Here is a 72,089-nt window from a genome sequence, read left to right as displayed (position 1 = left end):
CTGCAATGGAGACATTCACCTGGCAATGAGCTCATGCCTAGCAACTTCAGTTTTTATAATCACAAATAATAAGTGTGCAAAAAAGGATCCTATCTGAAGATAGCATGGAGACTTTCATTGCCCTTGCAAATGTTCAATTCTTTTTTCAAATCTAGGGATCTGGAAGTATCTTTGCAATCTTGGTAAAGTGGTAGTTTTTTTGTTTCTTTTTTTTATTTTTTTTTTAAGTTCACAGTTTTTCATCTTTGTCCTCTCACATACATTGTTAAGCAAAAAGGGACACAGGTGTAAAGTACCTCTGCTGGGCAATACCCCGTGCACATGTAGCTGTCCCAATACTTTTCAGCCTCTTCTCATTTCAAAATTATAGGCTCATAGAGCAGCTCATGCTGGAAGGGACCTCGTAAGATCATATTGCGAACCTGAAATCTCACTCCGTCATAAAATGTGCCATAAATCTGTCATCTGAAGACCATCCCTCTTGTAATTTCTTTCCAAGACAGAATAGCTTTGGCTGAAAAACAGCATGGAGCTGAAGGGAGATGGGAATCTTTCTGAATCATGGCAGAGATGATGTTTTCAGTATTATTTTGTATCCAGTTCATTAAAAAAACCAGTTTAACTAGGTTGCTTCTTAATCGACTGCTTCACATTTGCACATGAAGCAGAGGTTTAGGGTGACCTGTCCACAATGATATCCTAGTCTTTTTCCTTGGTTAACAGATAATTTAAAAACAGCGATGTGCATGAAAACTCAGATTATTCTCTCTGAAGCCCATTAGCCTGTATCCATCAGTAGTGTTTTCACTTGCCACTCTACTGCCTGGTCCCCTTTTTTTTTGGTCTGCCTGAATTTCATGCTTTTCTCCATCCAAGCATAAGGCTAGGGGCCAGTGAGGAATGGCAGAGGCACACAAATTTCCTAAGAGTAGGCTTCAAATAGCTGAAGGAAAGACCAGGACACACTGTAGAAGCATACCTGGCTTTGTTCCCCCTGTGGGTCTGACACACATGCCCATTCAGATAAAGCCACTTCCAGATACCTGCTAAATCAGTAGCTACACCAAGTGAAGGAGCTGGCCCAGCGCGTGTTCACAGCTGTTCTGAGCTTTTCATGTCCCTAGACTGCCATTTCTCTGCACTGCATTTTCCCTTTTGTTCATTTCCCTGCTTCCTTCTTTTACTGTGTGAGAACAGAGGTCTGGGTAATCCATTTGTCATTTTTTCATTCTAGGTCTCAATTATTCTTTCTAACCTGCTTTTCTTCTCTGTCAGCATTTCCTCTTGCTCCTAACTTTTTGTTTTCTTCCACCTCCTATCTGCCCAAGACTGATTTAAATAAATCTACAGGAAAGAAATGTGAATGGGACTTTTGCTTGCAAAATGAAAAGCAAGTGTTCTGCTGGCACTGCATTTCGATAGCTTATGAGCTGCAGAAAGCTACATTCACATGGTCACAAAGTGCTCATATCTGGAAACAAGGAGGAAAGGTGACTGGAGCTTTGTCTCCCTGACAGAAGCAGCAGCCGGAACCATACCCATGCTCAAATGATTCCTTGAAAATATTTCCATCAACTGGAGTATTTAATACTGAGCATCACATGACAAGTGAAAAGGGAAACACCATATTTCAGTCTTTAAAACTTTCTAATTAAGCATCCTTCTCTGCAACGTTCTTATGACTGATTTTTATGCTTTTGAACCACCAATGTTTCTCTCAAACCTCTTCCATTGTATGTTTTGTCTCTCTCTAAAGCTTTGCTTCCCATACTGTGAACACTTCTCTGGCTTCTTAGCTTTTCCCTTTGCCTAAAATCTCTTTCAGCTTGGGAGGACTGAAGGGTTGTGCTGTTGTGTGTTGCACAACAATTGGCATTCTCTGATGTGTCAACACTGTGCTGTTGTTGAACCAGGAGTGCGGGACAGAGGAAGGATATCTGCCTGAAACTGGACCAGCAAGACACTGACCACAGGCCTTCATGTTCTTTGGTGATTGCTTTTTACTCTTCATTTTCAACCATCAATCTGTGACTCTCCTTGCACTTCTCTGTGAAGTACAGTCTGAGGGCAAGAGGAAAGCTACGCAGACCAGTGAGGAAGCTGCTTTCCCTTTGAAGCTATCACTGTCCTGAATGGATGAACAAGGACCTGTAACAGGGAATTCAGTAGGCAGCTTGGGACACTGCAGTGGTAGTTAGCCCAATAGCATTTTTTTAACAAATAGATTAACATTGGTTAAAAAAATGCTATTGGGCTAACTATATGCATATATATATATATATATATATATATAGTTAGCCCAATGTAAACATGCTCTTCAAGTTAAGCACACACTGATGAGTTAAAATTAGCTGGAAATTAGAAACCAGCTATGGGATGTTTTGCTATTACATATATATCTATGCTGGGACCTGTTTCTTTTCATTTGCATATATTTATGTGTTTAAGAGATATTCATAAGCAAATCCTCTCTCTTCTACATGCTTATTTTCTTAATGAAAATGTGCTGTAACTTTTTGCTCTAGAAGCACTAGACTTTTATCTGTCACATACAAGAATTTTTGATCATTTTCTTATTTCCTTGTTTCTGTACTTCCTTCTGATTTTATTTTATTATTTAAGATGATGAAAAACCATCATCAAAAGATATCTAGGTGCCATCTGAATAGATTATTGTAACAGGAAGGAAATCTACAAGTCACCTTACTATATGTTCCCAGCAAATAATAATAACTGCTTGTATGCATAATAAAACCAGATATGTGAAAAACATTATATATAGAGCAATACAGCAATGAAAAATGTCCCTCTGGGACTTACACTGTTACTGTCTCAAAGAAATTTAGATCTTATTTTCAGCACTAATTTAGCAGCAGAAAACCCCAGAATCCTTGCAGTCCCACACTGCGTCTCAGAAATGCTTGTGTACACAGACTGTGTTTCTTTAATCAGTGTAAATTCACCCTGCAATTTTCCCTCCCCACTGCTACCCCCTTGAGCAACAACTTAATAAATAAATAAATAAATGAACAAATAAACAAATAAATAAATAAAATTGGCTTAGCTACTCCCTGAGTCAAGTGCAGCCAGACATCCTCTCCAGGTCTTTAGGTAGATGAGCAACCGTGCTGACTCCAGTGACTCACATACTTGTAATTATGTGCACACAGGGAATCTACATCCTTAATTTGTTTTTTGCCTCCTGTGGTGTTTAAATCATGAGTTGTGGGTTTGGGTTTTTTTAAACTTGCTTGTTGTTCTAGTCAGGTCTTGGCAAGTGTTCCTTTTCCCTGTTCTGGCTGGCTTTTCAGGTGCTCCAACAAAGTATAAGGTTCCCACCAGAGGTTTTAAAGAAGAAAGATTTCCAGGGTGAGTATACTATATCAATAAATGATACCCAACCTTTTAAAAATTACACTGTCAGAAAAACCCATTAGGCTTTAAAAGAGTTGAAGTAAACATTAGATTTTAATATCTACTGCTACTTAGATTTTTCTGAACTGAAAATCCCCAGTGAGCACTTAAAACTTCATTACTACACTGAAAGGTTGTGAAAGGCTATTTAAAGGTTTTCAATTTTGCTGAAGTCTAGAGGTTATTACAGCTTGAAAGAATACAAACCCTAATATTACATGGAATGAAAGGAATCAAATTTATGTTCTCATCTCCCCTGTAGTTTAATCCAGTTCTATTGGATTCAATGGAGAAAATCAGGGCAGGTTGAAACTTTTTAGGGGGCTGATGAAAAATAATATTTGGTCATTGTAGAAAACATTTCTGTCTATTACTCACACTCTAAAGGATATTCCTATCTCTCAGTCCCACAATCACAACTTACAGTGTTATCAGCCTCCTGCTCAGAAACCCATGGGCTGTGACCTTTGTCAGTCACACCAAAATTTCCACAATTACAAAAGAAAATTGAGGACATCTGCCTTCATCTCAAACTGAGGTTATCTATAACTTGATATGCAGTCTTGCGTTAATAAATTTTTTAAGCTCTTTTTCTCCTTCACTTAATTTGGGAGAAACTATTGGGCAACTCAAACATTATGGGCTATCTTCATATTAGACATCTGTAAGAGAATCTGACCAAGCAGTGCAACAAAAAGTAGAACAAAGAAGAACTTTTATACTTTTATACTGGGCATTCCATCAGATTCCTGGTTTGGTCAGTCCCACAGTGTGAAATAAAGAAGCACATGTCCTGGTGTGCAGCTGTGGCTGTGTGGAGACCTGCTCATCTCCAGCTTGCAGGGACTGGAGAGATCAGCTGTCTATTTCTTTACATTTTGGCATTCTAGATAACCCAGGGTCTCATAACTGTAAGAGAGAGGTCCCCAGTTAAAGGGATTTATGCCAATTTGTGTTCTTTTAGCATAAAACAGTAAAAAGAACTTAAGAGTTCTGCTTGGTACAGCCCATATCTAAATGCCTTTATGCTGGTGTTTCTACCTTGAACCCAAATATTTTCATTATTTTAAAACTTACTGAGTGCTAATTGCTTAAATGCTTGTACGTGACTATAGTTATATTGGCCTATATGCTAGAAGGTAAAAATCCCCCAACTAAACAGCACTCCGCATTTAAAGAATGCTCTTACTAGACACTTGGTCCCTATAATAGGGAATAAAATTACTAGACAGTCTTTAAATGGCTGAAGCACACCATCCTCTTTGACATAGCAGCCATGGCACAGTTGAGAAGGGGAGAAAAAATAAATCTTGGTGGTTTTTCTGCCTTCATTTGCCTTCTGCTTTGGGACACAGCAGGAAGATCAGCCCACAAGGTGTCTGTGATATGCCGGTTCTCTACCCCCTGGAAAGACTGTTGTTGTGAATATATGGCATCTATTCAGACTCTCTGCTGCTGCTCCTCCACCAAACTCTCAGTAACAGCAGTCCAGAAGCTGAGTACTCCCACCAACAGCACTAGCCTGAAGAGAGCTTAATTTACAGCTCTGTTCCTCAGTGAGATGTTCCATTCAGGTACTAGATATTATGACAGCCATAACCCAAGGCAATCTGTGCCTTTGGCTTCTTCTCCCAACCCTTTGCACCATCTATTAGCTCTTTGACTCCTTCAGAAGTCCCACAATTCCCACAATTCACACGAGTCAGCGCATGGACCACCAAGGAAGCATAAAGTGATTCAGGGACTCACAGAGCAAAGAAGCTGTAAGGGATCTCCTGAGGTATTCTGGTGTATCTTCCTGCTCAAAGGGAGTCCACTGAAGGAAGGCGGCCCAAGATCTCTTCAGCTTGAGTTTTGGATCTCTGATACGGAGACAGGACTGTCTCTGCAGGCCTTGGGATCTCCATCTGTAAGGTCAGAGAAAGACATACGTTTCCAGCAATAATTTCCTGTCTTGAAACCCAAAAGGTATAAGAAATGGCAGAAAGATATTATCTTATCAACTGTGCCCAATGAACTATAGTGGTTTTAAGATGCAAATTACTCTTCAAATTCAAATCTTAATATCATTCACTTGGGAGAATCACAGTTTATACTTCATGTGTGGACAGAAACTTATGTTGCCACTGGCTGCTACAAGAATCACTTATTCAACACTGCATTTCAAAATATTTATCAACATTTCAGAATTAATGCATCTTCTACATTATCATAATATGTCTTTAAATTTTTATTAAGTAAGTAAGATTTCTACCCTTTTGTTGGTAGGAGAATTAATCTTCATATTTTTGCCATGTAATGAGTGCCAGAGCATAGAACCTGCACTTTTCATTACGTTTGTTTGGAGACAAGATATAAAAAGGCATTAATTTCTTAAATATTGGCATGTGTGCCGTTTTCACCATTCCTGTAAAGGTCAGTGAATGTGCTGTCAGTGGAGTTGAAGAAAATAAGTGCTCCTTTGCCCAGGAAGGCAGGTGTTATTTGAATCATTCTTGTTAGGCAATATTCATCTTCCCTTGAATTTATTACTTGTGTCAGCATCAGCGACAATAAATCAAGCACAAGTTGCTTGTCCGCATGGACAATTCTCTTGTCTCATGTGGTGGGAAGCTAATGAGGAGGAGGAAATGACACTGTGTGGGTGATGCAGGTAGGCATGCTCCCGTGGGGAGGGTATGAGCACATTGTTTGTCCCAGCTCCCACCTACTCCAGGGATAGGGGGGCCAAATATGAGTTGCTTTAGTGCCATGGATTTCTCTAACCAGAAACTTCCCAGCTGTGGAGTCTGGGTGAAATTAGTACAAATAAAGCTTTTGAGAGATTCTAACTTATAAACAGCACCTTGGATTCACCGTGGAACACAAATTTTATTTTAGCATGTGTGAAAGGCACATCCCATAATACCACGGAAGGATCACATTACCTTTCAGTCCTCAAAGGTACCCAGGTCTTTAGGGAAGCCACAGATTTGCACAGTTAGATCTGAGTCTAACCCAGTGCCATGCTGCTGTCAGTGGCTGCTAACCAGCAGCAAGTGTTCTTTTAGCCTGGCACTGTTTCAGGTCTTTGTTCTTTTCTTAGAGCCCCAAGTGAACACATATCAAGTTATGAGGTCAATGATCTCTGAGAGGTTTTCTAGGGGGGAGATGTTTATTTGGTTTTGTTTATTTGGTTTTCGTTTCATTTTAGGTTACTTTTGCTTTCTTTTTATGCCTACAGCGGATTTACTTTCTTTTAAAAAAAAGTAAAAACAAGCAATGTCTCTGCTGACACCCTGTTATAATTTGCAAGTAAGAAACTTCATGTTTTATGCTTATATCTCCTGATTAAACTGAATTCACAGACACACAGTTTCGGGCTATTTTCCCTGTCACTTATGGTATTTCCAGAATACGGTCCCAAAATACACAGTTCTGAATTAACAGGGGCTGAATGTTTAATGAATGCAAAAATATGTCCCAGCTTTAACCATGGGCTGCAGCAGATACCTCTATAGCTTCCTCAGAGAAAAGTGGTACAACTTATAACACTTTAAATATTTCTTCAATGAATTTTAAACGCACACAAAGAGAAATGCAAATGCAGTCAGCATTACTGGGCTAACTTTATAACACAAAAATCCATCAACATTAACTACATAAATATCCTTTTTACTGGAGAAACAGCAGTTTCTTAAACCCATCCAAATGCTTTAGAGCAGGAAAGGTTTCTCTCATCAGTGCTAAAACAGTACTTTAAGTGCAGAGAGAGGTCCAAGACTGCATCTAGGATGAGGCTTGGGCTCCACACTTGGTCTGGAGTACACATTTTATTAACTCAGGATACAGATTCCCCATGTTATGCTGTCACACAGGTTCCAGGGTGGCACTTAGAGGGGCATGGCTTCAAGGGGTTAAACATATAATGATGACATACTGAAGTTTCTAATGCTAATGTTTACATGGAACTTAGTTATTAATGAGATCTTTCATTTGCGGTCACTAAAGTTTTTTTTCATCTTACTTTCACAGTCTGCAGTACTTTCAAAGTCACCGTCAGCTCATTATGAATAATCATAGAGTGTTCATGAAAGAAGAGTACACTGAAAATGACAAAATATCCAAGTTATTAATGTGCAAAAGTTCAAAGTAAAGTGAAAATTATTTATAAAAAACACTCTGAAATGTTGTAATGTCATTTGTACAATTTCAGAGTGGAAAAAAATAGAGAAAGAGGATGTAATCTTACTTTCAATCTTTTTCTAATTTTTGCTATGCCCAGGATTAATTTCAAGGAAAATGTATATCTTCTTTTTAGACAGCTGCTACTTTGAGACTTAAAAAAATATTTAGAGAAGATAATTTGTTTAAAAGACTAAGAATATAAACACTGCATAATTAGATGTTAATGATATTGTAAATCTGTTTCTTAAGACATATTTATCTGCTGATTTTAGAACTAATCATTAGATTTATATTAAAATAAGATCTACTCTCTCAATTTCTATTCTAAAGTTCAAAGGCGTCCTTTTTCTCTGTAAACATATTGATACAGAATCATTGCAATAGCCTGTTTAATAAGTTTCTGTCTTTCAGGTATTAAAATAATACAGACAGCATGTGAATGCGATAATATCTAATTTCACAAAATCCAGGGGCGTTCCTTTGCACGTGATGAACATTTGACCTGCAGAAGACTTGATAAATAAAAGGTACCTTGGAGGCAAAGGGTAGGTGTCAGCCTGCAGCTGCTGGAAGCAGGCAGGAGCCTTATTAAAGCACACAGGGTTGCACCAAATGAAACAAGGATCTGGTCAGGGCTTGTCACGGTTGGAGAAATGCAAGTTGCAGCCTTGAGAGAGAAAAAAAAAAGAAAATGTTTGAAGCCCACAGAAATAAAGAGTTTGCTGAATTTTACTGTCATGAAGGTTTTTGGTGGCACTTGTTGGCTTATCTTGCAGTCAGATTTAGTATTTGACAGTATCACTTGACATGCCCAGGCAAAGGGCTCAGGTTGCCAGGTTTTTTTACTTCCCAAACACAGTAAGTGTGCCCACCTTACCTTGATGCAGATCTCCACCTTTCCATCATGCTTCTTAGTGAGGCTAAAAGAAAAAAGAGAGATTAAGGGTTGTAATTTGGAAATAATTTCAGACACTATAGGGTTATGGAGACCTTTGAAATACGTTCTGAGTTTCATGTAACAAGCAATGAATAACTTAAATTAGTGTTGCTTGAGAACATTTCAAGACCAATTTTTCTGTAAATTAATTTCTTTTGCATTTTTAACTGGTTTTGGCTGGCAGTAGTTTTATTCAGAGTCTGTAATCTTCTATCAGTTTTTGTGTCAACCCATAATGTTCCTTTACACTTCGATGGTGTCCCCAGGTATGCTTCCAGCCTATTGAAAGAACAGAATCTAGGTACTGCTGGTCCTAAACTTCATGTTTTAGTGTCTGAAAAGCAAAGAGATAATTGAAATAGGTCAATGTCAACTTTAAGTATTCTATTTTTCTCATTATATGCATTGAGGATAACATATTCTCACAGAATCATTAAGTTCTATACTCTATTGATAGTTTTTTCTTGTCTCAGCAGAGATTGTTTCGAAAATATGGAAATTCCCTAAATAGGAACATATCTTTCATCTGAAAGTATGAAATAATTTAGAAAACAAAATCCTGATTGTGCAGACCAGTTGCATAAAAATATTGTTTCCATCTGTAATTTTTATTTGTTGTTTATGGCAATTTAAAATGGACTTTTGCCACAAATCCTAGGTGGAATCTATCAATCTTTCTGTCATAAAGTAAAACAATGCTTCGCTCCTTTTGTGTGACCCTGGTGGTATAATATTTTTCTAATTAATATCACCATAAATTCATATTTCTTCTACTTCCTCCTCCACATCCCACTCGTAATTTTCTCTCAGAATAAGAAGGCTACTGTTTCTGTCTACTACCAACATAAATCAATTCCTAGCAAATAGCCTAGTGTGATATCTATTAACTTGTCACCAGGGATAAAATTTATTTAAAAGTTAAGAAGTGTTTTTCAATATAAAATTCTACCCAGTGCTGTAGTGAATAGCATACACTTCCTTAATAAAGAACTTTTTCAGGCACCACTTCTAGAAATGTAATCTCCTGATCCTGGAATGCTGAATGAAATTCACAAACCACGAACATCTTTAGTGATTAGTGTCTCAAGAGTAAAAGTTACTTTTCTGGACAGGTTGCCTTTCATTATATCAAACAGATTTTCCATTGTTTTGCTCTCCCTTCCTTTTTTTTTTCTTGTTTTCTCAAACAAGCAAGTAGATCACATCATTTGGATAGGGGTCTCAGAAAAATAAAAAGCATGTGAATAGTGCAAAAAGTTTTCTGATAAAAAATCACGGCATGAAACTTGGCTAATTGCATTTTTCTTTTCTCTAGGCTTTACAGTAATTTGATTTTTGTTGTACAAATATGAATGCATTTGTTAATCAACCCTGGCATGTCCAAAACTGTGTAAGAAATCTTCTCATAGTTTCTAAGCTGATTTGAAAAACTCCTTTTTGGAGGAAATATCTCACTTCAGAGGTGTATAGAATAAAATAAGGTAAAATATGCATGATATCATTTGATTTTGAAGTCAGAACATTTGTATTTTTCTGTTTTTCTCAGTTTATTAATATCTAATAAGAAAGAAAAAAGGAAAAGAGATGCAGAAATCACAGGTAAAAGAAAACAAATGACAATAAACCAGTATTTCAGCATATTACATGCAAAAACAGAAGAAAAGAGTTCATCTCCAAAGATGTACATGAATCTTTTCAAAGATAACAAGCATAAAGAAAATAGTTGGCATTTCATGTTAGAGTTCACTTTAAAATCCCAACCATTTATAAAGGAGAAAATATCATTGTATTTTTCCAGTTCTGTGAACCATCCTGTGTTAACATGTCCTCAGAGATATGCTGGATAGGTCATTTAGGAGTTTTGCATAAAATGGAATGTTTCAGATTTCCCTTACCTAAGTATGATTCATTTAGCCACTAAAATTGCTATTGAAAACCATTTTGCATCGTTAGCCAGTATTACTAAATCGTTCAGCATGCTTGGAAAACACAACCCTGGGAAAACATATGTTCATGTGAAGCACTTTTGATAAGCTGTTATAAAGAGAGTTCCAGTACATAAACCCATAACTCCTGCCTGCAAAATGAAATATGCAACAAGTAGGCCAAATCTTGATTATATCTCAGATATTAAAGCCACAATTTTGGTTGATTTTGCCATGCAGTAATTATACCATCTGTGATGGAGCCCTCTAAACTCCTCTGCAGCCTTCTGTATAAAGTGAGAAAGAGCCATTTTTATGGCTTGCTTTCATTTAATATTTAGCTTTTGGTTTAGAGGGTCCCAGTTCATGATTTCTGGCCTGACGTAGGAATAAGGAATTCTCTGCTTTTCCTCTCAGCCCCCAGACCTCTGGCCAGTAACTACACTGAATCTCTGGGATGAACTCCCTAAGTCACTGTGACAGTCAGACCAAAGAATTTCCCAGTTAACAGAGTGTGGTGAATCCATATCGTCCTTCCTCATAACAGTCAAGCAAGGCAAGAACTACAATAAAACAATTTTACAAGCAACGTGTTGCCAGTTTCTTTGAAAACCAATATTGATTCTTTGCTGGAAAAAGACACAGGAGATCCAAAGCTACGTTCCTTTGACTATATGACCAAAGCTCTTTAAAAAGCAATAGGGGCTCCTTTCCAGAAATCCAGTTAATCAATTGGTATAAATAATGCCTTGCAGGTTTTTGCATATTAATCAAAAGACAGAGCAGTTTCGTGATGCCATGAGGATGGAAGTGCTTGGGCTTTTAGAGGCAGGTCTGCTCCAACCAGCTCCTGCCCCATCCATCTGTCTTTTCCAATGGCTTTCTCCTGGCTGTGAATCAATGTGTCCCTTCTGCTGCATTTGTGTCTATGGGGTCAGGTAGGCTGGAGGAACATGACTTAGCTGAAGAATATCCTCTGGAAGAAAATAATCAAGAATATTTACTTTCCGGCCTGCTTCATTTCCTTCCTGTAATAAAACAGCTGTGCCAGCATGGGACTTTGGGATGAGGAGAGAGGCACAAAACACAGGGCAAGAGCCAGCAGCAAGGGCAGCTGCTGCTTGTGCTGCTGTGCCCATCAGGGACTTGTTCAGCACACTGTGCTCACAGCACCCTGCCTGTCACCTCCTCGATTTTTATCCTCTTCTCTCTAAGTGAAGATCTGTCTCTTTCCTTTTGTTTCTCAACAAGCAACTCCTCAATGTGCAAAGCTCCAATTAGCACTAGCACCTCTATTGTTTTTTGCAGAGGGAGAAGCTCTAGCACGTGCTCAGGCAAGTCACCAGAAGCAGCCATCCTTCTGTCTGGTCAGCGGCAACAATGAGGTCACAGCTGCTGGCAAACATTTCTTCACTGCCTTGATCCACCAGCAGAACAAATCTCTCACAAAACCCAGTTAGTTATATATAGCAAACCCACCATTCATCTTTCTCTCTGAAGGATATCACAAGGACATTTGGAAATTAACCTGAATGATCATTAAACATCTTCCTGACGCAGGGCAAAGATCAATTTCACCAGCAGGTAGCACATGAAGGTTGTCAGTGAGGTGCCCTTGCAGAGGGAATAGAAGGGAGGTGTTGAAGCCTCCATGAATGAGTCACCCTTCCCAAAAGGTTTTCCCTGGCATTACATGGGCCCTCCATGGCAGAAAGGAGCTTGTCTGACTTGGCCCCTTCAGGGTGGGCAGGGAGGAGCTGCCAGCAACACTTGGCAAGGCCAGTTGCATGTACTCAGCAGTGCTGTAGCAGGCAGCCACTCATCACTTTAGACTTACTACCAGCACAGAGAGCCAATTTAAAATAGCCACAAGCAGTGAGAAAATGCTCAGAAACATCAATGTCTCCACCACCCAACTTTCAGACATGCTGTGGAGGTAAAGAAGAAGTGAGATACCTTAGGCCAAGAGCAAGTTGCTGCTAAAAATTTTGAGGCCTAAAAATGACCCTTTTGGTGGCTCATCGGTCCCCACAGCACCAAAGCAAGACAGAGACAACCGACAGCTGATGAAAAGTACAACACTCTTACACCTAACCCGTGAGTCATCAAAACATTTTTATGCCCTGACTTCTGGTGAGAATAACTTCTAGACAAAGCCGACAATGACAGGCATACCATGTTTGCTGGAGACTATCACCTCTCAACATGGACGCAAAAAAAGACGAGGCTTTTTAAAACTCATGGAAATACCAGCACTGTATGAAGCTCCACAAAACAAACTGAAACATTTTCTCCTTTCCGACAGCACAGCAGGCTGGCTCGCTCCAGCTGCTGAGGTGCTATTTTTGTATCACATCACTCAAACCCATTGTGTCTCACTGCAGAGAGGGGTGCTGGGCAGGGGATGAAAGGCTCGGATGCTGCGTCGAAGGAGACGTTTTTAAAGCATCATGGATTTAGTGTAGCTGCACAGAGCAAGGGAGGGTTGCTGGCTGAGGGGATGCTCTCTGCCATTAATTAAAGTCTGTTTACTTAGGGATCATATCCCAGTGCAAAAGAAGAGAATTATTTTTAGAGAGATTTCACCTTTATTGCCATTGAATGAAATTAACGTTAGCTGAATGGCTCACTTGGAAACATAAAAAGCAAAAGCATCTTAGAGAGCCAATTACAAGCATAAGGTCTGGAATGGCTCTCACCAGCAAGCAGTAGCTACTGTCTTTGTGAAACAACTCCACGATGCCCTCTCTCTCTCCCTTCCTGCTGTTGAATTTGCTGGCTTGTGATTGTGCAAAATGGCTCATTTTACCACAGACCGAAGCAAAGGCAATTAGCTCACTGTACGGGCTGACTAAAGCTGTCCGTGTTCATGGCAGAATGGCTACAACCCCAAACCTGCCCCTCAGAGTGAAATCATTATACATTGTTTATTCTGAGATGTTTGCCTGGTTTTAGAGTGTATGTTTTGATGAGCTGAAGAAGCACCTTTCCCTGATTAAACCAGGCAGTTCAGGGAGAGCTTTGATCTTTGCATGCCTTCTGTGCAGCAAAAGGATTTTGCAAACAGTAACCTTGAAGGAAGTTGGCTTTCAGCCATGAGCAGGAAAAAGTAAATATTACATGTCAGTTGAGAATTTAATAGAGAATTTGGGGTTAAGACTTCTAATAGAAAGCAAATTTGTGAGAACTGAATTTTTCTGTCGTGTTTCAATTTCTGATGTGCAAAATGAAAATGAAACAGATTGGCTTAGGTCGGATTGATCCATACAGGACAAATTTAGTTCCCTAAATACAATTAAAATGTCTCAGGACGGTTCAACATTAATCTTTCCTCAAGCTGCCACAGTGATTCAGGGGAGCTGCAGTTCATTCTCTTTTGAGACAGATACCTGACAGACCTCATACCTCATGGTTCACAACGTTTTCTAAATGAAATAAGGCAAAATAAAGCCATCACTTCATTGAATTTCATTTTGATATATTATGTTTGGTTAAACCTGAAAATGCAGGGAAAGTTGGGGTAAGAATTTAGGAATCCACCTGCACAGTAAGATAAAAATCTCTTTGTACCAAGGTCTGTAAAATACAGAAGTAGATTATATCTGGCCCTTCAAAGTGCAGAAGGAGATAATATCTGGTCCTCCAGGCAGGTGTTAAACCAGGTGGTTCTTTGGAAATGAATGGCTTCTCTGGGTAAATTTGGAGAACCATGACAGTGATGCATAAACAACTGCCCAGATCCCTCAAGGTGGACCAGGCAAGCAAGTTCAAGGTCCACTGCACATACTTTTACATTGCAAGACTTCTGTGCAGAAATCATTCTCCGTGATTGCCAAAGGTGCGATTTTATTGCTCTAAAAGCTCTCTGAATTGTGCCATTCAAGAATAAAGGCGGCAGCTCTCCCCTCCAAACAGCTTTGCACGGCTGGATACCTTACCATTGAATACTTCCCTCTCAGGGTTTTCTTCTTTCCAGCACAGTTTCCAAATTGTTCCCTTTTCTTTCAATAAACTCAGGATTTGAAGGGTTCAGCTGTAGATGTAACAACCAGTTTTCAGCATCGAAAATGTAAGGGTGGAACAGTATACACTTAGAAGCAGAGTTTCAACATTTCATTTTCACAGAAAGGCTATTTCTTTCTAGGACACTAATGAGTAGAAGCTTGAAAAGGAAAAAAAAAAAATTAGATACACTGGAGGTAAAGAAACTGCAGAGAGTTTCACCCTTTAGTGAAGGCGTTTTAATGCCAGCCTGCTGTTACTCTGGCTGCTGGCTGAGCTGATGTGAGTTTCTCTGACCACTCCCACTGGAGCTCTGTCCTGGGAGGACAATTTGCACAGGGCAGTCACCTGAAAACTTCCAATTGATCTTTCTATTGATCTTCTATCATGGGTATGTAGAAACATTTAGTAGTTTGGGGGTATGTGTTACAATTTTAGAAGAATCTCTGGTTAAATGGTAGTTCCCCTGTTCTGGTGCTAGCTTTGAATCTGTGCATGCACACTCACATATGCTCCAGCACATATTGCGCACAAGATAAGGTAAACAATTGCCTTCTTTTCTTCAACTATGCCACAAGCAAAGACAAGTCCATAATAATGCAAACAAATCCCTGAGCAGTGGGGTTCCTGGAGAACACTGGTTGCACCAGCTGAAAACTTGAAGGCAAGCACTTGCTTTCTCGTTTCTTGAGGCAGAATAGTCCTCGTATCTTCCCTAGGATATTTTTTTTCTTTGGGCTTCATGGGTCATTAGAAATGAGATAATTGTAAGAAGGTTTTAAAGATATTTTATAAAAATAGTGATTACTTTTAGTGTAATCAATACCACATGAGAGGCTATACACTGCACTAGATGGAGTTGTTAGGCATTATACATGAATAAAGAAATTTCCCTTGCCTAACATATCTACCTCCTAGCTTCTCACTGCAGGTAGCTTTTCTAAGTTCCACAATGCAGCAAATTTCTAAATTTTCATAATAGATTAGTAGAATAGCCTGGGTTAAAAGGGACCTGAAAGATCATCCAGTTTTCCAGCCACCAGGATGTGGGCAGGGACAACTTTTATTTTTGAAGTTTTCCCTGATCACAGCTTAATGTTCTGTGCAAGTTCAACTGCATGTATTGATTCAAAGTTTTATGTAAAAAGAACTTATTAATAAATAGGTTTTTCTGTCATTCTTCCTTATTCATTGCAATCACAAAAGAGTTCATTTTATCAGCAATAAAGTTTTAAAAATATAGCAAAAAATAATGACAAATCTCAAAGAGATCACTTTTAGAGCTATAAACTTCAAACTATGATTATCCATTGATGAATGCAAAGGCATTCTATATTTTAAGTCCTACTATTTGTGGCCCTGTCCTTGTACTGTGCTTTAAATAGTGCCTTTCCAGAGGAGCATATTGGAACATGTCACAGTGGGCCTGATTCTGATTTCTCTTGTGTAAATACTGTGATTGACAGCTGTATGCTGATATTGTCTAACTCAAAATTTATTTCACCATTTTCACTGCATTAGCCCTTACTTCAAGTCTGCTTTAATTTACCTTCTAATTATTTTTAATGGTATGTGAGCTGGGGAAATGGGAACTCTTGCTCTTCCTGTATCCAGGACACAACGTATCCAGATTTTGCAGAAATCCCTTGAAATCACACAGGATCTAGAGAAAGAGTTACATCTGATAGCAAATTTGAAATGTCTTACCCAGCAGAGATAGGGGGCTATGCTTGTCTCTTCTTCCAGGGAAAGCAAAAGAAAATCTGGCTGGTCCTTAACTTTCTGGGTTAAGAGGAAGTGTCAGAATTTTGTTCCAGCTTCTCTGACACTGCAACTAAGAGAAGAAAAATATTGGAATAAAGGGAATGGGAAAAAGTGAGAGAAGGTATATGAAACCTGCACTGTCTCTGTTCTAGATCAGCCAGTGCTTGGAAGTTTTCTTCCTTTCTTTTAATTATCCAATATTCCCTGATAAAAGATTACTATTACTTTTCTACATACATTTTGTAAACTGCTTAAATAAAAGAGCTGGAGATCAAATCTGTTAAGTAAGGTTACCACGTAAAACACTTACAATTCATCTTGCTAATTATAGATACAATGAGAAGCAAATGAACTGCAGTGTGAAACATTTTACTTCTTTTTCACACAAGAAATCAATGTCAGGTGCTGTGAAGGATCATAATGGGCTTGGGAAGAGGAACAGACTTCCACTATGGTCCTCCAAATCCAGAGAAAGACAAGTGTACAGTCAGCACATTTTATCACTAAGCAGCATCTTCAAATGCCAAACTTATTTACTGAACTTAACAGTTCTATGTTATCTCTTACAAGCAATGCAGAAGAGTAATATGCTTTGTATAGATTAATCCTCATAATTCTACACTGCTTATTCACAGAGATAACTCTCACTCACTTTGTCTTCTCATTATCTAAATAGGCATGCCTTTCCTTAAGTCATCAACAGAGGTCATCACACAAATGCCCTTGTGGAATATTCATTAATCAAACAACTAATTTGAAATGGATCTTCAAAGCATTATTCATTCCCCATCATTCTTCATACATCAATTTAAATGCTTTATGTGTATAATGATTAGGTTGATGTTTAATTAATTGTGAAAATGTGAATTAAAGCTAAATTACAAGACAAATTATTCCACAGCACACAAAAAAACCCCTTAATTCTCTGTTCGAAACTGTTAAGTTTCGAAATCTCATCAAGTTTCCATAAACACCTTTTTCAGCTTTAAACTGTGTGGTTATAGCAGATTGGTTGGCCACACTATTTAAAGAAGGTTATAATCTCAGTGTCAATTTACTTCTGCAAATGGCAGAATAAGCAAAGGTTAATGCAAGTACACATCACCTATTTGTAGTTAACAATAAATAGGATATTCACTATTTGAGAGGCAACTTAAGAAGGCTTGAGACAGAGGAAGATGCAATAGACATATTCTACTACTGATTCAGAATTTATTTAATTTCATGAAGCCACTAGATCTAGTAATCAGTTTCTCAGACATCTCCAAAAACAAACAACCAGCTACAGAGTATGAAGTAAGTGATACACTACGTGATATGTCTTGGCCATGGCAAGAGTCAGATGGTTTTATGACAGAGTAGCGTCCAAATTGCAGCATGTGAATTACACCTGTGCCATTTACAAACCAATGGCTCCACGTTTCAACTGGATAAACCATTATTTATGTTACTTCCTACAGGTTTTCACACATTGTTGCTCTTGCAGAATGGATATTGCTTCTAAATGCCAGGAGGGCATTTAATAAATGGATGGCTGATCTCAGTACATTGCAGCCCAAAGTACATTGGTAAGTCTTCTACTGAAATATATAAAATGACAATACTGAATGCATTGGAACAGTAACAAGCTGATTTACAAGAAGAATTTCCTCAATTTACAGGTGAAAAACAATTTTAAAAAATTATGTAACAAGAATTAGAACAAAAAAATTTCTAATTCAGTGTATATGAAGTGCTAGTAGAGACTATATATATGGTCAAAGAGATCCAAGAGAATGATGCATGAATAAAAAATAATTCTGGAAGGTAAGAATGCCATCTAATTATTATTACAAAAGTGAATATAACATCTAATCAGGTTTATTACCATCTGGTTATTTAATGGAGGTAGGACAAAAATGGCAACTCAGATTAAAAATCTTTCTTCTGCTCACAAAATGAATATGAAAAAAAGTGTTAAAATGGCATCATATTGAATTCACCCAAAATCAGAACAGGGAATGCACTTTACAGGACAGCGTCACAGCAATTGGTCCCAGTGTGGTGAGGCAGTAAGCACAGGCATTTGTTCTGAGCCTTACTTGTTCTGAGTTCACATGTACTCCAGCAAAAAGAATTAAACTCACATCCTTTGGGCCTATCCATATGCAGTGTCATGCCAAATCCACAATTAAGGTTGAATTAGATATATGCTTATATGTGTTGTATGATAAGGCTGCATTATTAAATGAGTGATGCCTGAAGGAGAAGCAGTAAGATATAAACCAAGCTGCTCAGAATGAGGCATTTTTTTCATTTTTCTCTTCATAAGCCTGCATGAGCCAGTATAAGGTGCCTTCCTTATTTGAATGGTTCAACAATGAGAAGTGGTGACCATCTATATCTCTCACCAACTCAGAATCAGATCCACATTCAGTAATAGACCAATTCTCTAAGATTTACTTTCTGCAAGCATTCAAGTAAAACCTCCAACTTTTAAAAAATACTGCTGTTTTATCAGCAAATCCTTGAGTGTACAGACCTGAGCCACCAAAGAAATATGAATATTAAAGATGTTGACTTTTAGTTAAGATGAAATTTCAGTTCAAATCAATGTCAAAATACAATGCAGAAAAAACCATAGTCAAGCAGCATTTCATTCCTTTTCTTGTTTGGGGAGAGTTCAGTTGAGGTTTTCAGATGAACCAAGAATCCTCAATCTGTTCAACTGTCTTGAATAATAAGTACTTTTCCTCCCCGCTTTTTTTTCCTTCCTCCTTCCCCCCCATCTGCGATAACAGCTTTATGGTCTACAAGCCACACATGTTAAGAAGAAGCAGAGTCCAAATCCTGTTTCAGCACATGACATCCCTTAGCAGGTGACAAAGCAACATTAATAAACCTGGTCTCATCCTAGTCAAAGCAGATATCATTCAGAAGACATAAAATGCAGCAAGAGGGATGGAATTATATGTCTACTTTTCAGTGATTTATTTATGAAATTCCAAGGGGACGTAGCCATACAGAGGTCTCAAAGCCATCGTCTGTGGTAAATAGTATGTCATAATATATTTAACAAATGATAATTCAACCCACAGAATACTATAAGGAGAAAGGTTGAGAAAATGTTTCTAGATCGGAAGTCACTGAACACTTGGTTTCAACAGTTTTATTATAGCTTAGGGGTACACTCACTGCTGACTGTACAAATAAATAATTCCCCCCCCTCTGTAGTAGAGGAGATTTTTGCTCACAGTAAGGTTGTTCAAATACTAGAAAATTTACAGGTCAAGATGTAGAAGTTTCCATGAAAATGTCCCTGTGGATTGTCAGGCACTAATGAAGGAACAGTTTCATATATGGTGGTAAGCTTGCAGAGGTTATTCAGAACCAATAACTATAACAATAAAATATGAGCAACAGAAAATTGATTCAGCATCAGAGAAAACCTCAGGTGGTATATCATCCCAGCTTTCAGAATTAATCACTGAAAAAATAAAGGGAAATACTGTACAGAATCCTGTACTCAATTCTATGGTGCAAAGTGTCTGTTTGTAACTGAGTGGCCCATAGAACAGAGGTGCTATGCTTCTTATTAAAAGGTTATCCCCCTCATCTGGTATTGCTGCTAGAATCAGCATTTAAAGAATCAGCCAGAATTTTCAAGTTCCCTATTCCACAGCATTTCCCCCCTTTATACTGCCACAAGCAATTGTTTTCTTCCACTGATGCTTATATATGTGGGGTACTATATGGGAAGTGGGTTATCCAACTTCATGGGTGCCTCTCATAGAACATCTCTCTTGTACTGCTGCCTGGTGCATTTCCCAGGAGTTTACCTACATCACTTTTTACTGTCCCATGCTACAATTTATAGGATATTTCCTTATATTATATATGTTTTCAGTGCTGTGTGCTTTTACTAACTGGGTTTCCATAGGGTTTCCATTTTTACAAAATTCTGAATAGTGTTAATAAACTGGGAAAAATTTACAACAATTTAGTTGAGTTCCGACATATCCTACTGCACTAGCTAAAGTTTTAGTCTGGAATCTGTCATGCTATGCCTGTTTTCAGTCCAAATGCTCAGAAAGAAATGATGTATGTCAAGAAACCCTAAGCTCTGTATTTCTGTCAGAGGAAACCTCTATCAATGTGCTTTTGCTTGTTGTGAAAACGCTGTGACAAAATCCATTATCAGGTTCTCTCTCTTAAATAGTTTGGCTCTGACTTTATTTTCCTTGTTGCTCCTTTCTCTCTTCTATTATTGCCACCAGCTCCTTCTGTAAAAAAACCCCAAACTAACCAACGAACAAACACAAAAGCCACACAGTCTCATTAAGCCTGGATACAAAGTTCATCATTTGCAATGATGAGGACTGTGCAGAAATGTCATTCTTTATGTGCAAGCAAGACACTTCAAAATCCCAGCCATATCTCTGCCTGGCTCCCAGGAGATCATCCTGTAACTTGTCATACTCACATTAATTAATTCAGGGCTTATTTGTTTTGTCCTAGACTTTTTCCCCCTCTTTTATAAGGGAAGGCTACCGGATGGTAACAATGAAAAGGGTAAAAGTCACATATACAGTATCTTCAGAAAGGTCAAGTCATTAAGAATTTGCTTATATCCTTCTTTGTGTCTGCACTTTTGGTAGTGATATGGAAGTCCCAAAGCTGAGCAGGAGAGTCAGCTCTCCTGCTCCAGAAGGACACGGCATCAGCCTCCATTTGTCTGCTCTGTGTAACCCAGCTCCACTCAAGGTTCTCACTGAAATTACCTCCAGTATTTAACATCACAGCCCTTCCACTCTGTGTAAACCATTCCAAATACCACAGGCCATTGGTACCCCCTTAAAAAAATTCCATCCCTGAAATCCTTGACTACTTTGACAGAGTGAAGAAAAATGTAGATTAAACAATATATTATCAAAAACTTCACAATGATTACAGTGAGGTAGAGGTTATACCTACCACCAATTCTCCAGCCATGTTGACTGTCTTCTTTAAGACTCTTCCTTATTCTTTTTATTGATTTAAGAGTATATTATTTGAGGACATCTATATTCCTGCTACACACAAATGATTGTCAAGTAAAGATAACCACCATCAAAGAAAAAGACTAATTTATTCTCATTTGCCCCTTGAACAATACCTGCTCAATCAGGAGAAAAATCAGGAAGAAGAGAGGATGAAATAAAACTCTTCTAGAAGAAAACACTTACACCAAAAGAAAAATAGCCTATTGAGCTAGCTTTTACTGTTCAGTTCCCTTAAAAATGGTCTTGCCCACAGACTTCTATTTTCTCCTGGATCTCCAGGAAGATAATTCCAGCTGATGACTTGTGGAGCTTCCAATTTCCACCTTTTACTCTTTATCAGGCAGTGAAAAGAAATGTCCTTAACAGCTTAAAGCTTTAGTTCCTTTACTAGCATTATTACTTGTCTTCAAATATGTTTTCTATTACCCATCCAATATAATTTCCCAGTGGTGATGCAATACAATACCAAAGACCATGGTTTACCACTACACTTCAACTTCCTTGTATTAAAAATATTTGCTACAAAAACAACTCAGTCTCAAAAAAAAAAAAAAAATGGTGCCATTGGAAAAGTAATTAGTCATTAGTCAACAAAGTAATTAATTAGTTAACAAAGTAATTAATTGCAAGGACCTTTCTTCTAAAAAACAGTGGAAAGTGTTTCATTTTCCTTGTAATTTCTTAAAGACAAATTTTAGAATAAAGAGCCATGTGAATCAGAATTCTGTATTTTACTTTTACTATAGTTTATCCTAAAGCCAGTGGATTAAACTTGATTCACTCTGTATTTTAATTTTTCTAAATAATGTGATGGTGTTATTTATTAGATTTCAATAGCATCATGATAGTGACCTTGGGGCACTTACAGTAACTTATCCAAGCTAGCACGAATGTTGCTTTGGTCCCCTCCTAAAGCCCAACCCCTGCTGGTTTTCCTTTCACAATACCCTTTACTGGTTTTACCTTTGATTTCTGTTACTCTGAAAACAGTGTCAGACATGAATGCTTTCCAGGCTAATCACGCAGCCTCCAAGATCTCTCATTTTGCTTTTGTGAAAAGAAATGTGAGTGTTTCTGGATCTTAAAGGCATCTTAGGACAGTCCTGAGCATGCTGACTTTCAGATCATTAAGCACAGTACCAAGGCTGCAGTGTCTCCAGGCTGTGAACTGCGAACCAGAGGTGATGCAGACACCAGCTACAGTGCAGCTGCTCTGTAGAAGGTTGCAGGAGCTTTGAAAAATAAGGGTTCCTGGGGTTCTGTGATAAGTTTTGGGGAATGGCAACAGTCTTTGATACAACAGCACCCCCCAGGATATTCATCTCAGTGGTATTTAAAACAGTTGCACTTCTAACATACTTGGGCTGGTCATCTTTGCAGCATGGCACCAAATAACAATGCCATCTTCTCTACTAATCACAGCTGACCTGTGCCTTAGCCTTAGCACTTGGGTCACCCTGAAAGCAGCAACCCCAGCAGACCTCACCCACCCCTTGTGCCAATGCAAGGGACAGGCCTTTCCACCGCACATAGTTAATGTGTTGCTCCAGCTGTGTGAGGCAGCCTGACAGTCATTTCCAGATAAAAGGATAAAGCCCTGACACATGCACAGTCTTAAATATTCCATTGTCACAACTGGATGTGAACACAGATGCACCCACAGAAAATGCTTTTATCAGCACAAGTTATTTGCTTTTATTTCTCACAGAGTAATAAACTTTACTGGTAGAAGGTACTGTAGTGTTGGTCTAATGGTATCTGTGCTCAGAGTAACACTCTGGGAGAAAAAAGCTTATATCCCTCTCAAACAGAGTTACAGCAATTAAAATACTGCAGCCAAGTGGAAGCCTAAAAAACCATAAGCAACATCCATGCACAAAAGCTGACGATGTTTTGTTTTTGTGGACCTCAGGCCAGCTGGGAGTACACACGGGAGGATGACTGGTGCCAACACCCTGGAACAGAGTCGCGTCTCTCCTGGCCCCCTCCCAACCTAATCACACATGCACATTTCAGCATTATCAGCACAGCTGCTTCTGTACCACACAGCAAACCAGCCTGGGGGTTAATTGGTTGCAAAATTAACCCAGAAGGTAAAGAGAATGATAAAGTTGGGAGGTCTTTTGTCTCAACTCACAGAGCTGTCACATGCAACCAGTGCTGCTGAATGGGAGGATGCTCCCTTTGAGGGCCTTATTCTGTTTGGTAGCAAAGGTTTTGCACCATGATGTCACTGCCTTGCCCCCATTACCATTTTAAGGCATTATGCAGATGCATTGCTAGTCTCTCCAGCCAGATATGGACCTTCTTCCATTTCCACACCAAGTGCACCACCCCCATCAAAACAGGGCGTATATTTCAACTTCTTTAGCACTGTAGAAACAGTTTTTCATCACCACATCTCATTTCACTGCTCTCTGTGTGCTTTGGAAATGGGACAGAACTTGTAAAACCCTTTTTACACGTATATGCCTTAGTTGACTAGGTAGAGCCTCAGGTACCTGGATGTATATCAGAAAGCTCTTAAAATAACAGCCAGCAAAACCCATGTATAATTTCAGATGATATCTGTCCTTCTTCTCTTGCAGTCTTACCACAGTTTCTCTTATCAAAATCAGTTCTGCTACAGGAACACAAGACACCAGTAATATCCTTGATTTCTCGTGCTCTCTTCTTATGTGCTGCATTGGTAAAAAAATGGGCTTTATTATCTTGTCGGGGTGCTTTCCATCATTTTCGGCACACTTCTCCCTTGGAGCAGGGTTTGGCTGAAAAGCTCTCTCTTTTCAGACTGCAGACATCATCTGCAGATTGCTAACTACGGGAACATGGATATCTAGCATCAGAATTGACCTGGGTGGGATTTAGAAACCATTCAAACAGTGACAAACTGCAGTGAAAAAACCATAAGGCTCCCAGAGCAAGTGATATGGAAATGCAGAAAAGCAGACTGCTCTCAGCTGCACTGGGAGTTCTTTCAGTGTCTCTGTAGAGAACAACCACTGAATCTGAATCTCAGTCTCGACCACCATATCCATCAAGCCAAAGTCGTATCCTCCTGCTCTGAGCAACAGCTCAAATACTTACTATCAATTCAGTCAGAATCCTTTTGGAATTCCTTTATACATCTTGCTGTTCTAGTTCTGATATAACTTACTTGATTGGGAATTAAATCAACAAAGCTCTGAAATTCATTGAAATATAAGACAATACTTCATAAATAGGGGCAAAACTCCACTTGAACAGCACTCCCTACCTGCTATGAGTAAGCCTCTAAATTCTACAGTCAAATTCTGGAGACAAAGTAAAAAAGTGATAGGATTATCTGTTCTGCCTCCCTTCAGCAGGCAGCAAACTCTTGTCTATATAAGCTGAGTGGTCATGGTTATGTGGCCAGCTCATACTTAGGACTAAGCCATAATTTTTATCTGTAAGTTAAAATATTAAAGTCTTAAATAAACCAAAGGACAGCAGGCCACCCAAGCGTATTATCTGACATTAATGGGAAGATAACATAAGCCTCTCTACCCCTTGGGTACCAGAAATTTTGTAGCTTAAAGTGCAGTTTTCTCATGCCTTCTCATTAACTTCAGTGAGAATTGTGGGGTCTTAGAAATTCCTAATTTAGAGACTTGAGTTAGAAGCTTTCTCAAGCTGTAGTGCTGAAAATACCACCTCATACATGAAAAGCACAGGCAAAATGTTAGAATCTCCCTTTCCTCCCAGCACAGCCTTGTGCTGAGGTCTTGGGCTTTATCTGGCTCCAGAGCAACTGCTGGAGGGGTGCTTGGAGCATCCTGCCAAGGCAGTGCCACACAGCCACAACAGTAGTGCTATCAGTAATGAGATAACTTTGGACCATATCACCCTTAAATGAAAAGGGATGCTGCCCCTACTGTTGGCAGCAGATGACCTGAACAGTCACAATTTTAATTGTGCTCCCTGTGCTGCTATTTAAAGACATAAGAGACAAATTTCCAATCTGTCTTTGTTGACCCCAAGACCCTTCCTGTTTCAGGTTCATTTTGGTGCTTCTGCCTTAGGTCAGATGAATACAGACGTCTCTACCTCTCTGTGACCTAACTGCTCACACAATTTAATTTGTGGATTTGTACTAGCAGAATAAGAGGTCAGCTCCTGAAAACCCAGCCTTAATGTGTCCTGTTGACAGCTTCTCAGATATTGCCTATCTGCTATCCATAAGACAGTGCCTGTATTCTGTCCTCATAACAGTAACAAACCTCCCTTCATTCTCCAACCTGTCATCTTTTTGCCCTGTGAATTTCCAATAACATCCTGAAAAAAGGAGCAGAGCCTGAATGAAAGAGCTGAGAAGATACTGCATTCTATGCTCCTGCATAATCCTCTAAACCATGGCATATATTAATACAAATCTATAATGAGAGAAAATCCTTGGAACAAAACAGCACAGGTTTTCCCTTGTCTGTTTGTTTGGGTTTCTCTTTGTCACTCCATGTATGTTAATATAAAAGACTGCAAGCAGAGGTACACGTCCAATGCATTACTCTCAGCTAATGCATGCCTATGAGGCATTCCAGCTGCTCCTTCAACCTGAGCTGTTTTGTAATGCCTGTGAACCTTGTTTGAGCTGCATGATATAGTATCTGGAAGAGCAATTTAATGCAATCTCTCATCTATTTCACTGATTGCAACCATTTAGTGCAATCTTAAAGAAAGATGATTAGAACTCTCTGCTTCTTAATGCTTAATTTATTTACATTCATGTCAGCTAGAGAGCCATTTCATTCATCTCCTAAATGATAGCATAAAGTCATTGAAAAATGATGTGCAATAAACATTATTATTATAGTGCTGTCCTCACTAGCAGATAACAACTGCTGTCATTCGTAACACTGATTGACCTATATGGCACTGGTCTTTAAATTCTAGCCATAATAAAACACATTACATGCATAACCATTCTCTATTGATGCCTGGCACAATAACAGGTTTTTAGTTAAAATAAAATTCAAGCACGACTGGCATTTCTGTGCAAGTAGGTTGAAACACAGCCACACTGTGAAAGAAAAAAAAAATGAGACACATAAATGTCATATTAGCTGAAAAGAAAGGGTGAATTTTTGGAACCAGGACTGCATCCTAATTGGCACTTCTGGTGATGTTGCCTGGTGCAGAGGCATTTATATTAGGCTGAACAAATGCCACATTTGCATTTCCGGTAAGTGATAACATTTTTCACATTTCTCATGCAACTCTCAGTTTAAAAAGCATACCTGAAAAGTTGTCTAAATTAGTCTGCCAGGAGAAATTACTATCTCACTCTCATTGGCAGAATTGTGAATTTTTTACAGTAATAGCCTTGATTCAAGGTAAAGAACCCTGCCAACAACATTTGGGGGTTTAAAATTAGAGCAATATCAAAAGTTGAAGTGCCTACAAACTATACCTTCTAACAAAGCAGCCTGTGCCATCAAACACTAAGTGTTTAACTAAGTTTCTGGTAAACAAAGATATCCATGAGTATAAATTTTATTTTTTTTTTAATTGTAATACAGCTATTTTGTGATTGCAATGCTATCAATTACTATTACTTTCATTTGATAAAAATCAATATTTTTCATATTATTACTTCTTTCAAATATACAGTACCATTAGGAAAGAAGGTATCCATTTTCCTTGGTGTTATCAAGGTACTAAATAATTGAAACACTCTTCATTTCAGCTGTGCAGTATGGCTTCTAAGTTTTCAGTTAAAGAAATTAAGTAAAAATAAGTTACTCCTGTATAATGAAATAAGTTACTCCTGTATAATGCATGAATATGTATAATAAATACATAAATAACTGGAAAATACATAAATAAATTAATTGTATTTTATAAATTATACTCCTTCCCAGACATAACACTGATTACACCTATCAGGTTTCTTTAACAAAGAACCTGGCATCAAAAAGCATCGCCCTTTCAGGAAAAGACTGTGTGAAATGGGAACTTTCCCCTTACACCAACTAAAAAACTTCTTACTTTTCAAATTTACAACATTGAGAGAGACAGACATAGAGATGGAGGGAGGGAAAGATGGAGGGAGGGATAGATGGACAGACAGACTGTTTTCTCCACATTACACTACCTTGCTGTCTGAATTCTCGCTAAATTCCAGTCTGTCATAAGCAAACTCTGGATGGCTGGTGAGGTTGCCAGGTGCCACTGTAATTACCTAGTAAGACTGGTATTACCTGGAAAAACTGAGCCTGACTATAGGCTGCAGTTCCACGGCTGGAAGGCCAAGGAGCAATCTATTTCATTTGATGGAGGCTGAAAATACTGCACACAAAATTAGTCAAGTACAATTTAAAAAAAAAAACAACAAAACAACCAAAACCATAACCTACTTGATGTTCTTTATCACAGAACAATCTAATACTAGAATAATATGGATACTTGAAAATTCACAAATGTTGGAACTCAGTACATCCCTCTGGGTGTCCAGAGTTGCCGGGGCTCCTGCCGGGGGGCTCAAGACCCCCCTACCCTGTGCATAGCCCAGAACACCTGGGGATTTGATTTTGACCCGTGAAGCAAATTACCAGCTTTGTATGAGGACCTGAAAGTCACAGAAGTTTAAATAGTATAATAATAAAATTATCACCGAGTGAAAATGTAGATTTTAAGATTTTTAGTATAGGAGTTATGGGGACAAGATAGAGGAACTTAGGTGTCTAGCCTTTCTTCTTCTTCTTCTTCTTGGTCTCCATCTTCTGCTGTGATGCTGGCATTTTGGGATTGGTTTAGAATAGAAGTGCACTGTCCAACATAGGTGATAGGTATTGGAAAGTGATTGTAAATATGATATACATTGTTTGTAGTATAAAAAAGACACCACTGCCTCAGGGGAGGTCAGAGTGCCGCTGGCTGCTCTGCTGAGCAGATCTTGGCTGGGCAGAAAGAAAATTTTATAGACAAAAGTTAATAAAAAACTTCAAGACCAAAAACTGAAGAGCTCTGACTCATTCTTCAGACACATGGGCTGAAACAGAGACCTTTTCACGCATTTTGGGGCAGCAACTAACGACCCCAAACCCGAGACACAAAGAACTAACTAAACAAGCATTAATGAGTAGTTCCCACCATGATTTTTCACTATTCTTACATTTATTTATTTTATCTTTACGCTTGATCATATTATTTCTGTATACTTATGCACATACACAGACTTTTGTGGCAGAAGGGGGTGAGGGAAGAGTTCTAAAACAGAGCTTGCAGATGGAGATGATGGTGACATGAGCCCAGCCATAGGGATCCCTCAGCACCAGTCCCAGATCTGCAGAGTCATGGCTTTCTGGCAGTGAGTGCCTAAATGTCCACTCCCATGCAAGAAGGGGAATGGTCTTATAAAGCTGTATTTCACTCTTCAGTAACCAGAATCCCATGCTCCTTGTATAATGCCATTTCTGTGGCACAACCCTTGAACAATCAGGACTGATAAATAGCTATGGCTTCTTATACAATCATAAATAAATAGCTTAAAACCACAAATTACCTACTCCAGACAACGAAGTTTCAATCCAGACTTAAAGCTGTACAAATGGTATTGACTCTTTCCGTATAAATTTTATGGTGTCTCTTACCAAATTTAATTAGTTCGTCTTAAAATTCTGGGTCTGCTGTCTTTTAGGAAGCCCTTCTTGGGACTACTGGGATAGGAGGTTCAGAGCCAAGGTGGTTCAGGACTTGGCGCACCCACTTCTCTTTGCAAAGCACTGAAGCAAAGCTCACCTGGTACCAACGGGGGGCTCCGGCACCTCTCATTATTCATGCCTGACTTACATTGCATCAGCTGAAAAAGAAAAAAACAAGAAATGTTTCTCTGAGGTCCTCTCAGCATACCTAACTTATATACAGTACCCTGAGTGTCTGAGGGCACCAGCTCTGGGGATATCTTTTGGTCTTAGTTCTCTGGGTTATCTTTGGGTTTTGAGTCTCTCAGGATTCTTTAAAACTCAGCAAAGCTTGCTCAGTATATCCAGGCCTTCAACGACCCTCTTTGTTGAGTAGACCCACCCTGTCACTGCACAAGGACAACTTGTTTTCTATTGAAAGTAGAGGTTCATCTGTTTCAAGTGAGTTTAGAAGCACTTTCATTGCCTTGGCATTAGATTTGGAATGGGTTCCCCACTTTCCTCCATGTTGCCAGCAGAAAGGAGAGAGAAGAGCATTTACTCCAGCTGTGCTGTCTCTCCAGCATGGTGTACGCATCATCACCAAGAGCAGCTTTCAACAGCAGAATAACAGTCTTAAACTGGAGAAAGACTGGAAGATATTTGATGTAAAAGAAAATCAATTCCCCTGGTTTCCAATGACCATTATCACCTTCATCCAGCTGGACTGAAACAGCCTAACAGCTCCAGGTGTGTTTGCTCCTACTTCATGATGCTTGTTCTGTGAAAAAATGGATTCAAAAGCACTGGGACCAGCACTATGCAGATCAGCAAGACTCCATTAATGCTTTGTGTTCGCTACTATCCTGAGTACTAACTACCCTGATTGCTACAATTCTGAATTGGGCTTTCTCATAAAAGCAGGTTTTGGTGCAAGGTTAATAAATTCAAATTATGTATCAGAGTTGAGGGAGGAGTGGAGGGAGCCATTAGTCAACCAAGTTGCTTTGAACTGGCAAAGTCCAAACCAGGGATGTGCAACTGTGCCAGCCAAGCCTGGAGTGTCCCTGCCTCCAGTCTCCTACAAGTGCACTCATTCATTCATTCATCCCTTTTGTTCCTATCCCACCCTTCCTGACTACTTAGGCTATGGGCACATGAATATGTTGACTTTTGCAAGCAATCTCTATTTTAACAAACTGTAAATGACAATAAAACTCTTAAAAGCAGTGCAGGCTTACCTGAAGAGCAGCAAAAACACAGTGGATGACTCGGGGCAAATCATGTCACACTTCCAATCACTTGCACAGTGTAATTTGCTGCAGGTTTATGACTTCAATGTCAGCTCCTTGCTCAGGGGTGCCTAGTCTTACAAAGTCTGGGCTAGTCACACAGCAAGATTTAATGCCAATAACTCTACCTCCCAAATCCTTGTTATGTGTGTGCTGTGGATAGCAAAGGATGGAGCAGGGGAAAGGCAGCAACCACTCTCTTAAGCTCCTTTTGAAGCTTCTGGTATTTCATGGCTATCCGAGTGCCAATTAGGACTCTGATTTAAAGTTTCAGCAGTCCCCAAGGACAATAGCAGCCACAGCAGAAAGCAAATACTTGAGCTTTCCTTTGCCTTACACTGATCAAGGGAACACTGATGCCAATACATTTTCTCATTTCTCTGTGACTATTATTCTCAACCAAAAAATAACCTCTAGAGAGAGTCAGGCAGAATGGTGAATTGGGCATGTTGTGTTTCATTCTCAGGAAACAAAATTATTCTATTGTGCTAACCAGAAAAAGGCTGCAAGAGCCAACCTACATGGATAATTCCTTTTATTCTGTATAATAATTCCTTTTACACTGTACACATAAGCTGAGCAGCCCCTCTTCTTACCAGACTGGCCCTTCTTTTCTCCATGCTTTATAAATTTTAGAGAAAAGTAGGCAAATTATGGGCCTGGAAGTGTACATGGTTCTGTTTTGTACAAAGTGTTGTGACCTTTTTCTGCTCTCCAATAACCAAAAAGTGTCTTGCTTTTAAAAGTTCAAACTTGTCATGTTGTTAATCCTGGAAGATGACAAGTGCACACCATATATTTGAAAGATAATGGTTGGAAAATAAGAATGATATTAAGATTCAAATTGATTAACCTTTGCAGGGGTATTGTATTGTACTGGCAGAAGATAGGCTGAATATAAACAATACTCTTTCAGATATCTAGTTGAAGCTGTCTGATTCACCACAGATCCATTTCTTCCCTCTGGCTCAGGGGTAAACTTGACCCCCTTATGGCAACTGCTGCCTCCTCTAGTTTCCTTTACTATGCTTTAAGGCATGACACAACTCCAAACCACTGCTATCCAAGCAATGGTGCAAAGGATGGTAGACTATAGGGCAGTAGAAATCTTTTGACAATCTGTCTAGGTGCTTTACAGTTTTCATTCCTGGCTGGCATTCCTTGGAGCATCCTGCAGGTATGGTCCCACCTCAGGTGGGGGTGCCGCGGCTCATCCCAGAAACATTCCCAGTGCCCCTTTGCTGTGGCATCAGCCAGCACTGGACACAATGACAGGTGATGCTGCTGGTGACTGCTTCCTTTGGAACACCTGAATTCAGCTTTTTGAGCACTCCTTTGGTCCTTTAGTGCAAAATCATCAAGTTCAGCTTCAAGGCAATTGTGTCAATCTCATTTCTCTATCAAGCAAGGACCTGCTTGAAGCTATTCCCCAGTCAGGCACAGAGTCCAGCTGGAAGTAGCCAAGCCTTTTTTCCTTTTTTATGCTTGTAGTAAAGCCAAACCTCTACTAGAGGGTAAAAATGGTCAAAATTTCTCATCAAGATATTTGAAAAGGTTCTGAGATTTCTGAAATTCATCATGAAAACTAATACTACCATATCTCCCATTCAGTTTGGGCACCAGAATTTGGATTGTAATGAGTTTTAATTTTTTTTTGCCTTTCAGAAAACTCTCTTATTTTAGAGAGAACTATATCTATTTTCTTTTAAAATCAGCAACTGGGAGTGCAAAGTGAAGAATAAAAAACCTCAGGTGCCTGAGAAAGACAATGAAGGCAGCTACACATGGCAGCTTCTCCTCATTTCCTACTCTGAGTCCATGTTTAAGAGTGGGCTCACTCTGCAGTAAGCAGCATTGTGAGACAAAGAAGCAAGTGGCAACAATGAACCAATGAACACATCTTGGAAAGAGAAATAGGAATTAGGGAATGGGAGCTGTCCTGGAGAAAAAGTGAAAAGTGCACCAATCTTATTGCTCTTTTTATGTCCTGAAAAGGGAACAATCCATAATAGATAGGTGGGCAATGATAGGGTACTTCATTTCATTGGAGAACAATCTAGTTCTCATGGGCTTCACAAAAAGGCAATCTCCACTTAAATCCAAAAATGTTTTGCATCTAGGCTTGTGCTGCTTACACTATCCTTAGAAAACAGAAAAATGATACCACTCTTTTCATTGCCTAGAAAGAAGTAGTTAAGGAAATAAAGTCCTGACTAATAGGCATGACTTAAAAAAAAAAAAAAAAAAGAGAGAGAGAGAAAAGAAGAAAAAGTGATAGGCAGAAGATACCCAGCTAAACTTAAAAGGCATTCAGCTTCTTCTCCAACCTACAGACCAATTGCCTTCTCAGGCCATAAATTTTGAGAATGGGAACAACTAGAATTGGAGAGTGCTTTTACAATTACTACTCACTATTTGTGGAGCAGTTACATTTTCAAAGGCATTACCATTACATGTCAAACTCTGATTATAAAGATGAAACATAAGACTACTATTTATAAGTGGTTTTAAATAATCTCTGCCCATCTTTTAATGTACAGAAAAGATATATTGGAATTTAGAAGTTGTGTTGTTAAAGTTGCCATTATTAGCCAGACAGAAATAATCAAAAAACATTGAAACCATGTATAAGGCACTAAAAGTGCATAGAGTTAAGATCCTGTTTCTATTTTAATCAATAATTTTGGTTTTTTGTCCCCATTTTCTAGAGATATAGCTGAACGTAACTCTGTAGGCAGAGACTCATCTGCAACAGGTCATCTTTATTTTCTGTGTGTTGTTCACTGCCAATCTTCACCCCATCCTCCACCCCATCCTCCTGGTTTCAGGCCTCTAATGGGCCCCAACAATTTAACAGAAAGGTTAGAGTACAAAGAGTATTTAATTTCCTCACTGTCTTAAACAGCAGGGTGAGAAAGAGTAAGCCTAAGCAACACTATCCTCAGTCCACAGCATTACCAGATCATAGAATCATAGAATCATAAATTCCTGAATCATAGAATCATAGAATCACAGAATCATAGAACATGCTGGGTTGGAAGGACCATTAATTCAAACTCCTGGTCTTGCACAGAACACCCCAAGAGTCACACCATGTGCCTGAGAGTACTGAGCAATCTCTTCTTGAGCTCTGTCAGGCTGGCTGCTGTGGCCACTTCCCTGGGGAGCCTCTTCCAGTGCTTTGAGTGAAAAGTTTTTTCTAAATGTCTAACCTAAACCTCCTCTGATTCAGCTTCATGGCATTTCCTCTAGAACTGTTAAAAGAGTCAAGGGATGGGTACTTGCCTCTCCTGTTTTTTATTTTTGGGGTACCAGATCACAAAAATCAGATACTGAACTGCAGCCAGCACTACATACCAACTGCTCAACATAGCATCTTGTTTTCCTTTGGTAGTTCTCAGGGTACTTTCCTATTTTAATTCTTCTCAAATTGCAATCATGGTAACTTTCTTCTATGGTATTACTATGCCAGTGTATTTGCAATTCTTTAATAATTTAGGCACCATCTGACTGACCATCTTCTGTGAAGGTCATGAATGCTGTTTTCATTTTATGAATATACAAAATATTTACCCCTGGGCTACTCTTTATTTTCTTGTACTTTTCTCTTTGTCCTGAATTCCCACCCTGTTTTTCACCCCTGCCCATTTCCAATCATCACATGCAATGTGCCCTTATAAATATAAGAATTACACCCATATATCCCAGGGCAGTGCCCTTTCATCTAAACTTAAAGGAGACTAAGGGCCTGTGTGCAAAAAGGAAACTGCAAAATGCTGCACCTAAACATTCTGTGACCTGGTGGTCTCTTTCCCTTAAAAGGGAGAATAAGAAAAAAATAGCATATTTACATCACTGTATTTCAATGCCTCCAAAGACCTTCCTGTCTTTCATCAGGCAGTGAAAATTAAATGGTTGCTGATCTAGAACAGTGGTGGAATTTACCACACACTTCGCATTAATCAACATCACCAAGCATTGAAACTTTGTTATTGCAGTTATTTCTCTTGCTTCTCTTGCTATTTCTCTTCCTCCTTCCTATTCTTTCTCATGCTTTCCACATCAAATTTCTTCTCCCTTCCTGTACCAAGACTGCAAAGTCCCATCCAAACCCCCAGCTGAAACATTACCTGTCCACATGGAGGCCACTGTTTCCATGTGTATTGCTGAAAAACGACCAGGCATTTGGTAACCAAAGTATCTTTCTGCAGCCTGTGCTGCTTAATAAATAGCTCCAAAGAGTAGAAAATTGAGATGCATAATGTACTCCTGACACCTTGTAAGATTCAGTGTGGGAACAGGTGGAATTCAGGTCTATTTCCTCCATATGACTGAAAATTTGTCACTGAACACCCATCCAAGAATGGCTGTGAACTGGAGGACAGCTCTGCACTAGAGACAAGGCTGGGCAGAAACTAATTGCTGGTCTCTCTCCCTGCTCCAGCTTACAAAGAGTTGTCAACACGTACAAATAGCTGGCTTCTAGTACAAAATCATCCACTGTTCTTACTGATAGCAAAAGTACTGTGAGTGAATTCCTGCCTTCTGTGCGCTATGTAAAAATGCAGCATATTGTAAGTATTTCCCTGCAGATGGCTTGTTACAGAAAAATGTGGAGCATGAAAGGGGAGTGTAAGGCTTCCCTTTCACACCTCTAAGGCCACAGAATTCACTGCAGCTTCTGGGCCAGCCAAAGGAGCAAGTACAGCACATTCCCTGCCACAAAGGACAAGCCTAGTGCTCTCCAGAACGACAGTATCTGTGTGATTCCCAAGGCATGAGGATCTATCTTCCTTCCTTTGTCAGTACCAGGATGGAAGGAGACAGTTCTTGTTTTCAGTGGGTGGGAAACAAAACCTCATCTCTTCAGCCTGTATTAATACTACATATAAAAATGTCCCTTCAGTGGGCAGGACTTCTGGGGTTGTGTATCAGCAAGGTTGTGAAAATATTTTTAACTTCTCTGACAAACTTCTTTCTAGAATGAGAGCTACATCGAAGTTATTTTATAACTGTAGTGATTTCCTGGATATTTTTTATTTATATAGTGATATATATGAAATTACTGATATTTCTATGTAGCAACAGACACAGCTCACATATTTCTAACAAATGAGACTGTGTTACTAGGTGTATGCTGTGAATTGCCTGGAGATACTACCACAGGATTGTGCGTTTCATCATGCAAGTTGAAAACTAAATTGTTTTGTTCCCTTGTTGACTTCAATACACAAGAAACTCTGTAAACTCCCAATTACAGCTGTCACACTTTTGCACATTCCCTAGTCAATTCAAAGAAATAAAATGGAATTTTTGAAATCATGATAATCTGAAGCAACTGGAAGATATGTGGGTGGAACGGGTGTAAAGGTGAAGGAAGAAAAATGCACCAGGATATATATAACAAAAACACATCTTCCTTGAAGTTTACTGCTTACACGCCTTTTGATGGAGAGGGATGCAGCAGCTGAGATGAATGATACAGTGTAAATCTGAAATCAGTTCTGCTTGGTGTGCTGTGTAATGCCAAGGTTTCAAATCTCCATTAACACCTCCTGTACATCAGTTTTGACACTAGCTGTTCAAAAGCCACAGAATCACTAGTGCCCCAAATGTCAAAACACAGACAGTCAAAATCACAAATGACAATTGCAAGGCTGTCTTAGGAAATTAAAATAAAAGTCTGAGGAGCTCAGCAAAGTAGCCAGATTATTCAGCCAACAAACCTTTTCCCAGTCAAAAGAGTCTCCAGTCTCTGTGTCTGTGGAAGAGAAAGTATTCCACCACCTTTTGCAACAGCTACCCAAAGGCAATATAACATGAGCTCAGTGTGGAGAATTTAAGGGTCAGCATTTGCAGTTATCATATTTTTTTACATTCCATTAAAAGGGCAAATTCTTTTTTCAGACAGCTGAATATATGAAGAAAACTTTTAAAGCAACTATGGACGTATCAGCTCCAAGCGTTCTAAAAACACACAGAAATGCATGACCTTCAGGAGTCATAAATTCACCTTAAACATCTGAGATGAAGATGTATTCTCAGAAAAGTAGATGGCAGATTTGATTTCAACGGAGTATGGATTCCACTCTGTCAGATTTCCTAAAAAGCTTCAGGTTGATTTTATTTGCAGGTCAGGTTTCTAAGCCTGCAAGGTGCATTCAAGTTACATTTTCATTTTTTTTTCCCTTGTGGAAGAGCTAAGAGAAAAATTACTTAGCCTTTTGAAGAGCTGAAATTCTCATTTAAAAAAAAAATAAAACAAAGAAACACAGATCTGGAACTTTAACATATCCTCCATTTGAAACACAAAATGAGGCAATACTTGTGTAGTTCAGGGCAGTAGTTAAAATCTACCTAGTTAATAAACTTCAGCAGGAGAGAATGCATTAGTGTTGCCAACTCTGCTGAAACTTGGGTTGGGTTTTGCTTGGGCTTTTGTTTGTTTTTCAATAATGAGTTCTAAAGCAACCTGGTAAAATAAAAAGCTGAAGTTTAATTTTAAAACATCATTTTGGGATGTGGTAAATGAGCCTTGCTCCTGACCTGGTATGCATCAAAGTCTGGAGTTTTAAAAGGTCGGCAACACAATCTACTATTCATCTTACCAAGACAGGATTTCACATGGGGATAAACTCGCATCTACCCAGAGAGGTAATTTTTTGCCAGCAACCACTATGAATAAAAGTTGTCCAGTGTTAAAAATAATAAATCCACATATATTTCATATTAAAATTGTCAGAAGCATTAACCATTGGCATAGAATTTTCGAATTTAGAGAACATGAGCTCTAATACATTTTTGTTATGAATGTAAATTCTATCCAGAAACACACAAGTTAAAGACATTACAACCAACCAAAATGGAGGTTTTGTAGGCTATTAAGAACCAAAAAAACAGCTTGTCTCCAGAAAGCTTTGGGAATTAAAAAAAAAAAAAGAAAAAAAGAAAAGAAAAACAATTTAATTGGTCTACCCAAAACATTACTTGACTCAACAATTTAAAATGACCCACAGGACTAAAAGGTAAGGGTAAACAAGGGTAAACAAGGCCCCTAAAATGTGCTCACGTTGGCTGTGAGATGCACTAGTAACTTGTAACCATGCTGAATTGCCTCTCTTATCTGTTTCTCAATTTCTGCTTTCCTATCTCTCAATAAATCTGATTAAATTGTGCTTGCTTAGTCAAGGGCAAAGGAAAGAGGAGATGGAACTGGCTAGGATTGAAAAACAAGGAAATGAAAAAGGCAAGAAATTTAGTTAGGTTTTTTTTTAAACCTTCTGAATGCTATGACACTTAAAACTGAATGCAACTAAAAACAAAAAGGATTTTGGAAAACCTCAGAACAAATTCTATGAAACAAAGGAAAAAAATCCACTTCAGATAAAATATTTTTCTAAGCCTTGGGGCCAGATTACATCGTAATAGCATAAGCAGAGGCAGGGGCTGATTTTCAAATTACCTGTTAACTCCACTCTAACCAGCTGTATAACTAGCTTTAAAACTTGGAAGCTTTTTTTCACTTTGAAGAGTTACAGAGTTAGACACCAGCCCTTCACACTGTTGTATAAGCCTGTATGTCATGACTGCTGAAAATAACTCTTCTGAATGCACTTTAGACACAGGCATGGAAACAAAATACAAAAAGCAAGGGTTCTTTGTTTGTTTGTTTTAATCCCTTGAAATCACAAAATCACAGCCTGAGAAGAGAGGTCAAACTCAGTTTTCAAAGTCTACATTCACTCAGGGTGCAGTATTACTGTCCATTGTTTTCATGGTTACCCTGCAATGGAATTTATGAAGGATTTTCTAAGTTTTACATTAAAAAAAAAGACAACGAAAACCCAAAACTAAAGCAAAACCCAAAACATTAATAAAGAAAAATCCATGCCACTTGATCAGGCTCACCACCACAGTTTTTAGACGACTGGTCCATATGATCTTTTGTCTGTCTCCACTCCTCCCCGTCTGTTCAAATGGAACAGTGCCCACTTGCAAATTGAACAGTCCTTGTTGCAGAGATGGCAGATGCAGAATGAATACTTGAAAACAGGGGAAAAAGTAGCTTGCAGAATAATGCTGCGTGCCAGTGAGACACAGCTGCATTGCAGAAAGCACATTAAAAGGAAAAGCAAGCTACACAAAACCCTCCAAGAAACAACTGTGGCTAACTTTTAAAAGGATGTAGCTGAATTACAGCTGCAAAGCAGACAATTGCCTCCTCAGTCATGCGTGTGAGTGCACTGACAGGCCAGCAGGTACTGGCAGCACAAAGTTATTAAGAGTTCAAATGTGCTAGGTGCATTAATCAAGGAATAAAAACTTTTTAGCCTGTCAGATAAGAAGGAACATTATTTTCAGTGTGCATCTTAGTGCCTGTGGAAGTCCTGGCCAAGACTGCCTTATCCCTGCCTCTGCTCATCTGCTACTTAGGTGGTAGGCTGCAAACACAACCAGATCTGAGAAGCAACATTTCCTACAATTTTTACTGCACCAAAACCACAGGAAATATAATTTGCCTGCACATTTGCTCCCTCAAATATTGAGATCAATATTTTATTCAAGTCTATTCCATTTACTTGTCAATAACTGCAAAATAGTATATTCTACTCTATTATAGGAAAATGAAGAAAAATAACAGGGATGTGAAGAGAAAATTAGGGCACTGAAAAGTGCACCCAGCAAAGCACCAGACATAATGATGCTCCCTACTAACCCCCTCCAAGAATGTGCACCTGTAAAAAAGTACATTTTCAGATTTCTTCCAGATGCTGTGAAAATGGACTCAGGGCAATACAAAAAGCAGACATTCAGATATATAGCCAGGGTCAAGTCTTGACAGAAGTTCAGGGAAAGATGTCTAGAAGAAGAGAGCAACTTTTGCTGATGGCTGAGGAGGTGGCAATGACCTATGGGGTTGCTGCTCTCCCAGGATGGGAGGTGAGCCCAGAGGCAGCATTTGACTGTTTTATGACCACACTGTAACTTCATGTAAGTAGCTTAGATAGATACTACTTAAATTTTAGGCTAGGTGATAAAAATTTTAGGCTCAATCTATTGACTGCACAGTCCCAACCAATTTCTGTGGCCTACTGGAAAACCCAACAGCCGTCACTGCTTCCCTTCCACTACAGCTTCAACTCTATGCCCTTTTGCCTTAAACTGCCCTAAAAACAGCTGGATAGAGAACACAGTTTTAAACAGGCAAGAGTTACTAAATGATAAATTTTTAACAGTATGAGACATTTAGCATTAATAACTTCACTTCATAATTTACTTTGCATTACAATAGTAGCCAGATATCCTTATGCTGTGATAAGCAACAGGCTTCTCTGCCCTGGAGATTATAAAATCAAAACAGACAAAAGACAAAAAAAAGAATAATATATGGAGAGATTAAGTGGATGTCCAAGGTCACAGAAACCATATGCCAAAGAGGATGGAGCTGAACCTAAAGAAGAGAAGCCACAGTGCATCTGCGATTATTTTAGTATTCCAGAAGCAGACAGCCCTAAGGCAGCACAGTGAAAGGAAGGTGTATTATGGATTTAACTTCCATCTCAGGATAAGCCAAATCAACCATCAGATCAGGGTCTGATCCACCTGCAATCTAGAAGGTGGGCCGTCATCCATCACAGCTCCACCGTGGAGGGTGAGAGCAGCATGTGACATCTTTGGTGGCATCACTTAATTTGATCTTTTAAACTGACTCTGTCATGAGTGCTGCTGAGACAATAGAAAAGTAGATGAGTGTCACAGCCATGTTAGCCTGGAGGGATGTTAATATTTATTAACCTAAAAACGTTTGGGGAGCATTAAGAAATAAAAACGGCTGTGTGTCCTGCAAAGTGGTTTTTTTTTTCCTGCCAAAGCCTTGTCTCTCTTGATTGTTTGCCACCATGATTGTCACTTAAATAATTGTTTCTCTTTTTCTCACTGAATGTCTAAGCATCTTAAATATCCAGTGAAATGAGGCCACCTCTTTTCATGATGACAAAGACAGGAACAGGTGGTGCTGTTTATCTGCTTTTTTATTGTTGGAGTATTAGCAGGTTATCAGTATCTCTAAAACCTATAGCAATTTGATTTTGAAATTGGTTTCATTGATGCCCTTTTCACCTCATTTCTCAGGAGATTTGGAGTCCCATTCTCCTTTGATTCTCTTCCTCTGACCCTAGGGAGATTGAAGAGATACTTGGGTTCAAATGTAATGTTCACTAAAAATTCAAGAAAATCTCCAACACCTTCTCTGTCATGGCTTTGTTTTTATCAGTCCCCTGGCTTGTTTATCATCTACTCAACAAGCTACATACCTAAACGAGATAGTGATCTTTACTATATTTACAGAACCATCCAAGAGCTGATTATTAAATTATGTGCTGCAATCATCTGCTACTGAAATTCAATCACAAATGTAAATAGAAGTTGCAGACAACAAATTCAACCTCATTCTTTCTCACATACTGTGAGAAATTGTACATTGTTTTTCTCTTTTATTGACCAAATCTTTAATACATACATACATCCAACTTTGAGCAGTGTCCTTTAGAACAGAATAATACTAATGATTTTCTGTGTTGCCTTTCACATTTGATCCGGCAGAACAGAAGATCACATCAGATCATCCAGACTTGAAAAAAATGCCTTAGAACACAAAGATACTAAAGTCCATACTGTGTACTCTTTCTGCAAGGGACAAAGGCTGCGCTCAACCCTGCAGTACTCCAAGTAGCTCACCTGCACAAGAAAGCTTAAAATTGATCCATTGTTGGTAAATCAGTCAAAAATCTTGGCTGATAAATCTGGGTTACTTACAGTACCAACAAAAATAGAAGCATGCCCTTCATTTAAAGCACAGCTTCTGATCATGTCCCTGGGTTTGGATAGGACTTTCAACAGTTTTGTTTGCTTGTGGAAGAGGTAATGGCTTGCAGAAAATGAGTCACTGTTCTGCATCCGCAGGAAACCATTAATTCTGCTGAGCTCCACGTCCTTATATTGAAGCTGTTTGCCTATTTCTTTTTCCCCCAGAAACCCATATGCAAAGGAACCTCTATATTACTGCAGAGAAACACCTGTAGAATGCATCTATTTTATTTGATCTTCATCACTTCACCACTTATTCACATCATCTCTCACTGTACTTCCACTGTTGAAGCAAATATTTGACTCAAAAGTGGTAGGAAATTGTTCTTCACCCAGAGGGTGGCTGGGCACTGGAACAGGCTTCCCAGGGCAGTGGTCACAGCACCAGCCTGGCAGAGCTCAAGAAGTGCTTGGACAATCTCTGAGACACAGGGTGTGACTCTTGGGGTGTCCTGTGCAGGGCCAGGAGCTGGACACAATGAGCTTTTGAGATTTTATTTTGTATTGCATAATTATGAATCATCCTAGAAAAAGAAAAGCAACAAAACTAAAAAAAACATTCTTCTTCAGCCCAGACACGCATTAATGACAGAAAAAATATTGACAGTAAGTTCATTGCACTGACATATTCTTTTTTCTTTTCTTGGTAATAGGTTACATTTAAATCTAAATCACTCACATGACTAAATTAAGGAATAATAGATTAGGGAAGAAAATCTGATATTTTGTAAATGAAAATCCCTGCCACTGTTATCACCAGGTCAGTCAGGAGCTGAGGCTTTTCAACTCAAATTGCCTGATCTGAGGTGAATTTCCCTTTTTAATGATACTTTTACCAAAATTCTGCATGTATATGGAAAGGTAATTTACTTCTTGAGAGATCAGTGATGTTATCATCTCTATCTAATTAGAGAAAATTGTCCTTAAAACAATATTGATTTTGTACTGAAGCTTTCCGTTGTATTACCAGTAGGTAGTGTTTCCCTTATTTAACCTTGGTGACAGATAATGTCAAATTCAACAAAAAACACTGTTGAAGAGCATAGTCAAAGCAATTCTGACTCTTAAAAGAGAAAATTAATTAAACTGTGCTAATTGCTCTATCAAATAAATACAACACATTCTCTTATAAAGGGCAAAGTTGCTTAATATTTCATTTTCATTCATAATGTTTCAGGCCATTGGAAAACATTTCTCCTGCATAGACGAGATACATTTAGTCTTTACTGTACCTTCAGATTATGGTTTGGCTCCCATGCTCTTTTTCACTGTAAAAAGTCATGATTGTTCTCAAAGGTAGGTGAAAACTAGTATTTACTCATCTGGTGTTATGTCCAGGTAAGGAACTATTTTCTTTTTTCCTGAAGTGTACTTTTGCCAAAAAAAATGAGTTCTTCTGAAAGAGAGAGGTTAAATCAGATCACCTTCCAAAAAAGAAACAGTCAGCCAGGGAACATAAGTCAACATGAAATTTGGAAAATTGAAGTTTGTAACATTTATAAACAGAAGCTCAAGTGCCTCTCCTGAAGTAGTTTGAGGCAATGAGAGAATTTATTTCAGTGCAACAGCAGAAGGGCTGTGAGGCTATTCCCCCTTCCATCTTCAAAAGTGCAGCAGGCACTGGTCAGTGGGAAAGTGGAGGCTGGCACTGGGCTGAGAGCAGTTATTAACTCCAGATTTTAGCCAAAGCATTGCAGGTGGTCAGCACAGATACTTGTCCACAATTGTAAATAAGCCTGGATTTGAAGTGATAGAGGGGAAAAAAGGTCCACTGCCCCACTAGCAGATTCAGTAGCCAATGGCCCGGGCTGTGAATGCACTTTAAAAGATGATGACATTTTTACCAAATTGTATGTCATCTTTCACTAGCCCCACAACAAGCATGAGGAAGCCACAAAAAACCCCCCCCCAAGTTTCCAAAAGATGTTTGGAAAAAGAGATAGCAGTAAAGAGGGAATAATATTTGGCTTGACCCAAACTGCATAATTTAGCATTAGTCCAGAAACTAAGACAGAAGCAGTTTTCAGAAATATTGTTTGCAAGATGTCCAATCTTGAGGCTGTTTTGTACATTCAAAACATGTTTACACTTTCAACTACACTCATAATAGTAGACTGTAATAGCTGTACTTTTGCTGGTAATGGGAAAATTCCAGTTATTTTGGTAATGTTGCTTTCAGTTCATCATGGTTACAATCCATATTTTCTTGCCAAAGACTGTATGAATGATGGGGAAAGTTGACAATTTTGACAATTTTGCATTTACTATCATTGTGGTTGCTCTTTTCTTGGCAATATAAGAACTTGCTGTAATAAAAGTAGCTAATGTGTATTGGATGTGTTTGTTCAGTAGAGTTTAGTGGACTCCTGGCTCCCCGGAGAGGATCTGGAAAGCTGCACCTGGGCTGAGCAAGTATATATTACCTCTCCTTGCTGATACTCTATGTTTTTCATGTAGTAAAAAGTATGTTAGGAGGAGAATGGGTTTATATTTTTTCATCCCTAGTCACTGCTAGAAGTTACAGAAAAAGCATCTCACCTGACCAGGCCGCACAAATAGGTGTCCGACCACAGACACATTGCTGGAATCAATGCTCAGGACTAAGACAGAGAATGGCACTGCCAGCTCAGTGATGCTGCACCTGGGGACAGGGACAAGATTATAATTTTCAAAGACCCTCCAGTTAACCAGTGGCTGATTATAGTTTGTACTCATCCTCAGTGGTCTCATTTCCTCCTCCATACACATGTTAGGACTTGGCTGAGACAAGACAATTTTCAACACCATTTATCCTCTGAAGTTTGCTTTCTCATCCATTAAAAAAAAAATCAAAAATCCAGAGGCACATTCCTCTTAATGAGATTCTTGTCTGGAAACAGCATCAGATTTTGGCCCTGCTATTGAATTAGGATGGTTCATCATTGATTTATAGTTAAAGTAAAAAAAATCTGTAAAGTCTAAACACACTGATTCATGTTATTAACATCATATTATGCAGCAAATGGAAAGAAGTAGAAGATCCTCTGAAGGCAGACCTGTTGCCTAGACCTCCATTTGTGAGCTTACCATCAACAGCACTTCTGCCCTGAATGCCTGGTTGAGCCACCACTCTTGCAATATTAAGTAACAGCTAAAATTCGAAAAGCAAGCCCTTAAATACTAAATCTATCATAGGCAGTAACTTCTCCCATGTCCAGTATATTTTGCAGAGTTTACATAACTTGCTGTCAGCCATTGATTATGAGCAACAGGCCTAATTAATTCCTATGAGTTTTTGCTAAATGGTAACCGAGTCATCACAAAAACCTCCAGAAAAACACAATAAATGGTGTGGATCCTCAGTGAGCTCTATTGCTGCTTATCATTTCTAAAGACAGCCAGGCAGGCTTAAGCAGGCAATCCTTTCTTGAGGAAAGGATTGTAGGAGGAAAACACCATCTGCAGCGTGTTCTGTTCTGTGCCCAGAGAGCCCACTGGGACCACTGACCACTGCAGCCTCCAAGCCAAATGATCTCACTCCTGCCCTTAGCACTGTTCAGGCTGGCTGAGCAGGGATCTCTGCAGCACAGATCAGGCCGTGACAGGGCCCATGGCCGCTCCTGCCTCTTACTTATTACTCTGGTGAAGATAAAGACATTTAGCTCTGGGCTGGGTCCCCATCCCCACAGGAAGATCTGCCAACTCCCCACGTGAGGAGCCACCCAGGTGTCCTACAAATAGAATGCATGTATGTGGGAAATAAACTGGCCACTGAACTTGAATTGGGATATCCATGAAAGGTGATATGAAGAAACATAAATATCAAAATACTATGAAATGCATCAGCTTAAAAACAATTAAAATATATATTTTTAGGACCTTCAAAAGATTTCAGTGCAAACAAGTGAAGAGTCACCAGTGTCTCACTAAACAACAATGTGTGGAGGATGTGACACAGATTTCTAGATGCTATTTTATCATAGCATTTAAAGTTTGAATATACTGTTCCACTTAACTAGAATAACAGTCTTGTAGAGCCAATAATCTTCCCTGCTGATGGACAGCAGATAAGACATAACAGGATTGCAATTATTCTTTCAAGAGTTCCCCTATCTACTCAGTCCTCCCTCCAATTTCTCCACTGGAAATAATTGCAAATGCTCTAGTGCCAATACAGGTGCCATAAAATTGTCAAAAGAAAAAAAAATTGTGTTGAAATTAATTTTTAAAAAGATATTTTAAAGTTCTGTGAAGTCGTTCCTTTAGTACTTCACTTCTTTATTTCTTGCCAAAACTTCTAAAATATTTTGCAACAAAATATGAGAAGAATCCCTCAGATTCTAATATTTAAGATTATTTTCATACATTTCTAAGAAGTTTATTGACTGATTAAGTATGAAAAAATAAAAAATTTTATTTCAGTTTTAGCATCAATCTTTTCCATTTCAGCGGCTGCTGCTGTTCTTCCTACTTTAAATATACTCCTGGGTGAACTTCTGGACCAGCGGTTACTGGATACTGTTTTCAAAATGACTGAAGTACACTAAATCTCATTGACTTTCAGTTTTTCCCAACATGGCATGCCCTCTGAGCAGTAAGTGACAGATGTGTCTATTGTCCACAGTAGGACTTAAAAGGCATCAGTGCTTTTTTGACAGGATTCATTTTCCCACCTAAAATGTTCTGTCAGACAGAAGTTGGCTGAATTGCTAGAAAAATTCCTTCTTCTTGGATCATAACCATTAAAAGAGAGCTTTTAGAAAGGCATCTGGAGGGCTTCTGATTTGCTCTCCCACATTCGATAAAGCTGATGCATCTTGCTTGATGGTGGATTCAGGAAGAATCCAAAGCCTTGAACTCATCCTGTGAAAAAGAGGATTAACCTACTGTCATTGGTACTGCATTTTGGAAATGCAAGTCGACTCTGCTTTTGGGGTTATTCACATGGAACTATTAAAATTTATTCTGAAATAATGGCTGATTCTAGAAAAATTCCCATACCTATTGCTCACATAGCAGAGGATTTGACCTTTTTTACCAATCAAGAGCAAAAGGAACATGAGAAGTGATTTTTAAGATTTTCTTCAGCTGAAAAACAGCTGGTATCGTTGTACAGGCGCAGCAAAAGCAAGCAGGCAGGTGTGGTGGCTCCCCAAAATGTCCCAGGCTGCAGCTGGGCTGCTCCCCTTTCTGATGCTGACAGCAGAGCAAAGCGTACTTCATCAAAATTCCTGATGCTCCCTGGTACAAGCAGTATATTGGCTATCATTGCCAGCTTTACGTTCATACTGAGATCTCCTATAAGGGTGGAAATCTGTTCAGGAAGAATCTGGCCAGCTTAGTGCTCCTTAGCACATAGTAATCAATCCTAAAGAGTGAAGTTAATGAGTTTATGTTGAAAACATAAATTTGTGCAACCATGTAATTTTACATTGCAAGTAGCCTGCCTCTGTTGCAACCCTCTAATCTTGTGCACTAGCCTCTGTATGTAAAAGAGCCAGATCTCCAAGGAAAACAGTCCACCCTGTGCAAAGATTTTAACAGTTGAGGCACAAAAGAAAATAATGGTACCCGGCAACTGCTTTCTCTGTAAATGCCTTCTTTGAAGTTGGATCTGCTAGTAAAGCTCCCTTTTAAGTTTGATGAGCAAATGCTGATTGCACCATGGAGACAGTTTCTACAAGTAACCACAAAGTAGTGAGAAAGTAGACAAAAGTCTGTAATATTCAGGGAACGCCTCCCTCTGCTAATCAGAGAAAGCTGAAAGATCAAATGCTTGCTTAGTGGGCAGCTGTTACTGGGTTTGCTTTTTAGTTCAGTTCAATAAATTGACTTGCTCACTTGTTACTAAAGCAGATTATTGTTAATGGGCTTCTTGGTCAACAGCACCTCTTGATAACATTTTAATTAAAATGAATATGTGTCTCATTTAGTTTTTGGGGTCTAATATGTGACACTTCAGAACACTGACATTGTCAGATGTCATTTTCTTCAATTAATTGGTGTGTAATTATTCTCAAATGGCTGGAAGTCATACAACTTTTTACTCTTGCCACATTTACCACTTGGATACTCAGTCCACCAGTAGTACCCATTAAAAAAGTAGTGCCTTCTTTCTGAAAGGAGACACCAAACTGAATTTGCAGATCAGATTTCTGTTGCTTACAGTCATTCTTAACTCAGCATCAACACCTTTCCAGCTGGCTCTTTCAGGTAATCCTGTGTGGCCCTGGCTAAAGAAGGTGAAGGGATAATACCAGGAACCAAAAAACCCATCCTTGCTCCTGGCTTACCCCTGGAGGAGACTCATAGCACAGACAGAGGTACTTCTGGCCAAGGTTATGCTGGCAGCTTGAAAATACGATTGCCACTCTGTGCAGGATCAACATGAACTTGTGAGAAAGAAAGTAAATTAAAATATAGTGCAAAGCAAATGCAGCCAGACTCACTAATTTTTTCTATCCTACAAGGTCTAAAAGGAGCACTGCCTAGCTGGAGCTCCTGTCAGGGCCATCTCTGTGAGGCACTTGTACACAAACCTAAATATACTTAACTCACCTGCTGCACCTAGGTATAGGAGTGATATCCTTCTTCTTCTTCTGCATTTAGGAAATGAAAGCACAGGAACTGGTTCAAACACGCACAAAAAGGCTCTCAGAGCAAAAGCAGCAAAAGGACATGGGACTCCCATGTTTCTGGCTACCACGTAAACCAAGTCTCCCCAGCATTAATGGCAGCTAATCAGAATTACAGGTTTAGATCTTGCACCATGTATCCGTCTGGCAAATATAGATCTAATTCAAATCAATGATAGATTTCCCCTTCTGTTTTCATCTTCAGAAAGGGCACGATTTTTCCCCTTTTGTACCAGTTCCACTATGCTAAGAAATAATGATTAAAAAACATGGACATCATCCTGCTTCTTTAGCTCTGGCATCCTATCATTATAAATGTTTTCCTACACTGTTACCATTACACGAGTTCTATAATGAACTATTTGTTCATCAGGGAGCTAACTTGTAAGCTGTAAAGATCAGAGCTTTATTTCAAAGGGAGGGAAAACATTATAGCATTTCATCTTATGCACATTTGTCGTGGTTTAACTCCAGACACGAAGCACCACACAGTCGCTCGCTTCCTCCCCACCCCCTCCATAGGATGGGGAAAAGAATCCATTTAATGAGAGTTTAATAGGTAAAGGAAAAGCTGTGCATGCAGGCAAAGCAGAACAAGGAATTCCTTCACCACGTCTCATGGACAGGCATGCATTCTCAGCCATCTTCAGGACAGCGGGGCTCTATCATGCACAAGGATTACTTGAGAACAGGCAACAAATACCGTCATTCCAAGCATCCCCCCTCTTCTCTCTTCTTTCCCCGGCTGCATATGCTGATATATAGCTGGGGAAAGAAGGTACAGGATATCTCCTTGGTCAGTGGGGTCAGCTGTCCTAGCTGGGTCCTTTCCAGCCTCTTGCCCACCCCCAGCCCCCTCACTGGCAGACTGGTGTGAGAAGCAGGAAAGGCCTTGACACTGTGTGAGCACTACTCAGAAGTAATCACAGAATGGTTTTGGCTGGAAAAGTCTTTTAAGGTAATCTAGTCCAACCAGATGATGCAATGCAACACTGGAGGCCATGCAGCAAAATCTTTTGGCCATACACCACAGCTGTGACCAGCCACAACCTGTAACTATCTCGCAAAGCTTCACATTCAACTAAGCCTTGTCACCATACAGACAAACCTTTAAAGTCAGCTGCACTTACCTGTCCAGGTCTCCAACTGCTTTGGAGTAGACATGAATGTAGCTAGGTAAGTCCACTATCCAAGAGTAAAAACATCTACTAACACTGTTTTCAGCACAAATACAAAACATCCTCCCATACTACTACTATTACTAAGAGGAAAATTAACTCTATTCCAGCCAAAATCAGGGCAACTTTTAGGCAAATTTACAACATAGAGTAGAATCATAGAATAGAAACATAAAATCACTAAGGTTAGAAAATAGCTCTGAGATCATTGAGTCCAATTGTTGATCCAGCAGTTCTGTGTTCAACCCTAAAAGATTTCTCTAAGTGCCACATCCACATATTTTTTAACACTTCCAGGGATAGTGTCCTTCCCTGGAGGGCCTGTTCCAATGCCTCATCAGCCCCTTCAGTGAAGAAATATATCCTAATATCCAATCTAAACCTCCCCTGGCACAATCTGGGGCCATTTCCTCTTGTCCTATCATTTTTTATTTGGGAGAAGAGACTAACCCTCACCTGGCTGCAGCCTTTCTACAGGTAGTTGTAGAGAGCAACTGAGCATTATTCGTTCCCGGTCAAATAACCCCAGCTCCCTCAGCCTCCCCTCATCAGAGTTGGTTTCCAGACCTTCACCAGCTTCCTTGCCCTTTTCTAGACTTGCTCCAGAACCTCAACATCCTTCCTGTAGTGAGGGGCCCAGAAGTGGACGCAGGAACAGAGGTAGGGCTGTACCAGTACCAAGTACAGGAGGACAATCCCTGCCCTGGTCCTGCAGGCCTCACTATTGCTGATCCAGGCCAGGATTCCATTGGCCTTCTCAGCCACCTGGACACAGCTGGCTTGTATTCAGCTGCTGTTGACCAGCACTTCATGAAAGACATTACGGGACCTTACTCACAGCTATGGGTGCACCAAAGAGGTACAGCAGGATTTAGATATTTTGGGTATTTCCAGAAAGAGCTGTGGACTCCATTTTTCAACACATTTTATCCAATGATCAGAGAAGTTAGCCTGCTTCCAGTACCCATAAACTGTCTTCTGCTGCAACCCTCTTTTCGTGCAGGTGATTTTTTTTTCTGTGATGGACACCTGTCCATTTGGAAATATCCAAGCCACAAAACAGCTGTTAGACAGTAGCAAGTTTTAGTTATTCAAAACTAAGGCTGGATTCAACGCAAAAGTGACTGAGAAGTGAGAGATTTGGTATCATGTTAAGTGAGAGATTTGGTATCATGTTATCTGTTTTCTGAGCCATCTGGTTCAAATTTGTGCAACAGTGAAGGGTTAAGTTTTAAAACCAGATTATTTATTACCACAAAAAATCTAGGAGCATTTATGAAGTATAAGACCAGAATGAACCTCCAAAAGGATAATCCTATCAACTTCAGCATATTACATGTTTAAAATGTATCTACCATTCACAGTGAAGCAAATATATCTATATATCATTAAATCTAATGGAACAGAAAAATGATCCTCTTACAGAAATATCTCACCAAAATATTTGATCTATGTGAAAGTAACATATGTTAATCAAGACAAAGGCAGCAACACAAGAGAAAGAATTTAGTACGAACAACTGTACAAATCACCATCAGAGTACTTCACTTTTCACACACTAGGTAGAAAACACTTCTCATGTACTGTACAATCTGCATGCAGGGCCATGAACCGTGGCAGGGTATGACAGTCTTCAAAGCCTGAAGAGAAAAATTTAATAGCTTGGTCTATCAAACCCACTGCTCTGAGTGTCCCAGGAATTTCAGTTCAGACAGACCAATTCCTGATAGGATATGCTTTTCAGTCTTCCTTCCTCCACTCCTCCTTGTGCCCATTTTCCAGATTGGAGCATGAAGCTCAGGCACCTACCAAGACCTGCTGAAGATCATATGAAAAATCTCTGAAGATCATATGAAAAGCACAAGACTAAGCTCACAGACTTTCCTCCAGCTTCAGGTTTGCATCCTTGCTGGATGACTGCATGACTTTTTATTCTCCTCCTCCAATGTACATGTTATTTTTATGACACATACTTCCTAAGGTGTTTGGAAACATGGATGTCAGTCAGCCTGGGTGGAAAGTCCTTGCAGCCATTTGGAAGCTTTATTAAAGTTAGTACACATCTAGGAAAAGGAGGGCTATGATCCCTACTACTGAAATAGTACTTCAATATTATTTAAGATTTTATTTGAACTTTTAGTAAAATATTAATTCCTATCCTGGTCCTAATATAAAATTCTTTATTATGTTAAATAGTACTTCAATATTATTAGTACTAGTAGTACTAGTAGTATATAGTATAGTACTTCAATATTATAGTACTTCAATATTATTTAAGATTTTATTTGAACTTTTAGTAAAATATTAATTCCTATCCTGGTCCTAATATAAAATTCTTTATTATGTAGTGGTACCGATTTTCAGAATCTGGCTGTAGCAATTTTCAGAATCTTGCAGTTTTAAAGTAGGCCAAATGTCAGGTTTAAATATCCTGAAAATGTATTTCTAGAAGATAATAATCAGTCAAATGCAAAACTGAGTTTGAAAGGTAACGTGTCTATATGGATCGTTGCAATTTTGAAGACTGAATCATGTCTAATTAACTAGACTGAGATAGTAGCTTTTTTTCCCATCTCAAATTTAATTTAATTGTTAAAAACCAAAATCTATATATTAACCAGCTCTCTACCTGAAATATGGGGGAGTGCTGCTTGCAGAAATTTCTAAAATCAGACCTGAGGTATCAGGCTGTGCAGTTCCTTGCAGCTAGGAAATATGTCAAATGCTGCTCTCTGTGTATCACATCCCTGACATTGGCTTTTAAGGAAGGATTCAGACTGAAAACCCCTTTGAAGAGGAGCAGAAACTTTGAAGGCATCATCAGAGCAAAATCATGTTACACTCTTCACATCAGCCTGTGCACTTGGCAGATGCCACACACCAATAATTTAAATTTTCATTTTCATTTTTCATTTTCAGGCATTGTGATAATTCCAGGGCATTACCTCCATCATATTTGTAACCTATTCATTATACCATTTTACTGCATAATGAAGACAAATGCCAACACTTTAGCAACAGATTTGGGTTATGACAAGATGTACAATAACACAGAATAATGTGACCAGGCCTTCAAGTTCTAATTGAATATTTTTCTGATCCTGCTTTCATTAATCTTTCCTCCTGTTTCATTTTTCTAGCTATTTTACTGCTGCCTGCCCCTTTTCCCCTTTCCCCCACAAACCACTCTCCGAAAGCTTTTTTGGGAAATAGATTCTGCCTCCATAGTGGGTTCAGGCTTTCTCCCTATCAAAGTACACGGCTCACTTGCTGATGAACCACCGAGCCTATGACAGAGGCAGCAGTGTGTATCCCAGGCACGGTGCTTAATTGGTATGCTGGCCCATGCAAAGCCATCTGATTGCATTCAGTAACTGGCAGGGACAGAAAGCATTTCCAAGGGAAATAATATCTAGCTGTGAATGTGGGATATGTGTGTAAGAACTGAACAGTAAACACCAGCCTTAATTTTAATATCTCACATTATGCAAAACTAAAAAAAGATGAGTGCTCCGATATTCAGGCAGACCCCTGCGGGATAGGAATGTTATCACAAGAATATTATAGAAACCAATGCAAAATATCCAGCTGCTGTGAGAGTTTAAGGGGCATCAAATGATTTTGAATCACCATTTTCCTTCCACAAATGAAAGTATTTACCTATTAACAGCAGAAAAACTATATTATTTTGCTGGTCAGTACGACCGCAAGCAACATTGCCTTTCAGTTTAAGCTCTGATATGTTAGCACTTAATGTCCCAAACAGCCCTTAAAAGCTCCAAGGTAAAAATGTAAAACCATAATCCAGTCCTAAATGGTCATTTAAAAAATGATCATCCCAAAGCTCAAGAGTGCCTTTATCTGTTTATGAGGCATTCCAGTTAAAACAGTTACACTAGGAATGCAGGGAGGATGATACCTATTTAATTTTATGGTGTTTTTCTCTCTCTCCAATGATAAAAGGTGGCTGGGACTGCAGCAAAAGCCAAATCCTGTTTGCTTTGTTCACACAACTAGTCACACTGACTGCAGCAGGGCTGTGGAAGAGATTTGCCCTCACTTCTTACTGTCTAAATTATCTTTCTTTGTAAGCCACTTCTTGTTTGTGTCCTACTCTCTATGCTTCCAAAAGGAATGGGGGACAGATAGGACCTAAGACGTGAAAGCAGAAAAAAGAAACATCCATTCAGATCAGTGGGTTCAGATTAAAAACAAAATCTTGACAAAACAAACTGTCTTGCTGACACAATTTTTTGGGAGTTGGTCAAGGAAGATTTGCACAGAACTGCTCAGACAATACCTGTATTGGTCATCCCTTAGGACTTACATCACCTTTCCCAGAAATGAGAGAGCAGGAAAAAAATTGTGATATTCAGAGAAAGTTTGTGTGCAATTTATAGTTCATGAAGATGTACAAATGTTCTCAAGTTGATTCTATTTCTTTTTTTTTTTTTCCTAAAGTAATTTGTGACATAAAGAGAATTTAGTGCTGATCTTGCTGGGCAGTCATTTAGGCCAGGCTGATGAGTAAACAACCTGGCAGCACCACAGAGCTCTGTGTTTGAATCCTGCCCTCTGAGCAGCCCAGTGAGCTCATGCTGATCTCTTTTCACACCTCAAAGCTAGATCTCAGCAGCCTGGGTCAGCTCCTGGGTCAGACACATCCAGAAGCACCTCAGCAGCATGGTGCTGAGAGACTGTGGCTGCCCTGGAGTTGCTAGAACTGCTTGCTGCTGTCCAGAAGGACTCTTGCCGCTTTGGTTTTGTATTCCCACTTCCTCAGCCTGATTCCAGCTCTGCTTGCCACTTTCTCCAGGGTTGCTCCTGAAAATAAAAAAAAAAGTCTGTTCTCTGATGATGTCCCCTCTGGGTGAGGAAGAAGAACTGGAATTTTGTGTCCAACTTTCCAGGCCCCCCCTTGAACTCTCTGCTCTTGAGGAATAGGGAGAGGGTTGTTCCCTAAACTTTTTTGCTCTTCAGGTGGCAGAAGAAACCTCAGCAACTTGGGCAGACTAGCTGCTTGTAGAGGTTCAGCCCTGTCAGAGGAGGAGATCTTAGCATCACTGTTCTCTGGGGTATGCCTCAGGAAGGAGGAAGAAATTTCTCTGCAGGAGCCCAGACATTCATCCTGAGAGACTGAAAAGCACGGCATGGTACTGGGTCCTTTCTGCAAGCCTGGAAGAAGCACTGAGAGGCCTTGGGAAACTAGCATACCTACTGAACAGAAAAACTAGCTCTGCTTATGATCAGCAATTTTAATAATGCAAACACACCCCAATGAAAAACTCCTGGGAGAACACCACTGTTATTTCCAGAGCATAAATGCACTATTTTAAACACCATCCATTACTTTTTGTTCCAGAAAAAGATGTGCATCATATATTTATTTGAGACCAAGACCAAATCATCCTCAGTCCTTGCAGATGCCTTCCTTCTTGTAAAATAATAGCAGGGAAGGTAAGAACTTTAAAAAATATTTTAGAACTGAAGATAATAGCAATAAATCTCCACAATGGCATAAACCTTCAATTCCCCCTATTTAGGATTCAGGTTTTTCCAATTAATGGACATTAGGGACAAAGATTTGATAAACTGTTCTGTGTGGGTTGTGCCCTATTCTGGGTGTGTGTCAACTGGGTGTGTGTCAACTATTCTGGGTGTGCAGCAACTGGAGATGTCAAGTCTAGCTGTCAAGGCAAAAAAGAAGAGAGATAAGTGGTCACCCTGCCTCACAGCTGTAATTACTGCAAACTAAGCACAAACATCATGTTTAGAGCCCTCACATTTGAATAGGTTACAATGCACCTCCCAATGAAAGTTTTCGTAATTAAAGAAAAAAAAAAAGGGACAGAATTTCTTTGCCTACTTATATAACACTTTTCTAAAAGACAGAATTTGAGAGAGATTGGATTCACCTCAGCAAGACGTGCTGCACAGTGAATTAATTGTCTGATGCTTCCTTGGTATATTTTGCCAATATGATCACCAGTAGTAAATTGGGTGAACTTTTGGATTTCAATGCATGAGACTCCTCATGCGTCAGGATGAGACAATTCTGTGGCTTGGACGATTACTTCTGAAGGCAAAAGGCCAAAGTTTTCTCCTTGAACTTTACATATGATCAGCTCAATGCCTTTACATAGTTTTAGGTACCTCCCAGATTTGCCTAGCCACATCAAGGGAATAGCGTGGTAAAAAGCCATTTTCTTTCTACTTGCAGAACACATTAGCATTTGAGAGGGAAAAATCTGTAAAAGACTCTATAAAAATATTCAGAGAATGCATTAATCCCAGATATTTTGTCCATAGTTCCTTGCAGAGCTATCAGAGTGCCTAGGTTATTGACCTATAATCCATTAATAGGATTTTTAAGAGTTCTGTTATGGTTACTCTTCAGGAGATGAGTGAACAGATGGATAGGATGGTCACCCCCTCACTGTAACCTTTGCCTAACAAAGCTGATTAATTCAGTCGTTCTAGTTGATAAGGCATCAACTGTGGCTTTGTCTGCAGATAATTAACTAAGATCCAAGCCAGAGAAGTCAGAGGAGGTGAACAGCAATGTGAACTCTCTAGGCTAAATCCAAGAGATTGAGGTCTAGAAGCAGGGGTGAGGTAAATGATGCTGTAAAGTATATGTCAGTAAGCACCACTGTGCCAGCCCAAGCTTTTGTGAGCAGAGGCAAGATAGAGCCCAGCAGATGAGCAGGTGGTGAGTGACATCAGGCATCAGGAGCACATGCTGGAGCTTTCACAGGGTACCACAACTGCAGCCCATCACCTCATTCACTGCTTATTACACTTACCTGCTCAAAACATTTAAGCCACCTGAAGACAGTTCACGTGTGTTAGGCAGCACTGGAGGTGGCATAGAGCAACCCCCCTGCCCTGCACAGGGGCATTTCCAGAGCAGACAGAGGGAACAGTGCTGCAGATGCCCTGCAAACCCATGGCAACATAGTTCTCTCCCTTCCTGTTTACTTTTGTTTGGCTCTTTGGAGCATTTCCACAGGCCTGTGTTGGACCAGAGGCTAGCAGGTCTCTGCCTTGCCTCATTAGACATGAGCAGTAGGGGTTGCAGCCATCTACCACACTTAAGACATTCAAAAGCACCCAGACACATAATTGACTGCAGCTCCTTTCAACCCCAAAGCAAGCTAGCTACAGTCAAAAATGACGAATAAAGAAAGAATTCAGGCCTGGTAAATAACCTGAAGTAGAGCAGCTGCAATGGGAAGGGAAGCAGCCAAGTGAATTAAGCCTCCCATATTCCTTGCTTAGCCTTTCTTTTCTCTCTCTGACCTGCAGCTGAATACAGCCTTTTACCACTGCTCCTCATGGCTTGCAGCTGCAGCACTCAGAGGCTGTCAGGAGCCCTCTAACACTCCTCTGGGCACTAGTAGGGAATTTGGAATACCAAGGCAGGTACACCATGGTGCTGCCCCTTTCACTTGCTCCTCTAAAGGCACATCTGCCTTCCTTGGCATCCTCCCAGCTCACCCTGAGACCACTCCAGCACAGACTGCTGACTTCATGTTTGCAAAGCAGGTGTCCTAATAAAGTACCTTAGGAGTCAGCCTCAGCCATCAATTTGCAGCAAGGGGATTGACACAGATATAGGTTACCTGGTCCACTGCCTCACTTTGCAGTGGGGAGCAGAAGGAACACACAATCCATACCTTGTTGGCGGAGTGGTGGACAAATTATTTTTGTCAGAACCGACACTTTCAAATGTTGCATCTTATGAGCAGTTGTGCAGAGGTTTTAATTCTATTTCTGAATGGAAAAAAATTAAATTCACTGTGCCAGAGCCCCCTTTTTTCCCCCCAAGAACACAAACTGAAATACACTAAAATAGGAGGTTGTGCAAAGCTTTGGTAGATTTTCACATTTGGACACCAAATTCTGATTTACTAACTGCTGATCCAGCTGTGGAATAGTACCATAGCTCCCCAAACTTCTGCTTTGGGATTGCAGAATTTTGCATTGTGCTACTCCCAGAGATATCTGAGTGCTGCTAAGACAATCTAGCTCTAACCCTATCTCATGCTCATGCCTCATCAGAGGGCACAAATAGGCAGCCCTCTTCTTACAGGCTAATTACCAAATTGAAGGCTCCTCTGGGGTGGTGTCATGTTGAGGCTGACTCACTGGAAACAATGAATTTTGGTTCTATTTTGGTCCCAAGATCTATTTAATGTATTTTATTCTCTTCCTATTTAAGGTAAACTACATATACAGCCCATAGGAGAGAACAGAAACCAAAATCAGATTTGCTGTGAGCCATAGTCAAACTGACACATTGCTCCCATAAGAAGCTATGATTTACCCTCTTTATTAGCTTTCTTTTTAGATAAGTTTCTTAGAAGCTGTAAGACTTTACTTTAGTGCCATGCAGGCAGAGAAGAAACTGAGCTCGGGTTTATCCTGTCCTAGATGAGCTCTTTGAAAACCTAAACAATGTATTAAAAGGTGACAGTGACACTGGTACATGCACAATGCTGTACAGTAAGGTACAGATAGGAATGGAATCCCGTCTTAGCCAAATTTTAAAATTCTACACATCTACATACAAACTTACACTTAGGATTGTATATATACAAAATTTCAATAGAATTGGAAGGAACATGCACAGTTAAGCATTTTAACCAGTGCATAAGCATTTATGAATGTTTCATGCATTTTTGTCTAGCAGGGGTGTTTTTGCTCTCTTTACTCAAATGAGCAGTGCCACCAGAGAGGCTATTCATGTGAGCACAACAGCATGATTTAGCTCTGTCTGATTTTTAAAACTCATAGTAATCAGGATACAAGCTTCAAAATCAGGGTGACTTGGATATTTATTAGCACAATTATGTCTGCAACCCCTCCTAGACTGAACACAATTTTGGTAGTAATTTTCAAATCATTAGCACACTCTTTTAGTAACATCTTATCTCAGCTATTAGACAGGCTTTACTTAAATTGAAGTCATTAGCAAACACTCTATTACTGTATTGTTTTGCAGTATGCATTTAGTATATTGGATTATTTTGTAAAGTAAATATCCTCTGAATATGAAACAAATCAACATATATCTATCTATAAAACATAATTATAAGGCTACTTAATTCTGCAATGTATAAAAAGTATTTTCAACTTTTATATGAAGTAGCTTCTAAATAATAGAATTCATGGTACATGATTAATTATAGCAATCATCTATCTGTGCTAAAATATGACAGTTTAATCTTCTAAATCGCATCGGGAATGAAACAATTCTGAATCCAAGATATCCCTTTATAGGTTCTAAGTACAGCTCATAAATTACTGTGGCTTTTAAATCTCATCTATATTTCTGCAGCAGAGAGGCAAGACAATACTATTTTCAAGTCTGCAGTCTTCTTTAAGTGAAATTCTTGTTCATTAAAATATTTTAGAGGTGTCTTCCTAACAACAGTGCCATATAGCTAACTTTGTCTGAAAGAACAACTTCAAATTCAGTGTTTGATAGGGTAGGTAATTTTTACCTTCGGGGGTTATTGAGAAAGATTCCTTGGGGTAGCAGCTTTGCTGCATGGCACAGGTAAAATCTCTGTGAAACCTCTGTGAGGTAAACCTCAGGTTTTTAGTTCCTTCCTTTTTCTGGTAGCATTGGAAGCTTATATAAGAATCAAGAGTCTCTTGCCTCATAAACGGCCTGAACTGTGACTTTGTCTGTGGTTCACAGCTCCTTACGGCTGCCCTGATCCAGACTGGGGGGGCCCACACGGTGACTGAGGTAGTTCTGCAGCTAAGTTTGGGGGCCCTTATACCTGTGCTCAGGACACTGTGCCAGGACCTGCTCTCTAAATTACCTGCAGGCCACTTTGGTCATCAGTGGGAATCAGGGAAGCTTGCAGAGAAGAGTATTGTTCAGTGAGCACAAGACAATTGAGACTTTCATTTGGAAAGAATAGTTAGCTCAAACCTACCCCACTGGCATGTAGATCTAGCTTTAACAAAACAGTGCTGAATAATGTCCAGATTAATTTAATCCAATGGCACAAGGCAGAGGAGCATCTTAATGTAGCTGAGGTGCATGGAGCCAACCATGGCTCAATGGCAATAGACACCTGGGGTTTCTTGGTAACTCATAGGCAAAAGAAGAGGCAAGAAGCTGTGTCATTGTGTGTGCAACTCTTGGGCTTTTCTGTTCTACAAGGCTGGTGGGAAGGGAGAAAATTCAACACAGGTGGTATACCTGGGTGTCTATGCTGCCATCTTCATTTGTAAATCTTTGCCAACACTAACTGCTCCTGAGAAAAAGACTGGTTTAAAGGCAAGGCTGGAAAAGGTCAGGCTATGGCAAATCTACTTTCCTTTTATTAGCCTTTTCCTTGGACTTGTCTGCAATAATCACCAAAACAGCCACACCATGGTGGTGGGAGCAGGGGGAAAGGTCTCAGTAAAAAAAACAAGAAGTGAAGTTCCAATATAAACAGCAAAAAGAGTAAAAATTATGGACAAGTTCTAGCAACATTTACAGAAGGTGTTTAACCAAGTGACCCACTGGCTTTTTTTCTCCACCCTTACTATAAATATACAAGACCATAGTGAAAAAAAATCTTCACTGCACAAGTATTTGGTTATAAAAGTGATCCAAAAATATGTTGTTGCATCAGAAGTTCTTATCAGGATGATGCAAAGGAAGTGCTCAGTAAAACCTTGGTTTATATCTCCTGGAGCCCTAAGAGCACTACTGTGCGTCATGCAATAAGACAAGCAATGACTCTGCAGCTGCCTTTCAGAAGAACATCATTCTACTATCACACTGATCCTTTTCCAAAATATTTTAATGCACATGTCAAGCTCAGCAAGACATTTGGCTGAAAGTTGTGACTGGATGTAAATTTTCACAATATAAATAAAATTAAGTTTCCTTTCAGCTTTCTAAGCTGAAATAGTGCTTAGATGCCATACATGTATTTCCAGTTCTCTTCTCCAAGGTCAGAAGAATTAATAGCTTAGTGGGTAAATTGGCCAACAAGCAAATCCTCTCCTGAGTTTTCAGTAAAAGAATTCCTCTTCTGTTTATCAGACTGCCTGAAGGTAATTTGCCAAACATGAGAGAAAAAGGGGATTTTTATTTTGTTCAAAAATGCTTTATAAAGAAATATGATTTTTTCTTCCTGAGAGGCTTTCAATGAGAATTACATATTCAAAAACAACGCTCACTTTAGAGTTTTCATTTGGCTGTGTACTTTTTACTTCTTTCAGCAATCTCCTCCAAGTTGTCCCTGATTTGAAAGCAAGTGCAGAGGAAGAGGAGACTGTAAAATGTAGGAGAGACAAAGTGACGCCTTGAGATGAAAAACAGCTGCAAAAAGCTTTTATTTTCTGGGGTTTTTTTTTTTTTCAATCCAACTGCATTGTTATTGCCCAAGAACTTCATGAGAAAATAGCATAGCTCAGTAATGCAATACACTATAACATTGAGCACCCAAACACATAATCCAGCATTGCTGCACATATGGATGTCCTCTGAGAAGGTGTTGGTTATTATGCATTCCAAGCTACTTTTTAAGATTTTTTTTCTTTGTAGCCCTATATATCAGCTCTTCAATTAGTTTCACTTTTCATGTTGTTATCTTCTTCGACGTAAGTTCATGACAATCTTTATTTATTCCTCATTTCAGTGCTCTATATCCATTTGTCCCTGTTGAGGGCACCTTCACAAACTCTCAACAGCAGCAGGGGAAAGCAACTAGTGAACCCCAGGGAAACATAATCTAGAAGCAGGTCATCCTCTGGACAACCTCTGCTTCCTGCTCCCATGTTGGCAGCTCCCAGCATGTTCCCACAAGCAAAACCTTGTACTGAAATACATTAAAAATTCCATTTTACTTCTTCACTCTGTTTTAGCAATAGGGTCGATTGAGGAATTGATTCAGGAATTCAAACTCTGTGAATTAATACCAATACATTTCTGCCCATTTTTAGCAGCTTTAGGCAATGGATTTGGGAAATCTCTGCAACCAAGATCTGGAAACCTGTCACAACTTCCATCCCTTTGGGTATTTCCAGATTTTTCATTGCTGTTCCCACCTGTCATCACTTTGAGTGATCAATATTGTTCTGCAGGTTATAATGTCTAAACATTTATGCATGGCTAGATAGGCTCCCTTTATATATTGCCCTAAAGATAAACTACCAGCTATCAGAGTTTTTCCTGGCTTAATCAGATATACATATCTTTAGTGTATTAGATAGAATAACAGCATGATAAATATCCACAATTTATATGGATATTTATATATGGATAAACAATATGATGGATTTAATCATTAATGAGCCATCATGAAAAAACTTACTAAGGTTTTTTAATAACATCAGTACATTCTCAGTTTAGCACATTTCGAATACCAGTGAATGGTGATCCATAGATTTACTAAATAAATGACATACTCTATATTCCTCATGCTGCTACTTCATGGGACTTCATTTTTCTTGCTGCACTTTTTCAAATATCTTCTAATATATCTGGAATCCCGTCCTTTTTGCTACAGTATGCTAAATATTACTTATAACTGTGTAAAAATTCACAATTAGACATTTCAGAAATTATACAATATACATTGCTTTTAAGAACTGCATGTGTTTTATCCAGAGGATCTGGTATTTCCACCAAAGTGAAACCTGGGACCAGACAATCCTGTATCATGACCAGGGAAAAAGCATGTTTTCTCAAGTGGGTTGGATGCCTCTGGGCATTGATGTCTTTTGCATTATAGGTCTAAACATAGTGAATGCAAAGTAAAATTCCTCACTAATGGAAAGTAGACTCCTCCTCAAATGCACCTATTGTCCTATCAATTTTAAGGTCAGGTGACATTTCAGAGTAATCTAAACCATTTAAACAACAAGTTGTTACCTATATCTTGGTCTAAAAGGAGATCACTGGGATTTGCAGATATGACAGGACTGAGGTGGCAAAATCACCAGCAGGATTTCTGGTGTGCCTGACTGCAGTTTCAATACCTATTTGTCCTGGGTTGACTATATGATGCTTTTATCCCCAATTGTCTCATTCTGTTTATGTTGAATAATAAGCTTTGCACCTTTAAGAGTGTTCCAGAGAGTGAAGGGGGGGAGAGAAGAAGCGCACAGCTTGCTTTCAGACACTGTACTCCACTCCTCCACATTCCTGCTCCTGACTGTGCTGTCTGCAGACAGACAGCGGGACAGAGCTCTCCTTTTGCTTTTTAGTTATTGTTAGATAGCTGAGGCAAAGAAGTTCCCTGGACTGTTTTTTTCCTTTTCTTTGGACCTGTTGAAACCTGCTCTGGACTGAGAACCCAGGGGAGCACCGGCAGCTGCAGCTGTGGCCCACCGGGCCAGGCCTGGTCTGCAACAATTCCAGCACCAGAGGGACTGATCAGAGACCGAGTGAGCTGAACTGCAACCCGGGGATGGGGTTTTCTCAGCTTGTCATCTCTTTTAGAGTGGCAAGGGGTCTCATTGTTTGATATTGTTTTGGTTTTATTGTTTAATAAACAGGTTTTTTCCACCTTTCTCCAAGGAGGTATTTTTTCCTCCCGGACCAGTTGGGGGGAGGGGCTGATTGGATCTGCTTTTCCCACCGGAGCTCCTTTGCGGGATTCTTCCCCAAATTTGCTCTAAACCTGGACACTATTACTAATAAATCATTCAATTTTCCCTCCCTCTGCCTCCATTCAAATGTACACAGTTCACACGAGTGGAATATGACATGGCAGAACATGCTACTGCTGACAAATGACTCCCCAGGAAAATTGTCTGAAGCACAGGTTGCACAGATGATCAATAGCACCCGTCAGTGTTTTGGGGTTGTTTAGCTTCCCAATTACCTGGAGTAGAATCACAGCCGAGAACCTGAATTCGCACAGGCTTCAGGACTCATCCCTGCCCAGGAACAACTCTCCAGGAAGCCTGCAGCAATGCCTCTGTCACACCTGTGACAGCCAAGCCTGGGCAGCTCCCCTCCCTGCTGCACAGAAAAGATCTGGGAGTTCTGATATCCTGGGGTGACAAGGGGCTCCCAGCTGCCTGGCATGAAGCTGGTACTTAAACCACCACATCAAAACAAGGATCATAACAGCTCCAGCACACTCAGACTGTCCAGAGATGAAAAATCTTCCAGCTGTGCCACCTCTTACCAGCCACTAGGAACGAGTCAGGTTTCCACAAAGTTTTACCTTGCAGCAATCAGAGATTTTTCAAACCAAAACCAAAACAAACCCAAGAAAAGAAACAAAGAAACCATGAAAAACAAACCACCAAAACACAACCCCTAAAGAAACCAAAAAAGTAAAAAACCACCAAATCTCTTCATTTACAGGTTTTTGTCTGATGGCAATAGTTCAATGACACAGAGGTTGAAGTTTCCACACCTGAGGATTAGATGCATTATATTACTTTCAGAGAACAAGCACTTGCAAGGCTTTTGTGTTCTGCATTTGCAAAAGACATCATTGAGGCATTGGTGGAAAAGATACTATAACAGACTAAAGCAGAGGTACATATATTAGCATTATTGACTAGCCACACTCAGTGATCTATTTTATTTAATACCAGATTTATCTCCCTGTTGCCTGCAACTGTAAGAGCTGTAAGATTAGCAATTTACAGGAATCGTCATAGGAAAGGACAGGATGAAATGATGTGGTGGGTTTTCATACAAAAATCAAATTCAAATTCAAAATCAACCGATCCAAAAAACCAACCCAAACCCACGTCACAATGTAGGGTGGTTTTTGTTTTTGTTGGTTTTTTTAGTCTTTAATTGCCAATGTTGCAAATTGGCTGGAGGTTTGAACCATTCCGTAGGTGCTATTCCAAAAAAGCAATGTCCCTGGAGAATTAATAGAATACGATCACTAGAATAACTCTTCTTAAGTCCCTTGAGTCTCTGTAATTAACATGTTAAACTGCACTTAGAGGGAATAAAGTATCATTATACACAGAATAAATAATTTCAAATGACTCAATTATTTGTCTGTACAATTACCCAGATAATTATCTAAACTTTATTAATAAAAGGTTTCCTTAGCTACCACTTACTCTGGATAGAACCCATCAAGCTTTTACTCTCAAATACACGAACAATGCAAAATACAACATAAATGTTATGGACATTTTAAAAAACCAGAACTAAATTATATGCTGAGCATGATTTTGAGACCATATTTTTGTTATATAGGGTGCTTTCCTGAGGTGAGCTAACTGGAGGCAGGTACTGCAACATAAAGCCTAAGAAAGGAAGAGAGTATTTGCCAAAGCATAATCAGCCAAGGTGAATCTTAGGTTTAATATACAGGGTTGAAATTGAAGAAAAGTGACCTGTGACATATTGAAGCAGAATTTCATGCACCAGCTTGCCTATATTTAAAGGTAGAACCTTCCTTCAGCAAATTTAGAGCTTATCTGAGTTATTTGTATTGCAGTAGATAGTTTATCATACATGGGTAAGATAAGATAGTGAGAACTAAAATTGACAACAAGGTGGCATTACTGAAAAGACTAAGACCAGTGCTTAAGCAAGTTCTTCCTAAGCAGCATGGCTGATCATGCACATGCCACTGCTCTGAGGTCAATGAAATCTGAAGGTCTTGCTCTTTCTAGAGCTGAGGCACACCAGATGCAGATATGTGACCCAAAGGGGATGACTTTATCTCTGGAGCCACGGCTTAAACAGTCTTACACTAAATAAAACTGCTGTATGATCTCATTATTGCTAAGATGTAACACCTTTGGGAATTTTGCTTTCTTTCATTTTAAATCAAGTCAGTAATGACTTTGTCACTGTTATAACCTGCTGCACATGCAGGATTCATGCACGCACTTGGTATCCTGCTGTGGCCCCAGGTTCAACTCCATAATCCAGCCACCACATCAGCTGAACTCCAGTAACCGCTGCCAGCCCTCAGCAAATGCAAATTGAAATGACTGAGGTACAAAGTCATATTTCCTTTAATTTGCAGCAGACTAAAAGCATGCACATGGACAGCTATAATGCTATAAACACCTGTTCTGCAGCTACCTCAGGCATAATTCAAGCACGTCTAAAACCTTAACCATTATGGTACGTGAAGAGACATGTAATGTTTTATACACAGACTCCCTTGCCATTTATAAGTTGCACAATCACATTTTTCCTCCCACAAATCTCACTTTTGATCATATGGCTTTCCAGGAATCAGGCACAGAAATACCTTTGTTTTCTGGCTCTGGGAGCCTACCAATTCCTAAACTTCACATATTAACTGTTTCTTTCTGATACATCCCAACTTCAGCTGCACAACTCATAAATGTACTCTAGAGCTGTACTCTAAATCCTTTGACTTTGAAAACCACCCCATTCCAGATGTGATACTGATGCTACTCATATTTATCCAGCTGATGAGTTATTAGGATGCTTAAGGCTTTACCTGAAAGCTCTTGAGCTTGTATTGGATATGTGAGTTGGGATATCTGGAGTGGAAATTCCTCACCCTTTCCAACTAAAGTTGTTCCACTTCAGGTTTTCCTAGCTTTCCTGTCTTTGTAGCCATAAAGATTGGGTCCCAAGTGCCCTTTCCACTGGCTTTGGGGTGCAGTGTGGGACCTTCTGTCAACTCACCTACTATATGTAACGGAAGACTTTGCCAAAATGCATGTAAAAGATTGCTTCTCCCTTCTTTTGAGATTTGTATGCACCTACACTTCCAAACAGAGACCTGGGCATCTTTTTTATTCTTTGGTTTTGTGTATGTCACTTCATAAGATTTTATGTTGTTTCACCATTCTATCATAAGAACATAGATAATATTGAGGAACTAATGCAGTAACATAGCTCATTAATAGTGTTGGAAAGGTTATAGTCACCTAAAACTATTACAGCAATGTTGATACTTTTTTTCCTAAATAACATGTGGTTCCAGGGTTTTGGTTTGAATATTTTTGGCAATCTGCTGAAGAAAACAATGGGCATAGAAAATTTCAGCCTGATCAAGGTATTGACAATTGAAAGCAACATATTATAACAAAGCACTGTGCAACTTTGACTTCAAGAATCACTGTTTCAGATAAATAAAGCTATCTATAGACTTTCACAGTGTCTTCCAACCTTAGATTTGAAACTGCCTTATAGTAGAGAAATATCAGAAACACTGGTTTTCCTTCAGCTAGAAAAATTGTCAAAGACAGGACAGACTTGGCTACCATACAAATTCCAATTCAAGATATAACCTCAGAAAAAGATTGCTAATTACTGGGATCCTACTTGCACTCTCGGGAAGGGAATCATGGCAGGTATGAGCATCCCCTCTGAAGCAGCTGTAGTGACTGGAAACAAACATGGGTTCTTAGATACACACAAGCAGAACTTGATACCTTGCAGACACATCTGTATTTGCCTGGTGACTGAACAGGAGACTAGCATTTCTGCTTCCCATGGTATGGGAAAAGGAAAGAATTGCACCTCAATTTTCATGAGTTTATTACCCCACTTTTCCATATTCAAAGGTATTTCTCTGTCTTGAGAAGCACAAGAGATGGAGATGGATTATAGAAAATCATGCTTAGCAAGAAGTTTTGTGAATAGCAAGCAGTGTGCACAATCCTAACTGTTCATGAGCCCATCACAGCTCAGAGGGCATGCCTGGCAGTCACGGAAGACCATGTAAATATATTGCTGTAAGTTAGAAACTGCATTACTGATGCAGGCTCATGGAAGGAATTTTTTGGAACAGAAATTATGCCATGGCAGTGGAATTCTTACAGCTATGTCCCCAGGATTGTGCAGCCCCAGTCTGCTGTGCACAGCTGTGAGGGAGGACACACAGACCCCTCTGAGGGTAACTATCAAAGCAATTTGACTTATTTGCGTAACTAGAAAAGACACAGGCTTAAAACCAGGAGTCCCTCCCTCAGCATGCCCAAGGATTTCTGCCATTAAAATGCATGAGTAGAAGACACTGGAGGTCTCACTTCACCTATGTGCTTGCTATCCAGCTCCACCAAACAGTGGCTGAGAATCAGCATGGTGCAGAACTGCCTATAAGCCTGTAGGTACCCTCATGAGCTGCTTCACAGTGGAGAGAACTGTGCAGTTATGTTGAAAGTAAGATTATTTTGTCTAACTGTTGCTCATTACTGACATGAAGTGGAATTAGGCAGGGCATTTGCTGACTTTTACCAAGGTGGCAATGTCAATTGGCCTCCAACCTACCTGGTTGTCTCTGAACTGTCCCCCAAAGCTGCTGCACAATATTGGCTTCTTGCCCCTAGGTCAGCAGAGAGCTGAACATTGTCACAGCCTGAACAAAAACAACCACCACTTTGCCCAGCACTCCAGAAAATGCTGGCGGTGGAAGGGTTAAGAGCCTCTCTGATAGCAGGCAGGTTGTGTTGAATTTTTCATTGTGAGATATATAAAAGTGTTTTTCAAGATTACATATCTCCATAGGTTATACTGTCATTATAAGGAACTGCATTTACACAGTAGGGAATTTAAGTTGGAAATGTGACACTCCTAGCAAAAATGTGAACTGGAACAAAAATTACCCAGGGAAGAAGCACCTTAAACCTTTCATTTCAAAGAATCTGCACTAAGCCTGAAGAGAGCAAATAATGAGCGATGAAAGGCGTCTTTGTTATGCTGTGATTTCAAAGCTCTGCCAAAATGTCAAACAATCCATTTAATCAATCAGAAAATTAAAGAATGTGGTAGATTCCCAAGGTAGCTTGACGTTTTAGCTCTGCCAAGTAATTCAGCTACTGCACAAAGCTTATGTCACAATAGCAATTACTTAATAAGGCATTTTTGTCTAACTGTGTTGATGTAAAAATACAGTTTAGTTTTCAAATGATTTGCAGCTGTGTTCCTTGGATCAAGCATGCAATACCTTCGATGTTTATATTTGGTGTTTTAAGCGCTGATTTAATTCAATTTTTATCACAATGTATCCTTCAAAAGTTTCCTATTATCTCAAAACAGAAAGAAATTTATTTCTTAAAATAGGTGTTCGTGAGGTCACGTAAGAAAAAGGAGATAGTCTGTTGTTTCACATACAAGACTCATTACACACTTCAGACACCACTGGCAGAACTCCTGTGATTTCAAATACATATTCTTTATGATGTTTAGATTTCAGATTTGGTGATTTATGTCAGGACAAAGTTAAACAATCTGGGGAATCCTGGATTAATATAAATTAAATTTTGGGAATGTGAAACAGTCTACACTGAACATTTTCTATATTACAGGTAATTTGTTTTCTATTTCTCCCAAAGGAGAAATTTGATAGACTTGTTACAAATGTAGATTGTTTTTTCCTTCTGACAAGCCAAATAAAATTAAATATCCATTTTGTTAATGTGAAATTAAATGCAAAAGTTTTAAGGTAAAAAGTTCAATGAGCACTTAAATACATTGTTACTTTAGAAAAGTTGGGCATACTAATATTGTCTGCCAAAATAATAATCCTCAATAAAAATGAAATAAAATTTCATTTTATTTATGAAAATAAAAATACATTAAATTTAATGTCTTAATTTTAAATCGGATTGTTTGAGATATGGTTTTATTATCTACACTTTTGCACATTCCAGAAATTTCTTTTGAGCTCTACCTTGAGTCAGTGGCAAGAAATACGTTCTATGTCTACCTGCAACTATATGGACAGTATCTGTTTTTCTTTTTTATCTTTTAAAATCTGAAATGCTGACATGAAAGAATCATAAACTCCGCCAAATATATACCTACACTGCAGTTTTTAAATAAAAAAAGCATTCAGCACAGCAAACAAAGCCTGACCTGCACTCCTGACAGCAGGTGGTGAGTGTCTTTGTGATCCTGGAGCCTATTAGTATGATCTCCTTCAGTGGCCGGATGAATAGGGACCTGCCTTTCAGGAGTCACAGTGAGTTTCACAAAAGCTTCTCTGCAGAGGAGGGCTGGAATGAATCCAGTCATGCAGCTTTCACTAACCCCCTGATCCTTTCTTTGGCTCCCCATCTCCACTGCCTACTTACCTCTCCCTGTCCCCCTGCATTTTGTTTCCTAGTCTGGTCTTATTGCCAATGGAAAAAGACTACAATGAAGACAGCAAAAATATCCCACAGAAACGCATTGAAATGGATCATAAGTGGGGAGCTCCCCAGCATGACCAGACCTGCACTCACAGAAAATTCTGCAGAAAATGCAAGAACTTTGGCCAGAGATGAAGCACCAAATTTGTATCACCTCTGAGTACTGTCAGTCTCCAGATTTTAGCAGAACAGGGCACTCCCACATACCTCCTCTAACAATTTTCAGATGCACAAGTGCTTCCAGGGCTGAAGTATCAAGGAGACACCCTCCCCACCATATTTTCTTGTGGTAGTAGGAAAAATTACCCTAAACACTAAGAAACATAAGTAAACAGTAAAAAACCTATTTGTCCCAAATAGGAATCAAACAATTTTTTCTGTAATGATTCTTGGAATTTCCATTCTTACTGATGTTTTAAAAGTAACCAAGTTAACTCATTCAAAGCAACACATAGGATTGACCAAATCTATTGAAAACTCAGGTCAAGCTAAAGTTTAACTTCAAAATTGAAAAAAAATCCTCTCGAAACATTTAGCTGCTCAAGTAGCTAATTAGGAACAGGTGACCCTCAAGCTGTTTGCATTATCCAAGAAAGACTTAGGAAATCCTGCTTGGATCTGAGATTACCAAGATGCTGCTTCTCCTGAGAGCTGGTATGTCCACTACCTCAGACAGTATTTTGGAGGTATAAGTAGGACATTTTCTTGCTCTTGACTAAGGCTGTTAATTTATTAAGAACACACATAATATGGACATTTACAATATATTAAACAAAGACGTAACTTTAACATTTCATCTTTGTGACAAGACCTTGCTTTTTTCTGACAACTGACTACATTTTAAACATACACACTTCTTAGTCAATTTGACACTGACAAGAAAAATACTCTCTTTGCCATCATGGCAAGGTGTCACTTAAAATCTGATTGTCACAGTCTTACAATGCATAATTAAAAGAAGTATATCTGAATATATCATATTTCAGGATATATAAGAAAGCATATTTCTTGCTCAGAAAAAAAAATAGACCTGCTCCACCCTGGAGGCAGAAGGAAAGGAAAATAATTAGGATATAAATACTAAATTTTTTTTCAGAAAATAATAGACTAAAGAAGGTTATCTGAAACATCTACGGATGAACTGCTACTAGAAAGAAAATATAATCCCAAAGTAACACTCTCTCCTCCATTAACACATTAAGGTGTGACCACTCCAGGACAGGCCATTGCTCATTAACTCCAGGGCTGAACTCTCATGGGCACTTGCAGCTGCTTCTGAAGTAGTCAGTGGAGTTAAATCTGCAAACATGTCATGAAGAGAGTTATTGAAGCACATTTGGGCCATTCTAGTGCCTTGTTTCCCAGGATGAACTCACCTCTGTTTCAGAGTGCTGTAACTTTTGACTCTTGAAATAATTTGGAAACAAAATACAGTACTGAAAATACACTCTACAGGTGGGATTGTAGACTACTTTTCAATGTATAGTTTGCAGTAAAGATGAATTAAATTTACCAAAAGAATAGTTTAATTGCAATTCATCATTAAATTGGTAGAAATGGAGGAAAAGAGTACAGGGGCCCATGTTTAAAGGACTTTGTCTCAGGTCTGTGAAAAGTTACAACCAAAGTAGGTATTGAAAAAATGAAGACAATTTTTAAGTCAGCCAAATAAAAAGCTGAAAAATAAACACAGCTTATTCTCTTGGCTGTACACCCTGGGTACTATTGGAAAAATTTTTGTTAACACATGAGGAGGAAAATAGTTTTTTTTTGAATAGGAGTCTGAAGATAATGTGATTTATAGATTTTTACACGTTTCTTTCACATGGCACCATTGAAGCAAACCTGTGTCTACCTTTTTTAAGCCCAAGCAAGACTGAAATAATTGCCACACAACATCTGGGAATTTAATTGTGGTTAATTTCTCCATGTGCTGTTTGATTTAAAGCAGAAATTAAAATTTATATTAAAATGGGAAATACACATTCTGCCTAATTATTGCTGGGGCTTTTCACCAGAAGATGACCTTAGTTACAATAAAGTCAGTATTTTTAGCAGAGAGAGAAAAGAAAAATCATACCTAAGAGAAATAATAAAGGAGTCAAAGTAGCAAAAAAATCAATAATGTTTTATTAACATATGCTTCAGAGAAATATTACAACAGAAAAATTGGAAATAAATAACATTCCCCAAAATATTCTCAAAGGAAACTGGTATACAAAAGCAAAGGAGATAGAGCAGTAAGGCAATATGTGGAATAGCAGCACTGTAAGGAATTTGTCAGAAATTTTTTTCTGAGCCTAACACTATCAGCCTTCATCCCAGTTCCAGAGAGGAAAAGAACAAAGCACTTTCAGAAAGACATGCAAGCAGAAAAAATAATTATTTTTAAATCCCTGGTTGCATCTCAGATTTGCTCTTAAATATGGAAATAAAGAGTCTGGACCAGTTGCTAACAGGGTAGACCTTGCTTTGTTTCTTTCCTTATTTCCAAGCATTTAGAAATTCATTGGCATTTCTTTGTATTCATTTTGGCATGTGTTTATTAGCTATATTAAATTCTTAGCTAAGTGTTTCATATACAGTGTTATCTTTGGCAGAAAATGAAAGATGTATGAACAATTTAAATACTGAACACCAATGTAAAGATGGATCATCTCGTGACAAACTGATTTCCTCTCATCAACCTATATGGGTGAAGGATGAAGAAGCAAAATGCAAAAACATGGTAGTCAAAGTGATGACACACTAAACCATCTTCCAATCATTCTCCATAACTCTACAACTACAGCATGCTATCCTGATGGCCCCATCTGAGTTGATGATTTTTCACAATGTATTTCATGGCTTCCATCCCTACATGAGACTTTATTACTATCACATAGGAATAAAAAGCCATAAAACACTAGAGTGAATTTATCTTGATCAGATGCAATACTTATTTTCTTCACATGATTTCATCACCATTCCAAAACTAACCAATGATTTCATGCTACATTACTGAACATTTTAAACTACATTTCAATGACAAGAAAGACACTGAAATGGTTACATCACAAATTAGCAAAGCTTTAGCCTTTAAAAACATTCCTACCTACGAGAATCAAGAAACAATCACAAGACACAACCATTTAATTCACTGATAAAAGACAGGACGCCACAGAAAAATATCACTTCCACACACATCTTTCAAGACATA

Source organism: Melozone crissalis, unplaced genomic scaffold (assembly GCF_028551555.1).
Source record: "Melozone crissalis strain CALT ecotype California unplaced genomic scaffold, PUWL_Pcris_2 ptg000004l_1, whole genome shotgun sequence".
Classification (NCBI taxonomy): Eukaryota; Metazoa; Chordata; class Aves; order Passeriformes; family Passerellidae; genus Melozone; species Melozone crissalis.
This window is presented reverse-complemented; position numbering follows the sequence as displayed.